A 56,890-nucleotide genomic window follows, 5' to 3' on the forward strand; every position below is an offset into this window, starting at 1 on the left:
TTGGATCAGGCCAATGGTCCAGAACTCAGTCTCTCCAGAGAGGAACATTGGGAATGTTGGGGTATAGCCTGTCTGCTTGCTGCCTGAAAGTTTATGCAGAAGCAGTGTTGTTGCCCTGTTTTTAATTGGGCCACAGATACTATTGATACCTATTTCAGGTCGCTATTTGCCTCAAGTGATTTAGGCATCTCTTTACTCTGTCAGATTCTGTTCTCTGCACATCTTGAAATCTGTAACTGGGAGAACCTAAGCAGAGCATTTGATCATTCCTGGGTCTCAGCTGCTGGACTAATGCAAGTCCTCCCCCCAAAACTGCACTGTAGTCAGTCTTGTTCTGTATGGCATTTTCCATGTTTCCTTTGCATTTATCCCCTCTATTTCCTGCCTCAGTTTGTACATTATCATCAGGGCTGCCAGTGTTTAAACTGGTCACTTAAATCACTTTGATCTGCAGCAATTATCAGGTGATGTTCACTTAATGCCATGCTATGAAAAGCTTCAGCTGCCCATTTCTGCAAATCAAAGCTATGCAAAGGACATTTTTTTTCCTGGCCAGTTGGAAACCTTAATTGTCACTTGCTAGTGCTATGTTTTGTCTGGTAGTGGAACAGGCATTCTCCCCCCTACTCATCTGCTTTGTGGCTAATGAAAGGTATGGGGCCAGCCAGGGCTTTTTTCGTAGAAAAGGCCTGGCAGGAACTTATTTGCATAATAGGCCACACTCCCTGATGTCACCATTGTTCCACATGGCTTTTGGAAGAAAAAGCCTAGCAGGAACTCATTTGCATATTAGGCCACACCCCCTGATGACAAGCCAGATGGAATGGTGTTCCTGTGCATTCCTGCTTGGGCCAGCAATCTGTTGACATCCAACTCAATTTCTCTATATCAGAACATCAACATACACATCCTCATTAAAGCCATCTAAAGCACTGGACAATATATGCTCCATGTGTAGGATAGCTTCCTCTTCGGTTTTATCATTATTGCCAACATTTAATTGCTGTGTTTAACATTAACATCTAATGAGCAACACTCCCCCCCCCCCCATCAAACACTGCTCCCTCAGAAAGCGATTAGCCTGTCGATGTAACGCTGATTGCTTAACTACGCTTTCCACCATATCCAACAAGTATTGCTTAACTGACATAGTTTGATAAATTGGCACTGAGTACATGGCGGTTGTGAGCCAGTTACTAATGTTATGTTTGGAGAACGATGTGGTTGCTGCCCACTAACTGTCATTTTAAAGGTCTGGAACCCTTGATGCTGACTGAATTCCAGTTCTGTCAGTGGCAGGTAGAAAGCAAATGGAGACGGAGGAGAGTAATGAGATTAAGTCCATGTAACTCAGAGAAACAACCTTTCTCCTTCTATGCTGTATTTTTAATTTGATAATTATTCCTGCTGTTGTTATGCTGAATTTGAATGAATGGATGACTGAAGTTTTGTTTTTAATTGGGAACCATATAAACAGTCTTGGTGAGTTGCTTGATGGATTCTTTTAAGCTGCTGTAGTTTGTTGGAAAAATAAAATTGCCAAGAAGGGAACAGAAAAAAGTAAAACAGTTGGAAGACAAGCGTATGGGTAATGAAAGAAATGAAGGCGTCAAAGAATTAATTCACATGCCATAGCTAAAGTTTGAAGATTTCTAAATGCTTCATTTACTGCATAAAACCAAGAAGCTCAGAATGGTGTCTTAGACTTCGAGGAACCTTGCAGTTACGCTGAGAACTAATGACTTGCTCAAGGCTATCGAATAAGATTAGAAGCTCCATTTTCTGCATTGACTGCTTTCTGTTTGCATTTCTGTATACTTTCACCAGCAAATATGAAGAGGTCAATATGAAGAGTATCCAGCTTTCAAACTCTAAAAACTAGTTCCAAAGTTCGCATTGTCAAGACCACAAAAATACTATGGATTTGAATGTCTGTAGATTTAACCTAAGTAGAAAGAATGAACACTTCTAGTTTCTAGATAACAAAAGGAGTCTGTAACAAACTGGCAGCTAGCTACAATGCAGAATATGAGATGGCTTGCAAAACAACGAGGGCTGAATTCATAATAAAATGGTTTCTGTATAATTAAAAGGAAAGCTTGGTACACATGAAGAGGACGATATAAGGTACATGCAACTTCTTTCAATACAGAATTCTTTGTTTTTACCATTGGGACACCACAACCAAGAGTACTAATTTGTTGACACTGGAAGAGGTTCTGATGTCTTTCATCTTTGCTGATAAGGGAAATAAATTGTTAGATCATTTTAACACCTGCTGGATCAGGTAGGTGGTCCATCTACTCCAGCAACCAGTTTCACGCAGTAGCCAAGGCAGTTATCCTGGCAGGTCAACAAACGGCAGAGACGCCAAAGCCTTCCTTCGAGTCAGCCTCCTAGCACTGATTTGCTGCCTCCATATGGAGGTTCCCATCAGTCACCATGGACGGTAGCCACTGATTTCCACATGAATCTGTCTAGTCCCTTTTTAAAGTTGTGTGTGCTTGTGGCCATCACTATATCCTCTGGCAATGGATTCCATGATTTTATTAAAAAGGTAAAGGTGGTCCCCTGTGCAAGCATCAGTCGTTTCCAACTCTGGGGTGACGTCACATCATGACAATTTAACAGCAGACTTTTTAAGGGGGTGCCTTCTCCAATCATCTACATTTTACTCCCAGCAAGCTGGGTACTCATTTTACCAACCTTGGAAGGATAGAAGGCTGAGTCAACCTTGAGCCGGCTACCTGAATCCAGCTTCCGTCTGGTTTGAACTCAGGTTGTGAGCAGAGCTTGGACTGCAGTACTGCAGCTTTACCACTCTGCCACAGGGCATCTTGAATCTACTGCCCATAAACACAATTGAGAGCCCCTGATCTCTAGTATTATGGGACAGCAATGGAGACAAGGAACCAATCACAAAACATCCCACAAACGATGGTAAGTGCCTTTTTCCTCTCACAATATACCGCTTTAGCATCTCAGAGGAAAGTTTGTATTAGCCTCAGTTCCACACTACTGTTTTGGCAGTTCTACTGCTGTTGTTTTGTTCATCTAATTTTCACTGCAATCCATTTGAACATGGGTTATGTCAAATCTATATTCAATATAGCCGGTGCTTTTTTAGTAAAAAAACCCCAAAAAACAGCAGGAGCCTATTTACATATTAGGCCACACCACCTGGCCTGCGAGCATGTGACTGCTGCATGGCGAGTCAGGCCAGTTGAAGCCCTGTGCAACCCAGGTGGAGCACTGCTCCTGTGAGCTCTGGCAGAAAAAAAGCCCTCACTCAGCACAGATACTAAGTGAAAGCGATCCAAATTGGATTACTGTAATGCACTCTCTGTTGCGCTGTCTGGGTCCAGGGTACCTGAAAGGCTGCCTCCTCCTGCATTGTCCAGTCTGCCAGTTAAGATCTGCCTGTTATTTGTGGCCTTCAGATGTGAAGCAGCAACTAGAAATAAAGGCATTTTCTAAACACCCAGTGATGCCCTAATAAACCAATGCTACCTGGAGTAAACCTCAAGAACTTTGTGGGATTAAAGGTTGAAATGGAGAAGCACTTCTGGCAGCACCACCTTCTTGTTGGAGCAAGAATCTACATAAACCCAGTCTGACAGCTACAGTATGACAGCTGGTGATCTAGCTGCCAGGCTAGGTCACAGTGACCTGATCAGCAGACCGGCTTGAGCCGGCAGAAGCCAAGTGATGCAATCTGCTGAGTCAGCACGGCCAGGATTGGCTGCTTGGACTATATATGATCTGTGTGTGCATCACACAGGTCTCTCCCTGTGAGATGGTGGTTAGGCGAAGCACTTTGTCCGTGGAGGTGATATTGTATAGACTGCACAAGAGAGCACTTGTCGTGTATATATGTTAATACACCTTTTGGCACTAGTTGCACGTGTCTGCCTGATTTTCTTTCCTGAAGCCCTGTGTCGGGCAAGTCATCTCCCTCACTCTGCTACTCCCGCTCCGACAGGGTTATGGGCCCAGGGCGGTTCCGCTGCGCGGAGGAGAGAGTTGAGAGTTGAGCTGACTGTGAGTTTGGAAAGAGCCGGAGGCGAGGAACGCCGGTGAAGGACACAGAAGCACCACCGTCCTCTGTTTGAGAGCCAGAGGGACGTCGGCAGCCAGCTGTGAGGAGGAGTCGGCACGATGGCTCAGCAACAGCTTGGAGTAGCCGTTGAGAAGCTCACCTCAGCCAACTACGCGGTGTGGAGCCTGAGAATGCAACACTACCTCAAGCGTGAAGGGCAATGGCTGTTCGTGAGTAACCCCCCTGCTGACTTATCTCCTGCCGAGACTGTGTTATCGGATAAGGCACTGGCCAACATAGTGCTATCTATAGGAGATGACCAGCTGGTTTATGTGCGGGGGAAGGACACTCCCAAGGCTGCCTGGGACGCGTTGAGTGCGGTGCATGTTAGCACCACTGCTGGTTCCCTCATGGCCTTGACAAGGAGGATGTTCCGCACCGTTATGCCGGCTGGAGGGTGTGTGAAAGATCACATCAAACGGCTAACGGACTGTTTCGTTGAGCTGGAGGCAAGAGGCAAGACTGTAGCTCCAGACGACAGAGTGTACATTTTGCTGTCGTCGTTGCCACCTGAGTACACTCCCCTGATAACTTCTCTGGAGACGGTGGACGTAGCGACCCTGACCATGGAATACGTCTGTGCCCACCTGCTTGACTTCCAAGAGAGAATTGCGGCCGTGAGCTGTCCGGGGGTGTCGGCCGGGCAGCGTGCTGTTATCGGTGTGTCCGGGAAGACAGCCAAGAATGAGCCAGCTTTTGCTGCTGGCAGGCGTCCGAAGGTGGAGGAAGTGGAGCCGACTGCGTTTGCAGTCCGTCGCTGCTATGGATGCGGGTCGTCGCAGCACCTGCTCCGAGCTTGCCCTGAGAGGGAGAAGAGGCGGGGGCGTGTGCGGCGAGAGCGGAGGACCGCCAGCCCGTGTGAGGAAGCAACCCGGCTGGTCACGTCTGCAGTAGAGAGCACAGGGTCTGCTTGGATTTTAGACTCCGGGGCAACGAGCCATCTCTGCTGCGAGAAGGAGTTGTTGAAAAACATTGACAGTCCTGAGCATAAGTATGTGAGATTGGCTGATGGGACCACTGCCAATTCTGTTTGCTCAGGCAATGTGGAATTTCCTGCACTGAAATGTATGTTGCAAAATGTGTTGTATGTACCCTCACTGCAGTCTAACCTGTTGAGTGTTAGCACACTGTTTGACCAGGGATACCAGGTGAGATTTGAGAAAACCTGCTGCAAAATCCTGGGAGGTGGGGGAAAGTTGCTTGTGACAGGAAAGAGGGAAGGTAAACTGTATGTGGTCCAGAGTGATTGTGCCCAGGTGGCTCAGGTGTCGAATGAGCCTGTGCACAATAATTGTATACATTTGCTCCATAGGAGACTTGGGCACTGCGGATTTAGGGCGTTAAAGAAAACCCTGGAGCTTGTGCCTAGTTTGAAAGTAAATCCTTGCAAATGTTACTTGGATTGCCAGGTCTGCAAGAAGACCAAAAGCAAGGCGTGTGCTGTTGCTAAAGAAAGCTCAAGGGAAAGCACACGAGCCCTGGAACTAGTCCATTTAGACGTTATTGGCCCATTGCCAAAGAGTCTGTCGGGGAGGAGATACTGCTTGGTGGCCACCGACGACCACACGAGGTACGCGTGGGTTTTCACCATGGTGCATAAGTCTGAGGTGTATAAGACATTCACCAAGTGGGTCAAAGCAGTGGAGAGACAATTAGGGGTTAATCTCCTAGCTGTACAAACCGACAGAGGGGGGGAATTCTTATCTAACCAGATGAAACGTTGGCTGGAGAACAAGGGCATTGCCCACCGTCTGACGAACCCAGCAACGCCCCAAGAACATGGGCTATCCGAGCGAACAGGCGCCGTGTTACAAACATTAATGCACAGCATGCTCGAGGATGCAAAGCTGCCAATTCGTTATTGGGCGGAAGCGATGCATTGCTCGGCATACGTACATAATAGGGTTTGGTGTAAGCCTGTAAATGATTTGCCTTATAAGCGGCTATATAACCACTGCCCAGATTTGAGCTTTCTGAGGGTATTTGGAACCCAAGCCTGGGTGAATATTCCTCTGAAACATAGAAGGAAAGGAGGTGACCGGGCAGTGAGCCTAACCTTTCTGGGCTACCAGCCAGAAACCAAATCATATCGCTTTTGTGATAAGCGGGCGAAGCTAACCTTTAGTAGGTCCGCTGGATTTAGTGAGTCCAGCTGGGCAAGATTGCACTCTACGGAAAGAGACCTGGGAATGCTGCCAAGTACTGATAAGAATGTTGGAGCGCAGCCCAGAAGCCCAGCCCAGGAGGTGGCACCCAGTGGGGCTGGAGAAGGTGAGCCGAATCCTGGCACAGGGCCACGGGTGTCGGCTAGAGCCACGAAAGGCATCCCTCCTGCTAGATACGGGTTCCCAAGTGCAAACCAAGTCAGCACCCCTGAACCGGAAACATACGAGGAGGTGCTGAAGCTAGATAGTAAAGAAAGGCTAGCATGGTTTGCCGCAATGCAGAAGGAATATGATTCCTTGCTGAAAAACAGAGTGTTTACTGAGGTGCTAAGGCCGGGCAACCGGAACATTATCTCCTGTAGGTGGACCTACCGGTTAAAGAAAGACGCAAACGGAGCCGTGCAACGAAAGGCCAGGTTAGTGGCCAGAGGGTTCAGCCAAAGGAAGGGAGTGGATTATCAGCAAGTGTTTGCCCCCACTTTAAAAGCTGAAACCCTCAGGGCAGCATTGTGTAAGGCTGGAAGTACGGGGCAACAAGCCCATCACTTTGACTTCGAGACAGCCTATTTGAACTCCCCCTTAGACCAGGAGCTGTTTATGGAACAAATCCCCGGTTTTGATGGTGGGAGTGGTGTGTTAAAACTGAACAAAGCCTTGTATGGTTTGAAACAAGCCGGACACGCATGGTACAAGTGTTTGAAGTCAGCATTAATGAAAGTAGGATTCAACCAGCATCTGGCAGACCCTTGCATGTTTAGCAGGGTGGTGGGAGAGTCCAGAATGATAGTCCTCATCTTTGTGGACGATCTGATTGTCTTAGTGGACTCCAACCAACAATTAGCATGGTTTCAAGAAACAGCCAGTAAGCTGTTCACTATCAAGCACCTGGGGCCAGTGAGCTACTACTTAGGGGTGGAAATAGTGAGGAGGGCCGATGGTTGTTTTGAACTGTCCCAGAGCAACAAAGTGAGAGCGCTGCTAGCTCAGTATGGTATGAACGAAGCTAGCAGTGTGCAAACACCCATGACCACAGGTTATAGCAAGGAACCTGAAGGTGAGATATTCAAGAATGTACCATTATACCAGTCCCTGATCGGGTCCTTATTGCACCTAGCGTGCTGGACCAGGCCAGATATCAGCTATGCGGTACATATATTGTGCCAGAAAAATGCTGAACCCCACCACAAAGATTGGGTGGCGGCTAAAAGAGTACTACGTTACCTCAGCGGCACAATAGAACGTAAGCTATCCCTCAGAGTAGGAGAAAAACCTGAACTACGCGCCTATGCTGACGCAAGCTGGGGGGACCGGCCCAAGGCAAAATCAACCACAGGAATTGGAATATTTCTGGGAGATGCCCTAGTAGTATGGAAAGCCACCAAGCAGACCCTGGTGGCATGTAGCACGTGTGAGGCAGAGTACGGTGCCATAAACGAATGTGTACTTAACCTAGAGTGGGCAGTACAACTGATGAGGGACTTTAGCATACCTGTAAATTTGCCAGTTTCAGTATATACTGACAACTCAGCAGCCAAAGAACTGACGGAGAACCAAGCTGCTCGAGGGAAAAGCAAGCATATACTTATCAGGTACCAAAATGTGAAGGAAGCAGCGGCTAAAAACCTCATAAAAATAATAAAGTGTACATCGAATGAGAATGCCGCTGATATATTCACGAAATGTTTAACTGCAAGTGAACATGAAAACTGTGTAAAGTGTTTGGGTATACTGGGTTTAAATAGATTAGGAGGTGTGTTGGAGCAAGAATCTACATAAACCCAGTCTGACAGCTACAGTATGACAGCTGGTGATCTAGCTGCCAGGCTAGGTCACAGTGACCTGATCAGCAGACCGGCTTGAGCCGGCAGAAGCCAAGTGATGCAATCTGCTGAGTCAGCACGGCCAGGATTGGCTGCTTGGACTATATATGATCTGTGTGTGCATCACACAGGTCTCTCCCTGTGAGATGGTGGTTAGGCGAAGCACTTTGTCCGTGGAGGTGATATTGTATAGACTGCACAAGAGAGCACTTGTCGTGTATATATGTTAATACACCTTTTGGCACTAGTTGCACGTGTCTGCCTGATTTTCTTTCCTGAAGCCCTGTGTCGGGCAAGTCATCTCCCTCACTCTGCTACTCCCGCTCCGACACTTCTACCCTCCATGAAGTATCAGAGTAGGATAGCCAGTTCCAGGTTGTGAAATACCTGGATATTTTGGGGGTGAAGCCTGAGGAGGGCAGGGTTTGGGGAGGGGAGGAGCATCCATGGGGTATAATGGCATACGGTCTACCTTCTTAAGCAGCCATTTTTAGGGATGGGCATGAACTGGCTCACAAACTAAAGTTTGTGATGAATTTTGGCCAGCTTGTGATTTGCAAACTGAAGTTTGTGACAGGTGAAACCACACAAACTTCTCACAAACTTTCAGCAGTTAGTGTGCAGTTCATGTGGTTTGTGAATGGATAAATTTCCCCTCAATCACAATGCTTACCAAACTTATTGCCAGTTTCAAGAGTCTCCCCCCACCCCCTGCTTTGCCAGCATTCTTTTATGTTCCCTTCCCATCTTCTTGCACAGAGCTTGTGAAATCCTTCCCCCCACTTGAATTTATGACTCTTTGCTTTGAGATCAGTCCTTTAAAGCTTGCAGTGCAATGCCACAATGACTTTGAGTTCTGCTGGACATTCTGTATACTGAACTAGTTGTTCTGGGCTTGAAAAAAATGCCCCCCTTCAGTTTGTACTGCAGGGATTCTCTGGTTTGACATTAGTCCTTTTTTACTTGCATTGACACAGTGGCACTGGGTTCTGCTGGGCATTCTGTACACTGAACTGGTTGTGCTGGGCTTGCAACCCCTCTTGCTTGGATCGTGATTCTGTACTTCACGTTAATCCTGTTGAGCTGGCATTTCCACAATGGCACTGCGTTCTGCTGGGCATTAGTATATTGCACTTGTTTTACTGGGCTTCCATCTCCCCCCACTGCTTGGATTGTGATTCTGTGCTTGGCATCAATCTTGTTGAGCTGGCATTGCCATATTGGCACTGGGTTCTGCTGGGCACTCTGTGATTGCACTGGTACTGCTGGGCACTCTGTATGTTATACTGGTTCTGCTGGGTTTGCAACCCCCCTCACTTGAAGTGTGATTCTGTGCTACTCATCAGTCCTGTAGAGCTGGCATTGCCACAATGGCATTGGGTTCTTCTGGGCACGAGTACATTACACTAGTTCTGCTGGACTTGCAAAGATGCCCCACCTTCAGTTCCTACTGCAAAGATTCTCTGGTTTGACTTGTCCTGTTGGGTTTGCACTGCCACAGCAGCACTGGTTCGGCTGAGCACATTGCACTGGTTCTTCTAGGTTTGCAAAAATGCTACCCCTTCAGTTTCTACTGCACAGATTCTCTGGGACTTTGATTCTGTTCTGCTATGCCAGCAGAACCAGTACAACATATCAGAACATATATATCATCCTTGCTCCTTTTTTGCTGTTTATTCCCTCCAGTGGAAACAATGAAGGATGGGGTACTTCTTTGGGGACTGTAACTTTCGTGTCTCTAGCATACCAGGGGAGCATTCGACTACATCATGAACCTCACAGATCAAGGCAGTTCATTTAGCTCCTAAAAGTCTGTGATGGTTCATAGTTCATGAACTTGAAAGCAACAAACCACAAACTAAAACAAACTGCATTTTCATGATTTGTGCCCATCTCTAGCCATTTTCTCCAGGGGAACTGATGTTTCCTGGGGATCAACAAGAGAACTTCAGCCACCACTTGAAGGCTGTATCAGAGCCAGAGTAAAATAGTAGGGATATGCATTTGAAATGTGATAAAATTATCCCAACTTCCAATAGGAACTGAATATATCATATCCAAATGTAATTGTTGGAGGTGGTACCACTAAATCTGTGGCTGTACTCTGCTTTCAGTTTCCATTTTCCCCAGTCAGCTAGGAGAGAGAGTGATTCAAAATATGCATGTCTGCTAGAGACTCTAGCCAACCATAGCATTTTGCTCATGTTCACACCAAATATTGAACAATATCAGTTATGGAGTTTTAATAGCATCACAGAAAGGGGGGGGGTCTACTATTTCACTTTTGCACTTTTGCTTTTGAAAAAAACTTTGGCGGGAGCATACTATACTAAGTAAACTCTACCCGTCCTGCCATATCCACCTCTTCCTTTCACTGTGTCGGTGCTGTCAAGCTGGTGTAGGAAATTTGGCAGTATAGGGATTTTGGTAGCATAATTTACTAACAACATAATGGTGTTGCTATAATCCAGTGGCACCATAAAGAGTAACAACATTAATTTCAATGAGCTTTTGTGGGTCACAGCCTACTTCATCTGATAGGTACATGATTTGGGTTGCCATTCTGGGTTGGGAAATACCTGGAGATTTGGGGGTGGAACCTAAGGAGGGTGGGGTTTGGGGAAGGGAGGGATTTTAGTGGGGCGTAATGCCATAGAGTTCATCTTCCAAAGGACCATTTTCTCCAGATGAACTATTCTCTGTTGCCTGAAGATCAGCTGTGATCCCAGGAGATCTTCAGCCACCACCTGGAGGTTGGCAACCCTAAAATCATACTGGGAAATGTAATGAGGCAGGTTAGGTGGAGGAAAGGAGTAAAAGCTTGGTGTGAATTACACTTTTAAGTGTAAATCTCAGTGGAAGCGGGGAAAGGAGTTGAAGTAGAAAGGGTAGGGGTGAATCGACCAAATTAGCAGTTACGTATACTGAATGGTGAGAGGGATCAGATGTTTGAACAGATAAGCAAATAGTTTAAGTGAAAGTTAACTGATACTAGTACAAGGTTACATTCTGATAAAGCATGTAAAGAACAGCTAACTAAAAATTCCAAAAAGAGGATCCTGTAGAGCTATTAGAATTGCAGTGACTGAGGAAACCCAGGGTGACATGCAGTGTTTAATTTTTTAAATAAGTTCTCATTCAGTATTTTAATGTTGGGTACTCCTATTTAAGTGGAGGTTTTGTTTGTTTTGGTAGAACCATGTCTTTCAGATCTGTAATACTATTTTCAGGGAGAGTAAAATTCCCCCCCACTAGTTTCTGGAAATTGCAATTTATTATGTCCAATTTGTGTACATTGATTCTGTCATGCAGAGACTGGCACACTTGTCCAGCGTCAACAGTAGGGCATTGCTGGGACAAATTGGCATATATTAAACTGGGTGATGCATTAAGTGGGTGAGCCCTGGGTGGTATTTTTTTTCATCTGTAAAGTGTGGCTAATGAAACAGCAAAGTTTACAGCGACCGATACCAAAATGAGCAAGAGCAGTGAACTTAAATGTCACTTGGTTTTATGAACAATTACAGAATACTACAGTAGCAACAAAAATGTTGTCAGCAATAAGAACATAAGAGAAGCCATGTTGGATCAGAAGCCAATGGCCCATCCGGTCCAACACTCTGTGTCACACAGTGGTCAAAACCGAAGTGCCATCAGGAGGTTCACAATTGGGGCTAGAAGCCCTTCCACTTTGCACCCCCCCCCCCCAAGCACCAAGAATACAGAGCATCACTGCCCCAGACAGTTCCAACAATATGCTGTAGCTAATAGCCACTGATGGACCTCTGCTCCATATTTTTATCCAATCCCCTCTTGAAGCTGGCTATGCTTGTAGCTGCCACCACCTCCCTTTGGGTGAAGAAGTACTTCCTTTTATCCGTTCTAACCCAACTGCTTAGTGATTTCATTGAATGCCCATGAGTTCTTGTATTGTGAGAAAGGGAGAAAAGTGCTTGCAATAGCAAAATGATGTTCACAAATATGGGCTATTAGTATTCAAGAACCATTGGAGTTCTTGTGGGCAGCACCCTGAAAACGGAATATTAAAACTCCACAACAACACAATACAATGTTATGTTCCATATGAGGAAAGGCTTAGTACTTTTCAATTACAAAATCGGAAGGCATTTTGAGTGTTAAAACAATTTTATTTGGTAACATATGGTAACAAATTATATTAATAACTTCTTTTATCTATCCCAAATATTACTTTCTACCCACCCCTCCCCCCGTTACTTGACCCCCACCGGTGTTATTTACTTAAAGTACTAATGTTTAAAGGTACCCTAAACTAATAAAAACAAAAATTAATATTCTTCTTTTTTCTAAGACTTAATCATTATCAAAAATTGTCCAATGTCCTTTTATTTTCCACTCTTTTTCTACATATCTTCTGAACTTTTTCCACTCCATCTTAAAAACTTCTAAATCATAGTCTCTTAAAATTCTTGTTAATTTGTCCATTTCACTTCATGTCATAACTTTTACAATCCAATCCCATTTCTCTGGTATTTTTTCTTGCTTCTACAACTGCACATATAATGTCCTAGCAGCTGAAAGCAAGTACCAAATTATAGTTCTGTCTTCTTTTGGAAATGTTTCCATTTGTAATCCCAACAGAAAAGTCTCTGCAACTTTATTAAATTCATATCCCAAGATCCTAGAAATTTCTTGTTGAATCGTCTGCCAATACTTTTTTGCTCTTTCACAAGTCCACCACATATGGTAGAAAGAACCTTCATGTTTTTTACATTTCCAACATCTGTCTGGCATTTTATTATTCATCTTTGCCAATTTCTTAGGAGTCATACACCATCTATACATCATTTTAAAACAGTTCTCTTTAATACTATGACACGTTGAAAGCTTCACAGAGTTCTTCCACAAATATTCCCAAGTTTCCATCTGTATTTCTTTATTTACATTAATTGCCCACTTAATCATTTGAGATTTCACTACTTCATCTTCCATAGACCATTTTAAAAGTAATTTATATAATTTTGAAATTAATTTTTCGTTGTCTCCAAGCAGAACTTTTTCCATTTCTGTTTGCTCTTTTCTTATTCCTTCAGTTTTAATGTCATTCTCCACCAAACTCTTTATTTGTTGCATTTGAAACCAATCATATTTATTATTCAGCTCTTCAGCAGTTTTCAATTCTATTTTGAAACTTTGTATTTTTAATAGTTGATTATATGACAACCACTTTTCTTCACCTGTCTCAGCTGTTTTTTTAATCACTTCTGCTGGCACTATCCATAACGGTTTTCTCTCATCTCCATATTTCTTATATTTCATCCATGTATTTAGCAAGCTGTTTCTTATATAATGGTGAGAGAAAAAGCCATCTATCTTTTTCCCCCCGTAATACATATACGTGTGCCAGCCAAATTTATTTCCATGACCTTCCAACGCTAAGAGTTTTTTGTTTAACAGCATTATCCATTATTTTATCCATACTAAGCAAACTGCTTCATGATATAATTTTAAGTCTGGTAACTGAAATCCGCCTCTCTCTTTTGCATCTGTTAAAATTTTCATTTTAATTCTTGGTTTCTTCCCCACCCAAACTCTGAAATTTTTCTTTGCCATCTATTAAATTGTTTACTGTCTTTCACATTTGGAATAGTTTGAAACAAATACATTATTCTTGGGAGAATATTCGTTTTAATTGCAGCTATTCTACCCAACAGTGACAAATTAAGTTTATTCCGCTTTAACATATCTTCATCCATTTTACGCCATAACTTCTCATCATTATTTTTGAACAAATCAATATTCTTCATTGTTATCTCCACACCCAAATATTTTACCTATGAGGTAACTTCACAGCCTGTTAGTCTCTGCAATTCTTGTTGCTTATTTATTTGCATTCTTATAAAGCTTTCTCCCAACTCCATTTTTTCCATTACTGCAAACATAAAATCCCAATTTAAATTGTCAAATGCTTTCTCTGCGTCCGCAAAGAAAAATGCTACTTCCTTTTCTGGATGTCTTTCATAATATTCTACAATATTTACAACAATTCTGATATTGTCTCTTATTTGCCTTTTGGGAAGAAACCCCGCTTGATCTTCCTTTATAAGGTTTATCAAATATTGTTTAAACCGTTCTGCCAAGATTCTTGTATATATTTTATAGTCATTATTTAATAATGAAATTGGTCTATAATTTTTTACATTCGTAACATCTCTATCTTCCTTTGGAATCAACGAAATAACAGCTTCCTTCCACGTATTTGGTATTTTCCCATTTGTTCTCATCATATTCATCAATTTCTGAAGTTTCGGGATTAACTCCTCTTTGAGGGTTTTTAAAAATTTAGCTGTATATCCATCTGGCCCAGGTGTTTTTCCATTTTCCATTGCATTAATTGCTGCTTCAATTTCTATTTTTTCAATTGGATCGTTCAAAACTTTTCGCACAAAATTGGAAGGCATTTTGATGCTCACTGTATGTTTGCTATATACAGGGCTTTTTTGCAGCAGGAACTCCTTTGCATACTAGGCTACACTAAGGATCATTTCGTAGAAAAAGAGGTGCCGGAACTCATTAGCACAACATTTGCATATGCCACACACCCCTGACATCATCAGAAAGTGTACTAAATTATATCAGCTTAGTACTTTAAAATGCTGCTTGAATTATAATTGTCATAATGAAACCTTACTCCCATCATATTTTTTAAATTACTTTCTCCTATGTGGCCACAGTGGCATGATGAAGATTTCCATCTGTCTGCTTGATATGTTTTGGTTATTTTCCCTTTTTTTGTGGGGGAAAATATTAGAAAAGTTTGTCAAATCTTAGAGTTCAGGAAAATTCTCACAGGAGGTTTGAATTGAAGCCCAGAAGCAAGTAATTGGGAGGAGGGGTGTAAGAAAAAAAGAGGTTCCAGAGCTCTGTTCCTATGAGCTTCTGCTCAAAATGAGGTCTGGGCTGCACTCCCCTGATGTGCCAGTCCTCCAAGAGCTTACAGTAGGCCCTATTAGCAGGACCGGATCTACATGTTTTTTGAGGGGGGGCAAAATTAAAAAATGATGCACCTTTATGCGCCCATTCTATCTTATAGTCCCATAGAATAGAATGGACTCCATGCCCAATTTGGCGCCCTCCCCCCGGGAAGCACCAGGGGCAAGTGCCCCCTCTGCTTCCCCCTAGATCCAGCCCTGCCTGTTAGAAGAGCCCTGTGAGCTCTTGGAGGATTGGCTACATCAGGGGGGTGTAGCCTAATATGCAAAGAAGTTCCTGCTACAAAAAAGGCTTTGGCTATATGTCAATACTGCCCTGAGTGGCAAGCCTCCAGTCTACCTTATCTTCATAGGGAACTGGTGCAGGTATGTTGCTATGAAACTGAGTGTTACCACAAAGCACTGGATTGACTAAGATGCAAGAACTGCCTATGACTCCCTCTAGCTGCTGCTGTTACTTGACAGCGTCTGATCCTTGAGCCCTTATTTGATTAACACCTAAAACAAAATCTTATTTTACTTTCCCCCCCTTTTTACGATCTCTTATTCTCATGCTATGCAAAAATGCCATAGCTCAAGTAGAAGAGATGTTTAAACAATACAAATGAAAGTCTTACTCAGGCATGTGAGAAACAAGCAAATAGTTACCTGAAACAAACTACAGAAATGGGAAAAAGAAAAAAGAACACTCAAGGCAAGTACTCTATAAGCGGCTCAGAATATAACAATACAAAAATACATCCAAATTGTCCTGAATTGTGCATAGATTGTGCTCAGAATGTTTACAACAGGATGACAGTCTGGTTTAATTGACAGTGCCTCACAGAGTTAAATTGGTTCTGCTTCTTTGCATTGGATTACACTCTTTGATGAGTAAACTTTAAAAATATACAGAGAATTACTGTTTAATGTAGTTGTTTTTTGTTGTTCAGTTGCACAGTCGAGTCCGACTCTTTGCGACCCCATGGACAAAGTCACGCCAGGCCCTCCTGTCTTCCACCATCCTCCAAAGTCTCCTCAAATTTGTGTTTGTTACATCAGTAACACTGTCCAGCTATAATATGGTGGGTTCTATGCATGGCAGAGTCTTGGCGCAGTGATAACAAGCTCTTTATTAGGAATCACATAGTAAAGGTTACAATACACGACTGGGGATGGGGCCAGCAGGCCCAATTTAGATACATCTCTAGGTTCCCGCGCTAGCACATCATTGAGTCATTCAAACTGGTGGGGGCTTGTGATTGGTCTAGGGCTGCAGGGATTTGGATCCTGCAGCCCTTTGTTCCCACATCCCCAAGCTCAGTCTGCCTGGCTCCAATGAGCCGGTGGAAATATCCAAGTCTTCTCTTGAGTCCACATATATAACATCCCTCCCCCCTTAGTTCGCAAGCCTAGTGAACATAGTCTTTAAGGTACGCGGGCTTGCGGTGCCTTTGCATTGACCGCCTGAGCACTGGAGCTTGTGGTGATGTGGTTTCTGCACCAGGCGTTCCTGGCGGAGGTCCAGGTGCCAAGGGGGATTCTGTCGGCTGGATGGGGCCCTCCATGGCCTTTGGTGCTGAGGGTGGTTCCGTCTGTTCCGCTGGAGCTGGCTCTGGTGTAGTTGTGGGCTCTTCCACTTCCTCCAGCTCAGGTTGTTTCGCCTAGATCAGGTGCCAGGGTGGTTGTGTTCTCGTCTTTTCCCCCGGGCGCCTCTCGCCTGCGTAACTGGTCAATGTGCCATCTTATTGTGAATCCCCCCTCTGTGATGACTTCATACATGATGGTTCCTAGTACCTGGGATACTGGTGCTGGTATCCAGGCTGGCCCTCCACCAAAGTTTTTGGCAAACACCAAGTCCTCCGTGTTGAACCCCTGGAGGGCCTGGACTGCCTCTGGTATCTCTTGTAGGTCGGGTGCGCAGTCCAGGTGTATGCGATGCAGGACGGTTGTCAGCCGCCGGCCTATGAGAAGCTCTGGTGGGCTGCGGCCACTGACTATACTGGGGGTGGAATGTTGTGCTAAGAGGCACTCAACAAGGCGTGCTTCCCACTCCTCTTATATGATGAGGCAGAGTGTTTCCTTCTTATCCCGCACCATTCTTTCCATTTGGCCGTTTGTGGCTGGGTGGAAGGGGGCCAAGCTTAGGTGTTTTATTAAATTCCGGCCACAGAAATCCTGAAATTCGGCTGAGGTGAAGGCCGTCCCATTATCAGATACTAATGTGTCTGGGAGGCAGTGTGTGGTAAAAACCCTGCAGAGAGCCGCTAGTGCCACCTGCGAAGAAGTGGAGGCTACGGGCACTACCTCCAACCATTTGGAGTAGGAGTCCACAATGAGGAAGAATAGATGCCCCTGGAATGGCCCTGTGAAGTTGAGGTGCAGGTGGGACCAGGGGTTGCGAGTGGACTCCACCGTTGGGCCGGGGCGCAGGGCGGTGCCAGTCGTGTCTCCTGGCATGGCTGACATCAGGCCACCCAGGATTCTATGGCGTCGTCAATTCCTGGCCACCAAACATAGCTGTGGGCCAGTGCTTTCATGCATACTATCCCCGAATGGGTTTCGTGCAGCACTGTTAGGACGCGCTGCTGCAGTACCGGGGGCATCACCACCCGACTTCCCCACAACAGGCACCCTTTATGCACAGACAGTTCGTCCTAGCAGGATGCAAATGCAGAGAATTCCGAGCCCACCACTCGTCCTTCAGGCCACCCCCTCCACACCCAGTTCAGAACTCGGGAGAGAGTTTTGTCCTTGGCAGAGCAGTGGGCAATGTCCTTTGCGTGCAGGGGGCAGTCTGGGAGGGCTTCCAGTGACATGATCTGGAATGCCGGGGCCAGGTCTAGGTCCATGGAGGGCAGCAGCAGTTGGCTGAGAGCATCCGCATGACCCATCGCTTTCCCAGGGCGGTACTTAAGGTCATACAGGTAACCCGCCAGGAAGATGGACCACCTCAGCATATGGGGCGGCTGTCGGGGGCAAACAGGCCCAACAGGGGCTTGTGGTCCGTCAATATTGTGAAGGGCCGGCCATACAGGTAATCGTGGAATTTTTTTACCCTTGCCACGATAGTCAAGCCCTCTTTGTCTATTTGAGTGTAGTTTTGCTCTGCTTTTTGTAAGGTCCTAGAATAGAAGGCTACCAGGACCTTGCGGCCATCCGGCAGCTTGTGGGCCAACATGGCGCCGACCCCATAGGGCGAGGCGTCGCACGCGAGCACAACGGGTAGCCGCTTGTCAAAGTGCACCAGCAAGCTGTTATAAGTCAAAATGTCGTTTACTGCCTGGAAAGCATTGGCTTGCTGACGACCCCAATCCTACGTTGTCCTTTTGTCCAGCAGATTGTGCAAGGGCTCTGCTACCGCTGCCTTGTGGGAGAGGAAGGCATGGTAGAAATTGAGAATTCCCAAGAATGATCGTAACTCAGCCTTGTAGGTGGGAGCTAGCACATCGCAAATGGCCTTTATTTTGTCCTGGGCCGGATGAATGCTGCTCGTGTTTACCGTATACCCCAGAAAATCTATGGTGGGCACCCCCAAAACACATTCTTCCCATTTTACCTTTAACCCTGCCCCCTCGAAACACTGCAACACCATTTGGAGGCGGTCGCCAAATTCATCTTCAGTGGCTGCCGCAATTAGTACATTGTCGAAGAACAGCTGTACCCCGGGGATGCCTTTAAGAAGGGAATCCATTAAGTTCTGAAACAGTTCGCTGACCCCAAACTGCAAGTGTCTGACTTTGAAGGCCCCCCTTTCGCCTCTGATGTGGCTGCGTCTACTGGGAGCTGTTGGTATGCTTGTGCCAAATCCAGTTTCCCAATGATTTTTGCTCCCGCTAGGGATGCTAGCATATGGCTCACCACCAGAACAGGGTATGCATGGCCCTGCAACACCTTATTTATTGTGCATTTATAGTCCGAGCAGATGCATATGCTGCCATTTGGTTTGACTGGGGTTACTATGGGAGTCTCCCACTTTGCATTGGCCGCTGGTTCCAGAACCTCTTGGGCCACGAGGCAGTCCAGCTCCTCTTCGAACTTGGGCCTGAGAGCTAGTGGCACCCACCTGGCCTTTAGCTGTATGGGCTGTACGTTGGGGTCTAGTTGTAAGGCTATGGGGGCCCCAGTGTATGTCCCCAGAGTTTCATTGAAAACTGCGGGGAACTCTTCACACACCTTTTGAAAATCCCTTTGAACGGGGGTGTAATGGATCCCTGTCACTTGGATGCCCAGTGCCTGGAACCAGGACCGACCTAGGAGGCTGCATAGATCGCCCTCCACCACAATGAGGGGGCGCTCGCCCTTGAACTTTCCGTACCTAACATGGACCACACCCCGGACTGCAACCTCCCGCTTCTGAAAGTCCCAGACTAGGAATGAGGTTGGTTTTAACTGAGCTCCCCCCGCCTCCGGGGCACATTTCCCTGAACGTGTGGGCCGAAATGATCATCTGACCCGCTCTGGAGTCTAACTCCATTTTGCAGGGCTTGCCTTCCATGAACACAGTCACATAGTATTTATCCGGGGAGGGAATGGGCAACTGGCATACCTGGGTCCCCGAAGTGGTGAGTGCTTGGATGTCATCCACTAGTGCAACCTCATGACGGCGGCCATTCTGTTGGCGAGGAAGTTTACCTTGGTGCAGCGCCACCGACCAGCACACCTGAGCTATGTGCCTGACCTTCTCACATGTATGGCAGGTCGTGCTCCTGAACTTGCATGTGCGCCGCTCATGTGGTTCCCCACAATTCTGTTGCTCGCGGCCTCTGCTTTTGTGGGGTCACCTGATGCAGCTTGAGGGCGTCCTCCTTGTCTGAGTTGTCTGATTCTGCAGCCGGTCGCAGCTGGTGGGCACTGGTCCCAGGGCGACGGGCCTTTTCTTTGTGCGCATTCTCGGCAGCGGTGGCTATTTGTAGGGCCTTCTCCAAGGTCGGCTTTGATTCTGTCACGATTTTCCGACGTGCCTTCCCGTCCTTGAGGCTGTGAGTGAACTTCACAAGTAGGTTCTCCTCCAATTGTGTGCCATACTCTGCCTTCCTTCCCAAGTCTCACAGGCAGGCTAGGAAGGTTGCTATGGTCTCGTTCGGCTCCTGGAAGCTGTCAAGGAACTGTAGCTTCCGGATGAGGAGAGTAGGCTTAGGGACAAAATGGCTGGTCAGCGCCTTGATGATCTTATCGAAAGAATACGCCTCGAGCGTCTCTGGCGCGACCAAGCCCTCTGCTAGCTGTAACGTAGTGATGCTGCAGTTGCTTAGCAGGATGGCTTTCTTGATTTCGTGTTCATCCTCCTTGATTCGCTGTGCACGAGGTGGTACTTGAGTCTTTTGACCCAGGCTTCCCAGGCCTCGGGCTGTGCCAGGTCGAACTCCAGAATGGAGTTTTGCAATCCGGATGCGATAGCCATGATCGGGCTGAGCGGCGGCGCCAGTTGTGCGGCAGCACTGGAGCTCGGTGCACTTGGCGGTGCCGGGGTGCTCTGGACCTCACTCATCCGGATCCCATCCTCATCACCACTATAATATACCATACCAAACCTTTAATGGCATAATAGAATCAGATAAAAATACAGAGAATATAAAAATTTAAACATTGGAGATAAAATCAAAATAAAACCGAGCTTACAGATGCATTCAAACATGGTCAGAATTAAATTTAAGGATGTCAGCCAGAAATTTTGCCACAGCCTCACTAACCACCCCCTCAGTATCACTCAATAAATAATAACAGGGTGGCAGAATGGACAAATCTGGAGAAAAAGAAAGCTTGCCAAATAAATCTTTACGGAGGTTATGGTATAAAGAACAATCAAGCAATATATGCTGGATTGAGTCAGCCTCTGCTTCCCAACTCTGTGGATGGTGACATTACTGACCACCCTATATACACAGCATCTATCAGATGAAGTTCCTCAGGGGGCCAGAGGGGGGGAAAGGCATGCTGGGGGACACCACCTGCCCCACAGCAAGGGTTGCAGGTTCATGACTTCCAGCCAGATGTCTTGTTCAGTCGCATAGTCGAGTCTGACTCTTTGCGACCCCATGGACAAAGTAACACCAGGCCCTCCTGTCTTCCACCATCCTCCAAAGTCTGCTCAAATTTGTGTTTGTTACATCAGTAACACTGTCCAGCCATCTCATCTTTGCCATCCCCTTCTTTTGCCTTCTGTCTTTCCTAGCATCAGGATCTTCTCCAGGGAGTACTCTCTTCTCATTTGGTGGCCACAGTATTTGAGCTTCAACTTCAGCATCTGACCTTCCAGGGAAAAGTCTGGAGCTCGGTGCGCCGGGGTGCCCTGGACCTCACTCATCCGGATCCCATCCTCATCACCACTATAATATGGTGGGTTCTATGCATGGCAGGGTCTCGGCGCAGTGATAACAAGCTCTTTATTAGGAATCACATAGTAAAGGTTACAATACACGACTGGGGATGGGGCCAGCAGGCCCAACTTATATACATCTCTAGGTTCCTGCACTAGCACATCATTGGGTCATTCAAACTGGTGGGGGCTTGTGATTGGTCTAGGGCTGCAGGGATTTGGATACTGCAGCCCTTTGTTCCCACGTCCCTAAGCTCAGTCTGCCGAGCTCCAATGAGCCAGAGGAAATATCCTCTGCCTAGCTCCAATGAGCCAGAGGAAATCTTCTCATGAGTCCACATACACAACACCAGCCATCTCATCGTTTGCTGTCCTCTTCTTCTTTTTGCCTTCTGTCTTTCCTAGCATCAGGATCTTCTCCAGGGAGTGCTCCCTTCTCATTTGGTGGCCAAAGTATTTGAGCTTCAGCTTCAGCATCTGACCTTCCAGTGAACAGTCTGGGTTGATCTCCCTTAGAACTGACTGATTTGATCTTCTTGCAGTCCAAGGGACTCTCAAGATTCTACTCCAGCACCACATCTCAAAAGCATCTATTCTTCTGTGCCCGGCCTTCCTTATGGTCCAGCTCTCACAGCCATACATTACTACTGGGCATACCATCGCTTTGACTATACGGACTTTTGTTGGCAGGGTGATGTCTCTACTTTTTATTATACTGCCCAGGTTCGCCATAACTGTCCTCCCAAGGAGCAAACGTCTTAATTTCATGGCTACAGTCACCATCTGCAGTGATCTTGGATCCCAGAAATGTGAAGTCTGTCACTACTTCAATGTCTTCCCCTTCTATTTGCCAAGGTGTGATGGGGCTGGATGCCATGATCTTAGTTTTTTTGACGTTGAGTTTCAAGCCTACTTTTGTGCTCTCCTCTTTCACCCTCAACAAGAGGTTCTTTAGGTCCTCCTCACTTTTTGCCATTAGAGTAGTGTCATCTGCATATCTGAGGTTGTTGATGTTTTTCCCGGCAATCTTAATTCCGGCTAGTGTTTCATCCAGGCCAGCATTCCGCATGATGTACTCTGCATATAAATTAAATAAGTAGGGTGACAATATACATCCTTGTTGAACTCCTTTTCCTATTCTAAACCAATCAGTTGTTCCATATCCCGTTCTGACAGTTGCTTCTTGACCCTTATACAGGTTTCTCAGGAGACATGTGAGGTTGTCTGGTACTCCCATCTCTTTAAGGATTTGCCACAGTTTGTTGTGATCAATAAAGTAGAAATAGACGTTTTTCTGATACTCAAACTGGAGGCAAAGATTTGGATTGTACTCATGTTATACTTTCTCATTTCTTGATTCTGCTGTTCTGCTCCAGGGGGAGAGGTGTTGGACCACAAGGAACAGTAGCATGGGGGCTGCTGGGAAACTGCAGTGGGAGTCGGAATAAGTGGAAATCTTGCAAGAGTGGTTCTTTTCTTTAGTGTGCAGAATGAGACACAGGATCCAACTCATTACCAATATGGCTTGCAAAAATAATGTCTCAGAATGACCTGTTCCTAAGGCACCTGTCACAGCTTATCAGTGGTGCTGGTTAATTCTGTTTTGTCTCAGAACCAATTAGTGATTGCTAGCATACTTGTGGAGTGCAGTTTGCAGGGCACCACTGGCATCCATCTTACTGCTCTCACCAGGGCTTTTTTTGAGCAGGAACATCGTTCTGGCTGGCTTGGCATCAGGGTGTGTTGCCTAATACGCAATTAATTCCTGCTGGGCTTTTTCTACAAAAAGCCCTATAGGAAGCAATGGTGACATCACAGGGCGTGGCCTAATATGCAAATGAGTCCCCGTTGGGCTTTTTCTACCAAAAAAAGCCCTGACTGTCACTATTCAACATCTACATGAAACTGCTGGGTGATGTCTGGAGATTGAGAGAAAAAGGTGAAACTTTATCTAGATGATATGGAGGTATTGTTGATTGAGCAGAAGTAGACCCATTTGCTTTGGATAGGGCTGCACTCTTCTTGAAGCCTTAAGCTTAGGCATATCTTGGGTATGCTTTTAAATCTGATGGGTATCTGGGTAACAGTGGTAGTTGCTTCCCACCAACTTATGCTGGTTTACTAGTTGTGTCCTCTTCCTGAGTGAGAATGATGTAGTCAGGGTAATTCATATTTTAGTGACATCCAGTATGGACTACTGTAACAAGGATATAGGAATCTTTGAAGAATGTCTAGAAACTATAGCTGTCCAGAATGCGAGCAGCCAAGGTGTTAGCTAGGGTGAGCCATTTACAGCTTATAATGCCAATTTCCCCAATATCTGGCTTCTACTTGTTCTCTAAATTCAACTTAAAATGCCTTAGTTAACTTTTGAAGCCACAGTTTTTAATGTTTGGATTATCTAAAGGATTTAAGGGTGTCAGGTCTTACCTGCTTGCTGGTGGGGAATGGGAAGGACTTTCTGGGAGTGGGGTTTTTTTTGACGTTGGCAAGTGTGGCACCCCCAATGTGATGATGTCACATAGAAGTGACATCATAATGCCGGGGATGTCATGGCGACACTCTGATATTTTGGGCAAAACTCTATGGTTACTAATTAGCTACCAATTTGTTTCCAGGCTCAATTCAAGGTGCTAGTATTGACATTCAAAGTCCTGTATGGTTTGTGGCTAGCATATCTGAAGGACTGACCTTCTCCCATATGAACCTACCTATTAATTCAGGTCATCTTTGGACGTCTTGCTTTGGATTCCCTCACTATCTGAGGCTAGACAGGTTGTAACATAAGAAATGGTCTTCTCAGTTGTGGCACCAAAACTTCGGAACTCCCTTTTCAGGGAAATTTGTCTCTCTCTTTCATTGTCTTCCACAAGCAGGCGAAGCGCTTTTTGGCATACTCCCAATAACTTTCACAGTCCCTCCTCTTTGCTTGTGCTGTTATGTGTGTGTTTATATGTTTTTAAATATTAAATATTTTATATAAACTGTATTTTAAATGCTGTTTTAATGTCTGAAATATTTTGATGTTCATTGCCTTGGGGATCCTCTTTGGGTGTAAAAGTGGCATAGAAGTGCTTTTAAGTGAAATAAGTAAATATTAAGATCTTTAGAAGTCTTGCTCTATGGCCTTTCACCATTTGTGATGAAATCAATAGCTATTTCTCAAGAGTGGCATAAATATCGTAGAATTCCCTAAGGAATTCTTGTTCCATTCTGTATCCGATTGTTGGGCAAAGGACCCCAGGAGCAAGAGACTTCAGCATCTTTCTAACAGTTTTATTGTCTTCCAGAGTTTTTTTGTCTCGTTAAATAATTCCTTGAACACTCTGTTTGAAGGACTTTTGTAGAGTGGATTTGGATTGGATTGAGTACTTACCAGTACTTTGCTACTGCTGGAGACATAGATTTGAACATTTTGTATTAATAGACCTAGCCTACCTTGCAGGGTTATTGTGAGGATAAAATGAAGGCAAAACTCTGCATGTCAACCCATGCTCTGTGGATGAAGAGGTGGTTTTAAAATATACCATATAAATTGATTTCAAAGCAACCATTGGACAATCGGGACTTGAATTCCCATCTGCCCTGGTGGGCTTCTGCAGGTAGAGACAAGCCCCTCTCCGTGTAAATTCTAATAAATCCCAAGCCTGACTAAATTTGTGAATGAAACAGGAAGTGCAAGTTAACAATCCTGTCGCGATCTACTTTTCATGGGACTTGAGGAGGAATTTCTTTACTGTGAATCTGTTCTATGAATTGAACTTGTGAGATGTTCTATGAATATACCTGATTGATTAAATCATTTTGTACCTGGTATTGTAATACAGCCTAGTGATTTTGGTCACTAGAACCTGCCTAGGTCATTGGTTGCCCACCTGGAGGCTGGCAACCCTATTTGAATGGGTCCTACAATCTATGGGAATAGAAAGAATTCAAGTATTCAACTTGGTGCATGGCAACTGGATGGCAAACAGTTTCCACTGCAGTCAAGTATATCCAACAAAAGCAACAGTGAAGATGCTATCTGATTTGCTCACAGCAGCCTTCTGGATGACCAAATTTTTTAGCTACCGTGTTCCCACCAAGGTAGAGGAACTAGGCAATATAGCATAGCTCCTAATGATCCCATCAACTTCCTCTCTCAATTTCTCCATCACAGTAAGACAGTGGGTTGGGACTCAGGTGGGTTGCAGAGCCCTGCCTTCTGGGTTGTGAGCCCCTACAGATGTCTTTTTTTTTTTTTTGCTGCTTCTTGGAAGGACCTGCCGCTAGTGTCCATGTGTAGAATGGAAGGGTGCCATGCTTCCCTTTGCAAGCAGTCTGAGAGGAACAATAGGATGGTGAGGCAAAGTGAGGATTTCTCCATCGCTTTAACCCATGGCTACAACACACCTCTTGGTTGTGTTTCTTGTCTCCAGTTCTCTACGTCTGCTGTTTACTAGTCTGGGCTTGACACTGATGAGGTTGTATAACTCAGTTTTCCCTTCTTCCTGTCACATGGCTGTGATGTCGCATGCTTGCCCCTTTGTGGCTTCTGTGCTGTGGTTTAGGTGTTGAATGAGGGTCCAAGGTCCAAAGGCTGAAGTAGCAGATACTATTACCACACACATTCTCACCCCTGGTCAGATTTTGTCTCTTATTATTTATTTATTTATTACTTTAAATTTCTTTCCCGCCCTCTCTGCAAGCGGACTCAGGGCGGCTAACAATTTTTCATCCAATGTCCAAACAGTTGCCTTATCTCCAGCTCATTTCCTTTGACTAGAAGGAAAATTGTTTTGTGTTTTATTGCATTTAATAGCTGATCATTATTATATAGGCTAGCTGAGTTGTTTATACAATTGTTGAATAAGAATGCTTTGCTTAGTTGAGATGGTTTTAAGGTGATGATGTAAGGTAGTATCATTGTTTTACCCGCTCTTTTCTAAAATGATTGGCTTATGCTTCTGTTTGACATATGAGGAATGGAAGAATTCTCATTTTCAAATGGTTCCCAACAACCAATCAACATTGCTGTGAGTCTGTGACAGAATGTTGTTATTTTGAAGATCAGCTAGATCATGTTTGGGGAAAGAAATTAAAGTTTGTATTGAGTTGCTCCTTGGGTTGCTTTCTTCAGTGAAGGATGCATGAAGAAGACCCTTCTTTTCCTATGTTGTTGCATGAGTGACTACAAAGGGTGAACCATTTCAAACACTTTGATACCCTAAAAAGGTTTGGTGGTTTGTTCTTCCAATGGCAAACACAGCTTCTTGACATGGCTGAATTTCATTGGCTGTTGGATGCAAGGGGTGATTTCAGAGACATACTGATGCAAATAAAGCTTCCACAACATTCTATGCAAATGAACAAGGAACTGCTGCATGGCCACGTGGTCGGATCACGTGGGAGTGACATCACCATAGCAACGCCCCCTAGGCGATGACGTCACATCACAAAATCACGCGGGACTTCCTACTTTTGTTTCTTAAAGAGGTACCAAGCCAGGAGGAGGTCACTGGAGGTAACAGGTGAAGAACTGAGAGAGAGAAGGGAACTCTGGAGAACTCTTAGAGCGCATCCAAGGAGCTGAACTCTTCAGACCATCCTTCCAGGGGAGTTGGTGCTGATGGAGGGAACCAATGGGAGCGCTGGACCAAGCGCCTCCTAATTGGTCAACTGTCTGGTATGCAAATAAGGCAGAACGTCACTTCCTGGGACAAATCGAGCGCCATTTTCTCTTTCTGGCTCTGGAGCGAGGGAGGAGCAGGCGGAGGTGGGTGGGTGAAGAAGAGCAGGGTTTAAGTGCTGGTCGGGAGGGGAAGCCGAGTCGGTCGTGCAGGGCTGGCCGGGCGCCACTGGGCAGTGATGCTGCTGGCGCCCCTGCTCGCGCCGGTGCAGCTGGCTCAGTGAGCGCGGGCTCTAGCTCGAGAGCGGCGGCGGCGGCAGTGGCGGGCGGGGCTCCTGCGGAGTGAGTGACCGGCCGACAGACCAAGCGGCAGAGAGAAGGGGAGGCGGAGGCTGCAACGTGCCTGCGCGCCTGAGGGAGGCGCCAGCGAAGAAGGCGCGGGCAGGCAGCGGACTCCCCCTGCAGGCCGGACAGGTAGGTGCAGCCAGCGGGGTCTCGCTGCCGCCGCTGCTCGAGGGAGCCCTTCCCCTCCCCAACCTCGGGCTCTCCCCGCTCCTTGTCCCGCAGCCAGCGAAGCCAACCCAGAGCATCGCCGTCCATTGCCAGAACATCATTTTTTCCTCTGGTCGCCGTGCGCGCCCTGGGGAATTGTCAGCAGCACCGCACACAGAAAGTCCTGAAGAGATGTGCTCGGCGGCTTCTTGGAGCAGGCAGCCCCGGGCATCGCTTCGTTCATGCGGCTGCCGGCGGCGTCCTTTTGCAGACTTGGCGAGTTGGGTTTGAGTGCCGCGCAGAAGGCATCGACGGGCTGGGTTTTTCCCAGGCTCCCCGAGCAGCTCTCCTGCGCGCAGGGTGCGAGCCAGGCTGCTTTCGTGGGTCGAACTCCTGAAACGCCTTGGTAGAAAATGTCCCCATTTTTGGTCACTTCGCTGCCCACCCGGCGCAGGTGCTTTTTGGAGGGGGAAGGAGACCCGGGTGTTTCGGCTTCTAGGGGCTAAAGGGAAGCCTCGGCGGCGGAGTGAGGGATGTCCCGGAGTGAGGAGCTTGGGCGGGCTTGATGGGAGTAGTGTTCCCTCTGAGCTGAGTTAGCATGAGCGAGCTCGCAGATTTTTAGCGTCCAGCTCACACACTTTTGCCTTAGCTCAGGAAGGATGGCCCCAGAGCACACTCATTTATGCAGTAGCTCCCAACTTTAATGCCAGTAGCTCGCAAAGCAGAATCTGCAGTTTAGAGGGAACATTGGGTGGGAGTTGCTTATCTGGTGCAGCTTACACATTTGCATTGTTTCTGGATGGGTTGATGTGCCCATTGCTTAATGCTGTGTGAAACCTGTTTGTTTGTTTGTTTGTTTGTTTGTTTGTTTGTTTGTTTCAATTTCTATCCCGCCTTTCCATAAGGCTCAGGGTGGGTTACAAGGTTTAAGGTTTATTGGATTTCTATCCCGCCCTCCCCGCCAAAGCAGGCTCAGGGCAGCTAATAAGCAACATGCAACGATTTAAAATCCAACAATTTAAAACAGTTAAAGCAAATTTAAAATACACATAAGGCCATTTTCAGAACATGGCATTAAATATGCAGTCTGATCGTTCTTGCCAGGATATCTTCAAGGTATCTTTTGGAAAACCTAACGTGATTATAAATAGGATGAAGGGCTGTTTCACGTAGTCCAAACCACACCCACAGGCCTTAGATGTCAGAAGCACAGTGTGCGTTCACACACACTAAAGTAACCCGCTTTTGTAACTGGATTTTTATTGTATAAGAATAGCAGAATCCACTTGCAAACAGTTGCTGCATGAAAGCACACACAGTTCCCCCCACTCTTCCCAAGGCCATCTGGCCGTAGGTTTGCATGCATGTAATACTTTTTATCAGGACTAACCAAAATAGCCCAAAGCAGTGTGCAAGCATCCAAGAACTCTTCCTCATACTGGGTATTTCTTTTAAAAAAGGAGAGGGGATGAACTTTTCAGGCCCCACAAAACATCTTGTCTCCATTCTGTATAGAATACCAAGCCGATTGGAAAAGATAATGCAGTTCTGGGTGGAGCTGGTCTCAGATTGCATTTTTGGCTTCCATTAAAGAAAGGAGAATGGCAGCCTGTAATAGAAAATATATTTTAAAAATTAATTGAACAAATGAATGTCTGTCTTACACCAAATGGCCCACAAAGTCTCTGATAAGTGGTCCTATCCAGTCACATACTTTCTATGCTATGTGGTCTTTGACTGCATATCTCAATATACCTTCTTTGACGCCAGTGTGTGTTTAAACCCTTTGAATATCTTAAATACCATGTCCAGGGCCAGCTCAAAGGTTTTTGGCACCCTAGGCAAACTGATTTTTGTCCTCGCCACCACATTCAATAGAGAGAAAAAGTAAAAAGCCTAGAGTGAACTTTTCCTTTAAAATAATGTAGTGGCAGGAGGCAAAAACCATTAGCAGAAAGCATGGATTTTACTATACATATTGTATAGAATGGAGGTAAAGTTCTTAACAAAAGTAAACATGATTCTTGTAACACCTTAAAGACTTGTTTTTATTCTAGCCCTGGACTAGTTCATAAACAGGGTTGCCAACTACCTGAAGAAGAGATGTTCTCTTCTTTCAGTAGAAACTTAACAGGATGTTATTTGCTAGGTGATGTTAATTACCTCCTTGCCATGAAAACCTTCATCTACCCATTTCCTCATATGACACCTCTACCCATTTCCTCATATTACACCTTCACCTACCCATTACACCTCTAGTAAAGGGGCAGGACATTATTCTCCAGACTTGTTAGCAGCCTTATTCACAAAAGCTTATCAGGAACCATAAGATTTCTGTTTTATCTGTTTTTGTAATTCCATCCTGATGATGAATTCTGAAGAACTCAAAAGCTTGCAATGAACGCAGAATAATCTAGGGGAACATGGCTCAAGAGAGAAGCCTGTGACTCTCACACAGCTGCTTAGATATCTTTAGGGAAACTTCGACTATGCTAGCCTTAGCTAGATTCCGATGATCAACTACTCCAAAGAATTTACAACAGGGAGAAGATTTACAGCCCGCACACCCAATGTTGCAATTCAGCTAGCTTTCCCTCCCACAAATGCCCCAAGAGTCAGTGCAGCAGCACCTTTTGGTTGGTGGCCACTGCAAAACCGAAGAAGCTGTGCCACCACTAGCTCCAGGGAAGGAAGGAAGGAAGGTCGTACAGCTGCACCAACCAGTTTGTCTGGGGGCTGAGGAGGCTCTTCTTATCGACTTCACCTGAGCAGGTTGGGTTGGTGGGTGGGGACAGACACAGTGCTCCCTCTATCCCTTGTGCTGATCCCACTGCTGAGCACACAACTGCAGGCTCAGGCCAGGTAAAGGTAGAGTGTGGTGCACCTGAAGATTCAGGAGAAGCTCAGCGCAGGCTTTTGATGGCCCTCAAAATTTTGATGCCCCAGGCCTATGTTGCCTTTGTTGTTGAGTCACCCCTGCTTGTACCTCATTCCCACTGTCAACTATCTTTGGCATGTACTGTTTCTCTTATGCATGTTTGGCTTATCTGACACCCCTTACCTTTGTTTTTCTAGCTGGTGCTATGTTTGGAACCAGTAGTATTTCTGAAAGGGCTATTATGGAAAATTTAGATTTTATCCTGTTGCCTGGAAACCTGCGTACATCTCTCAGGACCATATGGCTACATTTCCTAGTACCACCGGTGCTGATGGCCACTCCTCCCTTGCTCCACTTCCTATCTACATAATGTGCGATGCCTGTAATTTCATATGAGGCAGTCAGGATGCTGCACAGTCCGAATACCTGTCACAAACCTTCAGTTCATGTATTCAGTAGTCTTATAGCATGAAAACTGATAACTACATTTTTTTAATTAGATTTTTTTAGCCGTTACTCACTCAAAGGGTCTCTTGCAGCAACTCAAAACATTACATCCGAACCAGATTATAGGTAGAATCAGTACATCGGAATTAAAAAGGTAAAGGTAGTCCCCTGTGCAAGCACCCAGTTGTTACGGACTCAAGGGGTAACATCACATCACAAAGTTTCCTTGGCAGACTTTTTATGGAGTGGTTTGCCATTGCCTTTCCCAGTCATCTACACTTTACCCCCAGCAAACTGGGTACTCATTTTACCGACCTTGGAAGGATGGGTCAACCTTAAGCTGGCTACCTGAACCCAGCTTCCATCAGGATCAAACTCAGGTCATGAGCAGAGCTTGGGCTGCAGTACTGCAGCTTACCACTCTGCACCAAGGGGCTTTCTACATTGGAAATACATATTAGTTTAATTTTTTTTTTCATTTGAAGACCAGTGTTCTGTATGGCTGCTGCCACACATTTCCATCACTAGCAGGTTTTGTCAACAGATATGCCCCAGTGCCTTTCCTCCACCCTTCTATTTTTTCTGGGACAATAAACATTGGACAGGGTATGGTTTCTCATGTACCTTATCTCAGCAATTCTGTTTTACTGTGATACAATTAAAAGGCCAGCGCCTGTATACTGCCATTCTTGACTTCATGGAATATTTGTTCATGACTGACCAGACACCTGATAATATCTTAAATGGTCAGTTTTCCAGTACCCTAGCCCCATCATACTTACTCCCTTAAAAGTATACTAACTTCTGTTGCTTTTAATTCAAGCATGACATGTCAGTTTGTATCAAGAACCAAGAAGAGAAGTGAAGGACCAGGAGCTTGAGCTAATATTTTGAAATGCACAGTTCGCAGTGGCTTGGCAAATTGGAAAAAGGTAGTTGTCATGGAACACACCCTAGAATGTTATCTAAAACAATGCATCTTGGGGACTATATGAACTTAGAATCATAACTGGGAGGCAAGTTGGAAGTGAATGTGAAAAGTTTTGGGAATATACTCAAAGACTGGTGAGTGAATGAAACACACACACACTGTGTTCCATACAACCTGTGGGCAAGTGTGCCCCCCCTCACCCAATGAAGGCATGCCTGGAGTCCTGCAGTAAAAGGAAGCTGAAAAATAATTTATTAATAAATTACTTGAGAGGGAAAAGACCCTCGAAGAAATTCCACAGGTCTCTGAGGAATGCAGAAAGTGCAGGTAATTTTGTACTTAAAATGACATCACTTGTAATTACACAAAGCAGATTAGCTATCCAGATATGATTGGTTAATTCAATATGAGTCCATATACTTGGAGATGCCCCTTTTGAATGCTGTTGCTGATCAGTCTCTTGTGGTTTGGGCTAAAATTCTCTTGGCTTGCAGGTTCCTTTGTCCAGTCCAAGGTGCTTTCTTTGCTTTTTTCACTTGCCTCCCAAAATAGTCTGCTTCCAGGAAGTCCCAGATTTACTGCAGACACATCAGCTTGCTGTTAGAACAATGACTCCTTTGAGATGTTAGCTACCTTCTCTAAGAGCATTGATGGCTTACCTTAACATCTTGCTATAGGAAGCTACTAGAATTAAATAAACTAATAGTCTCATATTCTAATGTGCCTGCAAATGCAAAAAGTGATTTCTTGGTTTTGTTAGTAGTATAAACTAAATATGCAGATAAGCAGCCATGTCCATCAACTATGTATGTGTGTGTTCTTCCAAGTAGCTTCTGGTTGTGAATGCTGTTTGTGAACAGCATGGGATGGAGAGATGCTGTTGCTACCCCACTGTAACTTTATTTGCAGATTGATTCAGTGGTGTCACATAGTATGTATATTCATTTTCCCTCAGGATGTAGCCTTGCCCTTTTTATCAAAACATCTTGCTTATTTTGTTGTCATGGGTCTTGGCAGAATGCTTAATGTATGCCAAGTCAAAGAGAAGTCATTGTCTGAAGCTTACATATTGTGTTTGAAAGTATCTCATGAAATTATTATAGATCACGAAGTGTGGTTCATGAAACTATTCTGAGGATAAACATAATGCTTCTAGTGATGCCTTTCAAGCAAAATGGATGGAGTTCTTTGCAGGAAAAAAATAAACCAGTTTGTGGGGTTTTCATCTTGCTGAACAGCTACAGAAGCTGTTCAGTAAGATGAAACCCCCACAAACTGGCTTAATTTGCTGGCCTTCTCAGCAGTAAAAAACTTTAATGGTAGCAGTAATGTAGGGATGGAGTTCTGTTTCTTTTAAATACTAAGATCTTGGATAATTCACATTTAATGCAGCACCTTCCTATCATAGTTTATATTAGGGGTTATAAGTAAACAGATTGCTAATCAATGGTAGGTGTAATCTGTTGTATAACGTATGAGTCAGTCATGAGGATAATCCAAAAATGTACCCATGTACTAAAATAATGCACTAATAAAAAGTCAAGTTAATCTAAATTTTTAAGATACGCAAGCACCTTATGAAGGAAGCATTCTTAACAAGTATGCGTATTCTGCTTACATGGTTCTGTCATCTTCTGTCTTCCAGGAAAAGTTCAATATGTTTCAAATTCCTGTTCAAAACCTAGATAATGTAAGGAAGGCCAGGAAGAAAGTGAAAGGCATTCTTGTGGATATTGGACTTGATACCTGCAAGGAATTACTACAGGTAATGAATACACAAAATCTCGAGACCTGTAAGGATTGTAAACATTTTATTCATTTATTCAGTTCTCTGCTGAAGAAATTATGTTAACATAGGTTTCTCACCAAGAGAAACTGATTGATAGGTTCTTATTGGAATTGTGCTTGGAAAAAAAGATGTGGAGAATAGACACATTGGTCGTGCATGGGATGAATTCAAAAAGTAATTGCATTAGTATCGAAGTTGGTGAAAAATCCTTGCATAAACCTGTAAATACTGTAGGGTTCAGTTTGGGAATTTATTTATAGGATGCTTAAAACGTAAAAATTTCGAGAGAGCTAAGTAGTAATACTGCATATTGATATAGGTTAGGGCTGCCAACCCCCCGGTCCGGGCGGGGAATCTGCCTGGGAGGTTCTCGCTGGTCCACATCGGGCTGGCGGGGGGGAATCTCTCCCTGCAATGATGTCACCCGGAAGTGACATCATCAAAATGGCGGTGCCCGTGTGGGACCGCTCTAGGCATTTCCAGGAAAACTATGGTTTTCCTAGATGCTCTAATCATTTGGGAGGTTAAAACTATGGTATTTTTGCACCATAGTTTTAACCTCCCAAATGGCTAGAGCGTCCGGGAAAACCATAGAGTTTTCCTGGAAACGCCTAGAGCAAGCCCGCACAGGCGCTGCCATTTTGATGCTTTCACTTCTGGGTGATGTTACTCGTCTCGCATGTGCGCGTTGCGTGCGCGAATGTCCCTCGCCAGGGGATGAAGAGGACTTTGCAACCCTAATATAGGTTAATTACTTATATAGAAGAAGAAGAGATTGGATTTATACCCTGGCCTTCATTCGGAGACAGAGAGTGGCTTACAATCTCCTTTTCTTTCCCCTTCCCACAACAGACACCCTGTGAGGTAGATGGGGCTGAGAGAGCTCTTTCAAGAACTGCTTTTGAGAGAACAGCTCTTTCAAGAATTGTGACTGATCCAAGGTCACTCAGCAGGTGCATGTGAAGAAGTGAGGAATCAAACCCGGTTCTCCCAAATCAGAGTCTGCGCTCCTAACCACTACGCCAAACCAAATTTAATATAGTTATATCTCATCTTTCTACACCTACTGGTCACTAAATGAAACATTACACCAGGGGTGTCAGACATGCAGCCCAGGGGCTGAATTAGGCCCCCGGAGGGCTCCTATCAGGCCTGCGAGCAAGTCTGCTTCCTTTTCCTTCTTTCTTCCTTCAGTTATCAGAGACTGTTAAATAAAATATTGGAACAGTGCTACATTTTAAGCGTATTTTATTTAAAGGGTTTTTTAAAAAAAATCTTGTGTTTGTCTGTGTCCTTTATAAAGTTTTTGTCTCCGCGATCTGCCATTACATTTTATAACACACATGACCTGGCCTGACAAGATCTCATTTATGTCAGATCTGACTCTCATAACAAATGAGTTTGACATCCCTGCATTACGCATTTAGTACAGTATTCATATTATGAATTCTCTTATAGAGCAAACATAAACAAAAAAGGGTGTGATTTGTTCAGAAGAAGGCTGGAGATGCTAATATTCTGCCTTTGCTTAGCAAACAGCAATATTTATAGAATGTCTTCGCCCCCCAGCTTTTATAAAACAAGAGAAGGAATTGTATTATGGTAGATCAATATTCATTAGGAATGGGCATGGTCCAGCAAAAACCTCCGGTTGATGGAGGTCTGGGGTCAGTGGGGTTCATGAACCCCATGATTTTTTATAAAGCAGACCATGGTCCATTTGGTCAATTCATTCACTTCCACGTGAGTTCACCCATTTCTCAATAGGAATGTCTCTCAACTAAACAATGCAACTGCTCATGATTCCTAACTAGCCAGCTTTGGTTCTCATCCTTGCCCATAAGTGATTGGTTGGAGTTGAATCAAGTGTAGAATGAGCAGGCAGGGTGACATCCTTTGGCTGTGTGCACGTGAGAGACAAAATGGAGGAGAGGGGAGGTGTGCAAACCCTCCGGCTTCCTCGGCATGTTGGCACTTGCGCAGGACAGCAGCGGTGATTGGTTGCCATGGAAGCAAGGGAGGATGCATTAAAAAAGTCTGTTGCTCCTCCCCTTGCTGGTGGGAGGCCCAAATGCTCTCAGGTGTTCTGTGACAGATGGTGGGATTCTCAGCAAGATCCACAAATGCTTACAGAGCGCAGGTTGGTTTGCTGAGAAAGGGGTCCATTCAGCAAGTGACAGAACAAGCCTATGTTGTGTTTCTGCAGTGAGTTAAGCAGTCTTAGCCTAGAGGAACTCTTCAACAGATTGCTCTCACCAGTTGTCTGTTTCTTGCCCCTGCCCCTGAACTCCAGGCAAAAGGAAATGGAAATGACTGAACCGTTCAAGTTTTTTTCAAACAGCACCATTCCTCATGAAGGCTAACCCCTTCAACCCTTCCCTCACACCCCACCCCCCAGTCCCTCAGCTAATGTGGCAGGTAGTAACTTATTTACATACTGGCTGCTGCAGCAGGAAGAGCTGGTAAGGCCATGGCAACTGCCTGCCAGGGTAAGGAGTACAGTGGCTCACTGAGGGGTGGGGTGGGGTGGTATCTGGCATCTTCCCAGGCTTATGTGGGGCTGATGATTCTAAATACCCCCCTTTCACTTGCTGACTCTTCACTCAGACCAAATCTCACAGGCTAGGCAAATGGTCCACAACCCTCCCCGCCCCCTCGCATATCATGACAAACTTTGGTCCATATTTTGATCCATGCCCATCTCTACTATACATTAATATGATTGGAATGGGAAGCCTTGTCTTGTCCAGTAGCAGTGAACAATTACAACATTTTGAACAAAGATTAAAACTAAAATAGTACCTCACTATCTGTTAGAGTAGGACGATTTAATAAATATCTGAGTAGCCAGATATTGCTCACAGTCGTAGATACAGTCAGGATTGCCAAGTCTTCTACCCCTCCCACCTGTTTTCCAAGAAGCTCAGGACATAGTTCACCCTTCCTCCATTTTATCCTGCCAGCTGCCCTGTGATTTAGGTTAGACCAGGAGTGCGTGATAGGCCCATGGTCACCCAGTTCTTGTCTGATGTTTTAATAACTCTGCCATGTTACCTGTCTTGATTTTAACGTAAATATAATATAAAATAACATCCTTCTTATTATTCTTACCAATATGTGTTCTTTCTTAGGATCTGAAAAACTTTGACCCGGGAGAGAAATATTTCTGCAACACTTCATGGAGTGATGTGTCTCTTTGGGAATCTGCAGGTAGAAGAAAAGTATGTATATCTGCCTTTGTTTTTAAAAGTTGATGTCTGGAATCCAAGACATAATTTATGTAATCCTAAAGGTTTGCAGGAGCCAAGGGAGAATGTTTTTAAAACTTTTGCTTTGAACCGCAGTTTCTGTGCCATACCACAGATGACTTTTGAGACACTCCTTTTGTTTAAAAAGTTGGTTGCCATCTAGCAAACAGACTACTGTTCTGGAAATAAAAATCTAAAGCCCTCTTGAGCACACAGAACCAGTTGTGTGGATCTTTTGAGTCTCTGTGTATGTGGGAGGGTGGGATTGTTTTTTAAAGAGTACTGTAAAGATTGGGATTAGGAGACTAGACAGAAAGCTGACAAAAGTTTATTGTGGCATCACAGAATAAGGAGGCTTCCTGTTTGTAGTAATCCATATGTTCCGATTAGAACCCAGTGTAAAGTAATTAGTTACTTTATAACATGAAACAGAAAGCTGCAGAAGAGCATTCGGTACATTACCATATTTTGCCATGTTGAATTTCCAGTGGATGTTGGCATAGTGGTGTGCCATAGTACCAGTCTGCAGCTTTTGAATACCTTGAGAGTTGTTTTATTTTATGAAAGAACGCTTCATCTGTTATGGCAGCCTATAGAATTCAGATATGTTCTTCATAATTGCCATCCCATGTACCTTTGCATTTGGGCAGTATTCTACTTTGTAAAGCATTTTCCCTTTTTATGCTCCTGCAATTAGCCTCAACCCAAATATTGATATTCTAGTGTTTTTACTTGATTTTAGAAACATAGTTGATTATTTCCATACGATTTGCATTGTTACCTAAGCATGATAAAATGTTAGGATGTTTCTGTTGTCTGATTTGGGGGCTTGGGGCCCAGAATTCTTCCTAGCCCCTGAAATATTTGTTTTTTCTATTATCTTTTGGCCTTAATGTTTGCTGTTTGCAGTGAAAAATCATGGGCCGTATTCAGTCCTTGAATGGCAGCAGCTTGTTCCCAAACCATTGCTGTCTCCTGCCTCTATGTGTATTTGTTCCACTCCCTGTCTTTTCATTTATAGCTTCATCCAAGTCCAAGTGATCAGAGGCATGCTATCTTTTGGGCTGTTGAAATAGTGATAGGATGGTTGCTAGGCAACTATCCTATGCATTTCCCCCAGTTCTTCAGTTCCTTGCTGCAGTTGCTGTTTAAAGAGAGGAGCCTGTGCTATATGTGTTTGGGGGGGGAAGAAGTGCAGACACTTATTTTTTTTCTTGCTGATACTATGACTTTCCAGTGAACTGGCTTGGTGGCTATGGTCCTGGGCTACTTTGCTGAAAGATATTTTTCATAGCACTTGTTTGTGGTACCCTATTGATGGTCAGGGATCCAAGATTCATGAGGAATCTGCATGTTTGTGGGTTCACTTTGATAATATTTCTCTCCAGCAGAAAAGAAGGTAAAACCTGCCTCCACTAGGGGTGTGCAATTCCCCCTTCCCCGATTTAGCTCTATTGGGCCTGAAAAAATATCAATATTCCCAAAGACTAGTATCGGTTTTGTATTGGTATTCGAGTAAATATTTGGGAAACTCAGTTTTAATCGGCTGAAATTGAACATCTAAGTCTGAGGTCCTGTCCCTGAGTTGTGGGAGGATAGGATCAGGAATTTGGCTCCCACCTCTTGGTGGAGCAATACTAATGCTGGTGCTGAAGGTGAGGAGCATTGGATGACTCTGGATGCCTTACTTTCCATGGAGGCCCAGGTCATGTCTGTTGCTAGGTTAGCTTTTTACCATCTTTGGCTGGTCAGGCTGCTGGTTCTCTGTCGCCTCACACAGCTTGGCTACAGCAGTCCATGTAGTGGTCACTTCCAAGCTAGACTGCTGTGACTAGCTGTATGCAGGGCTGCCCTTGAATCTGACCTGGAAACTTGGGTGCAAAATGCACTGGTGTGCCTCTTGACTGTGACACCTCTGTGGGCGCACATTCAACCTGTGCTTCAACAGATGTACTAGCTACCAGTTGAGTAGCAAATCAGGTTCAAGGTTACAGTATTAACCTTTAAGGGCCCATGTGGTCAGGGACCAACATATCTGCGGGGCCGCTTCTCCCCATATGTCCCCCAAAGAGCTTTACGCTCATCTGTACATCAGCTTCTGGCAGTTCCCAGCCCAAAAGAAATCCACCTACCCTCGAACAGGGCCGAGAGCCTTTGCAATTCTGGCCCCGGCCTGGTGGAACATGGTCCCACTTGAAATCAGGGCCCTGCGGGGTCTATTACAATTCTGCGTGGCCTGCAAAACAGCTGTTCTGCCAGCGGGTGTCTAATTATATTGACCTCCCCTGCCTGAACTTGCCTATGCTGGCCATTATGGCATTCCTGTGTTCCCGATGGCAGTTTGGCCCACTTGTTCAAATTATTGCCATCTGCTACTTACACAGTATGCACTTCAGGCACATGAAATAATCTGGGTGGCCATCGTGTTTTGAATGTTTTAGTATTTGAATTGGTATTAGATTTAAATGGGTTTTATAACATTTTTATATCTATTGTTTTATGATGGTAACCCACCCTGAGCCCACTTACGGGGGAGGGTGGGATAGAAATCTCATAACATAAATAAAATATTCAGCTCTATGTAGGGTATTATGGAGAATTTCACTTGCAGAGGGCATGACTTAGTGAGCAAACAGAAATAATTTAAACTTGAAATGCCTTCTGTTTGCTTGCCGTGGCGCAACTCAGTGAGGTAATCGAAGGCATTTAAAGTTTAAATGATGGTAGCTCAACTCAGTGAGCAAACTAAAAGCATTTAAAGAGACCCACAGTATGGCTGTTTTGGGCATGGCTATTTCAGTAGCTGGATCAGATTGTCTACTCTGCACGTGGTGTATAAATATCCGAAAAATACCAATACAGTATATTGGGGGTATTCATCTTGATATATACCAAGCACACACACATCCAGCCTCCACCCTGTTTTCTTCCACTTAATATCACAGTACTTGTCATCTTAGTATCATAACTGTTGGCAGGGCTTTTTTGTAGAAAAAGCCCATCGAGAACTCATTTGCATATTGGGCCTCACCCCCTGACATCACCATTGTTTCACACGGGTTTTTGGTAGAAAAAGCCCTGCAGGAACTCATTTGCATATAGGCCACACCCCAGTTCAAGCCAGCTGGAACTGCATTCCTGCTCAGAAGAAGCCCTGCCTGTTAGTATTGTGAGTGCCCATATTCTGAAGATGACATAGGAACTTGGAGAGTGTGTTGAATTCTACAACTTTGCTGTGCAGTCCCTGCTTTGGGCTTTCAGTCATAAGTCTGCCGTTCAGTTTTGGTGATCACAAGTAAACTGGAATTAATGTTAACCAGAGTGTTTAGTCACCGTTGCACATGATCCAGTTTCCATGGCAGTACTGTGACATCAGTTACAAACACCACATTTTTTCATTAAATTTCTGAATACAGTGTTAGAAGTCCATTTTGTGCCTTACTTGTTCTGTGGTGCTGTTAAAGTCCACCTGAAGGAGATGAAGCAGGAAAAAAATCTAAGTAATTATTGAGTTTCTTTTAATAGTCTTTTCTTACTAAGCCTTAGAAGCAGGATTATAATGGATTATACGTTAAATTGATAGAATGCAAACACTGTGTAGTAATTCACAAGGTAGGAATGAGAAGCACACCAAATAATATCTCATTAAGTTAATATTATGTAAAAAATTAAGGAAAGTGGAGTCTCTGGAGAGATGTGTCCATGTGAGTGTGTATTCAGCCACCTGATTATTGTTCCATGATACTGAATTAAATAGAAATAAAGTGTATTCTCTGTAGACTTACTGGGAAATAAAGGTTTGCCCCTTGATATCTATATTATTTCTTTGTTTAGGAGACAAAACAGAGAGCTCTCGCTCCTGGGAGAATGGGCATACGTTGCTTAGGTCTGTTACTCAGTGGAAAATGGGTCATGATAAAAGAAAAGTGGACTGCTTATCTAACAGAAGCACTTTTCATGGCACTTATGCACACACAGAAGCTGGCAGGGGGACCTTTGTGCCCTTTTACCTGGAAATTTTGTCCACAATGTCAGAATACCTGATTTCATGCTAAACATTTTTTCTTCTACCTAAATTGGGTCTTATTCTGGGGAACCCATGAGTGTATCTTTCTGCTTCATTGCCTGCATTGTCCCTGCTTTCCCCCCAAAAGTGAAAAAGTAGTTTTATATATCTATGCCAAACATACCCATATTTCTTTTCTTTTTTTTTATATGAATATATTTATTGTTTTAGTCATTTACATTGAGCTTATCCTTTTTCTCATACAGAGTATACATCTAAATCTCTATCTCCCTTTACAAGGTATTCTTGCTCGGTCCTTTTAGTTTAAATGTTCTTATATCAGTCCATATTGAGGTCTTCTTGCTTTCAAGTAGTACCGTCGTTCTTTAGTCTTCTCCTTCTAGGCCTTATTAAGTCCATTTTCTCTTTCACCTTCATATTCTTGTCACTTCCGAGCTTTTCCTGCCCTGACGATAGGGATGAGAATGTTTTAGTACATAGGATTTGATTTCCTATCACATTCATCAATCTATTTTTCTTCCCTAATCCCTCCCTCCCTCCCTTGCGTGCTCAACTTTCTAGCCAGGGGCACAAATTAAGAAGCTTCCACCGAATGTCCCGCCGTTGACCTTCTAGTGACCACTTTAAATATGGATACCATTTCTCCTTTATCCTTTTTGTTTTTGACCCCCATTGTTCATCACGATTAAGCATGGCTATAATGTCCGACTGAACATATTCAAATAAATAATTATGCCAGTTTTGCTCCGTCCATTTGGTTTTATCCTTCCAGCCAAAGGCTATTACAGCCTTGCCAGCTAGCACCATTGCTTTGAATAGATCCAGCCCTTCCTTATTGATTCCGTATTTATTTAATATGCTCCCGAACATTAAATCTAGATCTATCGTTGGTCTTATAGCAAAAAAGTTATGGATATGCTCTATTACCTTTTCCCAAAAGGGTTTAACTTCTGAGCATTCCCACCACATGTGGGAATACCATCCTTTTTTCTTTCCACAGTGCCAACAGTTAGAATTCAAACCCTGGAACATATTGGCTAATGTTGCTGGTGTTCTGTACCATTTTGTGAGGAACTTTAACTCCAGTTCTCTAAATTTATGCGTTTTGAGCTGATGTATACCTTTCTTGAGACTGTCAAATACATTATCTGCTAAGTTAGTTTCAGAGCTCCATTTTTTTTAACTAAATTTTTTATCTCCTCCTTATCCGTCGTCATTTTCCTATATATCCTTCCTACTGTCCCTTTCTTTGTTTTTATCATCCCTTTTAACAACTCCTCCATTGGTTCTCCTTCAGTCACCAATCTGTCTTCTATTGTCTTCCTAATTCTGTTATATAATCCTAAGATTAATATAGTGAAAATGTTTTGGACCTCGAAACTACTGTACTTATTCCAAACGATACCTTTAGAAATTAAAAAACAAAAACTTGATAGTTGGAACGCGAAAATAAAAGAATGGATATTCGGTAGCAAAAAAAGTAGAGTTTCAAGGCATTTCATATATGCGCATAATACAAACATGGGTTGGGGGGCCCCAGATCTGAGGAGTTATTATGAGTCATTTCAATTAAAAGCATTAATGGAAATAGGAGAGGAAAGGGAGAGGAAGTGGGTAAGAGTAGAGAATGAGGCAAATAATGGAATAGGGAATTTAGGGGTTTTTACTGGACGCAAGATCAAAGTTAACATATTAGAAACAGGACCGAGGAAAACAGCACTAATGATTTGGAGAAAATGGCAATTAAAATGGTTAAAGGGAACATCTAAACAAACCCCATTAGAGGCCTTGGATGAAAAGAATGACGATAAAGGATGGTGGAGATTACTCAGTAAAAAAGGGTATAACAAGCTACAAGATATGTTAGTTGGGCAGACACTCAAACCATTGCAAACGCTATACGATGAAATAGGTAGGAAATATTGGCTGAACATACCCATATTTCTTAACCATCTACTAGAGAGAATTCAGTGTAAAATCTTAATTTGGAAAATAGTGAGAATGTGATGAACTCACATTTTTGCCTAATAACTGGTTATCTATTTGCTTCTTCCAGCCCTTTCTGTTTTATCAACCTAGGGTACTACTATGACAAATACTTGATGGTAAAAGAATTCTGTTGTCACTTTTAAAAAGAGCAGAGTTATCTTTATAGCAAAGTAGAATCTTGTGAGTAGAAGTTTCTATATAACTGAAGAGTTGCTCTTTTCAGGAAACTTATAAATAACAGTTTCTCTCCTTGGAGGCTTTAAATCAAAATACTTGAGGTGAATGTTAGTTCTGAAACTCCAGAAAGGAAATTCTTTTGCATATGTGGTGGAGGGGAATGTTTTAGAACTCAGATTTTTCAGTATATAGTAGTATATCTCATTATGTTAGAGGTCTTGAAAGTTGATTTCCTCTTCATAACCAAGAACTTTCTGTTAATTATACTGTAATGTTGGGCAACCTAACCCAGTAATTGGTGCTTAATCTATTGGTAGAGCAGGAGCACTTTGCTACTGGAAATCTCATTCTGTCCCCAGCAAGGACTGGTTATTAAACATCGGGGACATGATGAAAATGGTAACACTGATAGCTGTTGGTGCAGATTTTGGTAGCCTCGTCTAAATTATATGTACAGAGAATATATGCGTTACTGTTCATAATTTTAATATTTTATGAATTTATTTTGACTATTTTATGGTTGTATTTAGAATGGATTAGCTATATATTTAATTTTTAAAACAATAATTATTATATGCATATGGAGATCTCTTGGTCGTAAAGCCTGCCCCATTCATTTAAGTTTCCTTCTTTGAAATAAATGGAAAACCTCCATACAAATATCTGGGGATCCTGTTCAGGGGCACTGATTTTTCTAGTCTTGTAGAACCCAGGAGATGAATGAAGCAGAGATGCTTCATTCATTGTTTGTGATTTTACTGTTTATGTTGTACTCCACTCTGAGCACCTATGGGGGAATGGGCGGAATATAAATAAACAATAATAACAGTGCTAGAGTAGCTTGAAAACAAGACTTAAAAAAAACTTTTTAAAAAGGAGGCATCTTCACCTCATAAATTTAAGCAAAGTTACACACATTGTGTTGCTGGCAGGTGGCGTGTGTGTGTGTGTGCGCGCATGTGTGTGCCTCTTCCTCTCTCTATGATGATGTACTTGCAGAGATGCAAAAAAAGCCTGACTTCATCAGCTGGGTATTACAGGCTGGAACCACTGATGGGTGCTCTCTCTTCCACAGTGCTTTCTTTCTTGGCCCTGGCACATTTTTCTTCCTTTATGCCTTCTGACCTGGCCAGAAACCAGGGAAGGAGGGTGAATGCTCTCTGGACTGGATGGGTAGGCAATGCCAGCACAGGGTTGCAACTTTCTGGAAAGTCAGGGAAATGGAAATTGGTCAGGGGAAGTCAGGGAAATTGTGATTAAAATATATTTGAGCAGTGGCTTTTTGACCTGCTACTGCAAGAGCATGATCTGTTCTTGTGGCAACTGGAATAGAGAAGTAGCAGAATACAAGTAAAATTTAATGATGCCCTTTCGCAGCTCCACCCCCCTCCCAACCAGCCTAATGTGTTGAGCTCTGTCCCTGCATGATTACCAAGGTTGCAAATGAGGGTTGTCTGCTTCTCTAAACTGCAGAAACTTCACCTCCTTTCTTGTTGCTGATCTGCTCGTTATACTTTCTGGAACCAGAAAGTGAAACTTCCCCAACTTTGGGGAAGTTCCTACTTGTTAGCATTCAGAATTTACTTGAAGTTTGTATCTTGGTATAATTTTTGGTGCAATTGCAAAACAGAAGTTGCTGCAGTTAATGTGGAAAGAAGCTGCTATTAAATCTCTTACTTTGACAAATGTTTTTGCAGTTGAGACCTGTATAGTTGTAGAATGGAACATTTCATTAAGCCTTGCATTAATACAACATGATCTATTCATTTTTCAACTTGTGGTTATATCTGAATGGTGGTCAAGGAAATTGACAAATGTTGGTCAGGGAAATGAAAAATACATTTTTAGTGGCAAGAGGCAAGGCATCTGCTTTTACATACAGCTGACTTTTTAGGAGGTTGACTTGCATTCAGAGTCATCTTTCTTTTTCCATAAACTTAAAATATCAAAGTCAAATGTGTCCATGCTGGGCTTCACCAGCATTTATCATAAATACAATAAATGTTGGGGAGACCCAGCGTGGACATATTTGACTTTGATATTTTAAGTTTGGGCTAGAGCAGTCCCAGAGACCATCTCTAGGAATGAGTTGGAGATTTTCCAGAACACATGGGGGTTTCCCAGAAAAGAGGCTTCCTGGGGACAACAGGAAAAGAAGCCTAAACCTGGGCGCACCAGGTAAGAAGGGGTGGAGAATGATGTAAAGTAGGTGAAGTCAGAGGATTAGAAAAAGTGCTTGCTCTGAAGAGCAAGGGGGTCTCTTCTCTCTTGGAGGTGGGACTGGAAGACAACAGACTGCTACTCTCCAGCCAGCAGCCGTATTTGACCATGTGGCTGGGCCTGGCTGGATGCAGGAAGCCTGAAGCAATGAGGTATCATTAGAACCTTTTTGCAACTTACTAAGCTTAGATGTGCCTGCTCTGCTTCAACATCTGGTAGGGCAAGTTTTTAAACCAGGGACAGAAGGATGCGTTTCAAGCCAACTTTTGTTTGATCTTCTTGTTGCTGATTGTGTGCTATGCTAAGATTATGCTTGTAACTTTTCACTTTTTAAAAATAAACCTTTTACTGTTTTGAAGGCTGGCAGTACAGCTCTGTACCACATAGTTCCCCAACCGCCTTAGACCATGCTACTGTAAGAGGGGAGTCCTGGGAAGGGGGGGGAAGGCATGTAGTTGATAAGGGTGCCAATCCTCCAGGGGTCTCTCAAAGAAGGAATTTGGTTTCTATGATAACCCGGTGCTGAGTTGGCAGAGGACCTCAAGGCCAGGCCTCAAAACCAGGGGGATTGGGAGTCCTGTTCCTCTCAGTCAGGAACCCCTAAATCGAGCAGGGGGTGACAGCGCACCCTAGTGGCAGGAAGAATAGCTCCCTCCAGGAGTTGGCAACCCAAGAGGGAGCTGACGGGACTGGTCTGAAGGTTGAATTGGGCCTGTTCCATCACAGAGGGAATAGTGACTTTCTACCTTGCCTGTTCTCGCAGCTGTCATCAATATACACTTTATAAATAGCTTCTGAAGTAACGCTCCTCTCTCTCTTTTTTTGTTCTTGTTTTTGCAGAGATACAGAACTAACCCATATTGCTGTAGCCTGTGCAAGTTTTCGTCGAAATTTCTTACTTCTTTCAAAAACCACTTGAACCGTTACCATGAAGATGAAGCTGACCAAGAATTACTTGTCTCGTGTCCTGAGTGCACATTTGCTTCTCACACCAAAATAGTGGGGAAACACCTTCGGATGTTCCACTCGAAGAAGAAGATACAAAACTATAACGTGAGCGGCGGCATGAGGCAGTTCCGCAGCGATGCGGTGAACTTCATCTGTCAGAGCTGTCAGTTTACAGACACATTGTACTACAACACAAAGAAACACGTGCTGGTAACCCACTTTCCAAATCTCATCAACATGTATTTTGAGGACAGGCTTGATGAAAGCGAGGAGAATTTTACAGACCACTACTGTAAAAAATGCAACGCTTTTGCTAACAGCCGGGATTCTTTAATTTATCATGTCTTGACATCTGAAGTGCACAAAGACTTGGAGAATATATTGAGGCCTGTGATTTCAGTGCAGCCTAAGAAGTCAGGACAAGCAAAGCCACTGCCGATTGTCAGTATAGCTCCCAAGCCTTGCGCAGTTGGAGCTAGTCCACCCTTAGTGCCTGCAACTGCCTCAGCAGGCTCAGCTCCTTCCACATCATGCATTCAGCTTTCACTTCCGCCGGTCAATCCGAATCAAGCTCTGGTTCAAAATCCAGTTGGACCACTGAGTGTTTCAAGTGCCTCCAGCAGCATTCAGTGTCCACCCACTCCAGCTTCAGTGGCTCAGTCATGTATTACACTTATGTCTGCTTCTAGCCCAGGAGGACAAAATAATGTTTCTCTTCAGTCTGCGGTTTCCCAGCCAGTCTTTGTTTCTCCTCGGCTTCCCGTAAAGCAGCCTGTGAGACCTGGAGTTTTCTGCCTGAACCAGCCTACTGGCACCATGAATAGGGGCGTTCCTCCAGGAGTCCTTTCATTCAATCGGCCCATCAGGCCTACTCTGCTGCCTGTTAATCAAACGGTTAGGTCTATCAGCAGTCCAGTTGTGCCTGGGGGTCTCCCTGTGACCCAGCCAGCTGGGTCTCTAAATAGACCCATTGGGGCTAACGCTGTTCCAATAAACAGACCTTGCATGCCTGGGGTCCTTGCTGCGAATAGACCCGTTGGCAATATGAATCAACCCAACGGTCCTGGGATTCTTCCAGTGACCCAGACGATCACTTCGGGGGTTCTTCAGTTTAATCATCCTGTTGCACCAGGGGTTCTTCCTGTAAACCAGTCAGTAGGACCAGGGATTCTTCAATTTAATCAGCCTGTTGTACCAGGGGTCCTGCCAGTCAATCAGTCTGTCCGACCTGGAGTTTCTCAGAACGCTACCTTGCTCACAGCTGGACCTGTACTTAGACAGTTAATTCCAACTGGGAAGCAAGTTAATGGGATCCCTACCTACACCCTTGCCCCCGTTTCAGTTACTTTGCCTGTGCCACCTGGTAGTGGGGTGACAACAGTTACGCCACCTCAAGTGCCCGTTCAGCTGATGCAGTCTGGCACAGTTAATCAGCTGTCTCAGCCTTCGGCTACTGTGCCTTCTCCTATTATTGTAACTTCTCCTACAAATACCACTGCCAAGGCTTCTCCATCTGCTTCTGAAATGAGTCTAGCTCTTAAACAGGCAAAGCAGTGGAAGACCTGCCCCGTTTGCAGTGAGCTTTTCCCATCAAATGTCTACCAGGTGCACATGCAGGTAGCTCACAAATTCAATTTGCTGCAGAAAAAGGTCACACCGGACACTGACAAAGTGGCTGCCTGTGCACCATTCCTAAGGTGGTTGAAGGATAAGACAGTGAGATGTTTTTCTTGCAAATGTTTCCTTTCTGAGACAGAGCTCATAAAACATTTGTTCACACATGGATTAGCTTGCCTGTTTTGCACCAGTACTTTCCATGACTTACAATGTCTTATAGATCACACCAGAAATGTACATAAAGGGAGGAAGAAGCTGCATGCTGATTATGATGACAAAGGATTTCAGCTGGAGAGCGATTCTGAAGGCAACCTCCTGTTTCCTCACTTTGACTACAATATAGAGTCGTCAAAAGAATTTGGCGAAAAAGAGGTGCACCTCGCAATTCTTGCTGGGGTAAATTCAAGGACACTTATTCCTCTGTACATAAGACTGCAGCCTGAGTCTGCTGAAACAGCTAAGATGAATAAGAAAGTCTCAACTTGCCCTTTTTGTTATGGAACTTTTACTAGCACCGGAGCCTATGAGAGCCATTTGAAGGAGAGGCACCACATCATGCCGACTGTGCATACTATTCTGAAGACTCCAGCTTTCAAATGCATCCACTGCTGTGGGGTGTACACTGGCAACATGACTCTAACAGCTATTGCCGTGCACTTGCTTCGCTGCCGGAGCGCTCCCAAAGACAGCAACTCGACTGTGAAAATGGAGCTAGAAATTGATGAGAAAAAAGATCAGTCACTTGTGAATGGTGAAAAGCACGATGCTGTGTCTCTTCCAACTAAGAGGAAACAATCTGATCATCTTTACGCTGTTACAGAGGAGCAGGTCAACGATGACCAACCTTTCCTGATTATCAATAGCGGTACAGCCCAAGTTCCAGTAAAGGAGGTGAATTTTGTGCCTTCCAAGCGACAAAAGACCGATAATAAGATTGAAACAAAGGGACAGCCCTCAGTGGATGATCTTCATATTTTAGCATTAAATCCAAAGCCATTCCAGCATAGCTCTAATGATGTTCAAAAACGTTTTCTTGCAGATTACTTTCAGAATAGGCCGTATCCCAGTAAAAAGGAACTTGAACTATTATCTTCTATTCTGGGTGCATGGAAAGTTGATATTGCATCCTTTTTTGGGAGAAAGAGACATGCATGTCTAAAGTCGATAAAAACTTTCAAGCCATCTGTGCTTTTGGGCTTCAGTATGTCTGAACTTAAAAATGTAAAGCACAGTTTGATCCTAAAAGGTGAATCAGAAGATCTGTAACTTAAAAAAATAATAATATAAGGCAGTCAAGATTGCATACTACTTAGTTCAACAGTTGTCTTATTTGGTTCAGTTTCTTGTGACTTATTAAAAGATTAGTATGCAGTGCCTCATTCAGTTCGGGCAATTGTTGATTGTGGCAGTAGGGGTACAGTATAGTATACCTGAGGCTTTGTACTTTTGTTTTATATATATTTTTTGTTTATGGAGTATAGTTTTCTCCACCATAGTTTTTTATACAACTGTGTCACAAATTTCCTGTTTTTTTTTTTTGCTTAGTACCTATTGTTTCTAAAAGAAAGTGTATCGTTTCGGTAAAATATCAGAACGGTTTAGATGGTGATAATAAATTACTTTCTCCTGAAATTAAGATGGATATTTCTAGCCCTGTCTTCATGTTGCCTTTCAAAGAACGATGTAGACGACAGCGGTAACAAATTTAACAACCTGTTAATCAAAAGCACTATTGGTTCCATGTAGATGGAATGGGAAAGATTAGGCAGGGCTCATCAGGTAAATCGGGAAAAAAATTGTCTTACTGGAAAATTTAATTTATTACTGCTTTTTTTGAGGGTGGGGGAATGGAATGGTTGTTCTGTTCTCTAACTGGCTGTGTTTAGTTAAAATGTCAATAGGAATTCTGGGGGGGTTGCTATAGTTTGAGCCAAAAAGCAGTATCATTTTTCCTGAAGTTTTGAATTTTGTTTTCCAAGTATTACTTTGATGTAAGCAGAGGTGGAATTCTAGCAGGAGCTCCTTTGCATATTAGGCCACACCCTTGATGTAACCAATCCTCCAAGAGCTTACAAGGCTCTTTTTTGTAAGCTCTTGGAGGATTGGATATATCAGGGGGTGTGGCCTAATATGCAAAGGAGCTTCTGCTAGAATTCCACTTCTGGGTATAAGTAAGCAGTTACCAAATCCTTAGCAGGCTGCAGTGCCTAAATAGAGATCCCCTAATCTGGTGTTATCTCTCCGACAAGGCATTCTCTGCTGTATTGAATGCCATTCCTGGAAGAAACTGGTGTGTGACTGCTAGTCCCTAGCTGTCCTGTTGTCAATATGCTGGCAAATATTTCAGGGCTAAATTTGTAATAACTGCTTAACACTTCTCATGGCTAGGCTATTGGTATTTGGAAAAAGAAATAAAAATCAACTTCAACTGTCCCAATATGGGAGCATTTTTCATTGGCCATCCTGCCTGGTATGTAACATCTGCAGTGTGATTAGGATGATGTGGGAAGTGCCTGAGAAAATATGTGAGTGCCACCCAACGTTTTTCTTATCAAAATGCAGTTGCGCAACTTTGAGCATAGCTAAATCTGTTTTAATTTGCCATGACATTTGAAATGAATGGTGAATGAAAGCTATTCTTGTCACTACAGCAGCTAAATTATTATTGGATGCATCACCCTGCCCCATGATAGCTTCATCTTAGACAAGAGACTGGATCAATAGCATGTGCATTCCTTTACAAAACAAAACTGGTGAAATATGTAACTTTTGTTACTGCTGTTTTGACTTTAAATTTATTTTATTTGGGGGGCAGTTTGTTTTTGGCATTTTTTGGAATCCGAGAAGACTATTGCTAAAACTACTATAAGATCAGTAACATTAATTCAGCGTGATGGACAGACTGTTACACTACCATAGAATCAGCAATGAGGAAAATAATGTATTTGATGTGCTGACTTTAATGTTGCTTTCTAGTAACCTAACAAATCTCTTCTGCAGCAAGGGATATTATTTTATTTCGGTAAAACTGCATGTAAATAACTCTGTACATATGAAGCAGTTACATTACAAGCTGTTACATTTCTATAAATGTCAGAAAATTTTAAGAGAGATTTTGGTTTGGTTTCTGTTCTTTCATGCAGCCTTGTCTGTCTGTGAAAAGGAAGAGGACCTAATTAGGGGACCTGTAATCCATCTGTCTGGGGGGCAGCTGTGTTTAGACTGGTCACATCCTCTGTATCAGCATTGATGGAGATTATGGAGAGGAGGTAAAATGGGGGATACTTGAATGTTACCAGGAGGGAGAGGTCTGATTAGTACTACTGCTTGCCCACATATGCAACAATGGTCATAGGATGCAGGGTACTTTTCTTTCCTACCCTTCTTCCTTGCAGGAGCATTAAAATAATGGTTATGATAACAAGCTGCTTAGTGTTCATTAAAACAGTTTAGAAAAATAAAAGTCAACGTTTGCGCCTGTTTTAGTCTAAATGTTGAAAGTAGGTACAGAACAAAAATGGTTGCATGTAGCAGAATCTTCAAGCAGAAACATTTGTTGTTCTTAAACTCAGGATTGAACAAAATGCAAATTATTTGATCAGTTGAGACGGACTTCTCTGTGGTTGGGCCAAGACTGTGAGCATATCACAATTTTTTTTTAAATGTGAAATGGCAGAGTACTCATCCTGGGGCAATGTTCAAGAAACTAGATGGATCATACATTCCGTAGGCTAGCTTGTAGAGTCTCTTGCAGCCATAAACACATATACATACTACAACAAAAAAATCCTCTGCAGACAACTGAGGCCACAGACCCTTTTTTACTCCAATAGCTATGACCTACTAAAATAGATGTGAATACAAATTGTGCTACAGGAAAGATTTTGTGCTCTTCACTGCTTTTTCTTTTACAGCAAGAAAACACAGCTGTAAGTGGCTGTACTTTATGGATTTCTTAAATCTAGTTCTAAACCTAGCTCTTAGCTTTCAAATCAAATCAATCTACATAATTAGACCAAATATGGAGAGGTTTGTGCTCCCTTACAAATTCAGAAAAACCCTATGTTTGCAGGGGAGGGGATGGGAAAGAAAATTCCCCATCTGATAATTTGACATTAATTGGGTGGGAGCAGATGACACATCAAGAAAGAGACGGAAGAATTGAGTTGGAAGCAGTTGGGGGACACATGACTAAATACTGTGGAGTGGGTAAATGTGGAGAAAAGTGTGTTACAGGGCAGGAACAAAAATACTTGCCCTGATAGAGCAAAAGGCATGCAGTGGGATGTGGGCAGCAAATGTGCAATTGGGACTTTTTTTTAGTTGAGAGTATGAGATAGAGGATGGAAGTAAGGAAGAAGAGCACCTAGGGTGAGGGAAAGAATAAGACTGTACTAGGACAATTCCAGGGGGAGACTGTATGAGAAGTAAATAAAAGACCTCAAATAGTGTCCCCTCCATCCTTGTATATCCTGTTAGTTTTTTTCTAATGTGATGACGACAGTATCCTAAAAGGGAAAATGGCAGGGTCACTTCTCTGTGCATTCTGCCAAAATGTATAAGCAGACTGGAAGTTCATCCAAGGACCTGTCTAAATGGATAGTGAAGTGCCATGCATTGGGAGAGAAGATTTTGTATGTGGCAGGGACAATCCAACAACAAAGAACTGGCATACATTTAGAGAAGTGATGAGGGCACTGGAATACTTCAGAGACAATTTTAGGCTGCTAGGATGGTTTGTGTTCTCTAATGCTGTAACTGTTCTTACACACATTTTTCTTTCAACAAGCTGGTGATACAGTCAGGCAGCAGTGAAGGTGCTGATTTGTATAATCCCATTAAATATACTTTGAGTATTGTAGTTGTACCAAAAAACTCAGAATAATCCAGTTGCATAAAATATGCATTTTTGCCTTGTATCCTAGTATTAATTTCCAAAGGTGGAAGGGGAATGAATTTGTCAGGTGTGTGAAATTCACCTTCTGCTTGCAGGTCTTCCACTTTGCTCCATATCTTGTTTATGAGGGTCTGTTGACTCTTCCCTCTCCCCTCCCCCAATCAAACGGGCTTGGGTAGGGCAAGGGGACACATATTCCATCCCAGATCTGATTCATGTTTCTAATACATGAATTTGCTCCAACCTTTTCATGTGTAGGTTGGAGCAAATTCATGTATTAGAAAGTCCTCATGGCTGTCACAAGGATTTTAGATTACACACTACAAATGGTGTGCTTCCTGGGTGCACACAGGTTTACTTTTGATTGGGAGGAATACACATGGACAGTGGGCTTGTGGCTTTTCACTGTGGTGTTTTACAGCTTGGAAAAGTGCCAAATTTTAGATCTCACCACCTTTTAAACTGTTGGCTGAGTTTGCCTAATTCTCATGTTAGCTAAATACACTGAGCTAATGCATTTTATTTTCAGATCGTGTATTTTCAGACACGAATCAAGTACCTAATTTCTGAGAATGGTTTTCCAGTAGAAGTTAATAGTGCCTAAATTTTAATATGCTTGCTCCTCAAATACCAAATTGGATTTCTTTTCTTTTTGATGGCAGTATGGCATTTCTAACTCTGGATGCCCAGGCTGGTCAGAATATTGAGTCCTGGTTAGTATGTAGATGGGAGACAACCTAGGAAGTCTGCAGTTGCTATGGAGAGACAGCTAATGACAAAACACCTCTGAATGTCTCTTGCCTTGAAAACCCTTAAGTCAACCATAGCTTAACAATGACAAAACCCCAAACCATATTTGTGACTGTTCTAGCCATACACTGGCTGGCTATGGTTATAACAAATATTTTGTTTTCTGTTTGGTAAAAATGCTAACATCCAACTAAATTGTGATCATTTTGGTTCTAGAACAGCTGCTGTGCATCAGCTTTAACATTCTGCTGTTGACATCTAACCTGGGTGTAAAAAGATGAAAAGTTAGGCAAAGTATCTTTTCCCATTTGATTAACTGTATTCCTTCCCAATCTCTTTTGTCTTACCCCTAAAAAAGTTTGCTTGTCTGCAGAAATGGTGAGAAACTGCACATGAGCCTGCTTTAGGTTTTTGCATATGGTGTGATGAGATGAATTGTCATACCATGTTAGATTTAGTCACATTACTAGATGCAGCATGACTTTCTGTGGTAGAATCCAGGACTTACATTCCCCCCTTTGCAGTATCCCAAGTTTCACTTTGCAGAAGCAAACTGTCTCGCTAACCAAAGTATTTTGCTCTTATAGCATCAGACATTGACAACCTGTAAAATGTTAGAACCTGTTTGAGTTTCCTTAATGTTTTGTTAATGAAATATCCAGGAGGAGCTAAATGTAAAAAGTACAAATACAGACTTTCAACAAGAGCTTTACCTATTTTTGCAAAAGCTCAATTAGCTGAGCAATCCATTTGCTAAAAAGGTATTTGTACATACTGTAGGTACTACATTAGAGGTGCTTTCATATGTAAGAATCGGCTAGAAGAGTGTCTGCCATTAAAGGCATCTTATTTTAAAAGTTCCCCTTTAAAATTTAGATTAATATTATTCAGCTCCAAAATCCCTTTAACCAGGTGTCATATATTAAAAGGAAAATGAAGAAACTGAACAGTGGTATTGCTTGTTTACTACCAACTTTCCCCTCCCCATGTTTAATAATTTCAAAAGTTTCTTAGTCACTGCAAGATATGACTTAAATGTTTTTCTTGGAAGGTCTTCTTCCTTGATGCTAGATAATTCCTATAAGTTCTATTTCTTTCAGTAGGGGACGCCACCAGATACTTCCATACATCACTGGGTTACTATACCACATCCTCCTGCCCAGTTAAAACATTCCTAATCTGCAGTAAAGGAAAGAGGACGCCTGAGACCTCAGTGAACACAACCTAAAAAGCCCTGACCCACCTCATTCATAAGCCTCTTTATTTTCCAATGAGTCACAGTTAGGCTTTAGCATTGTCACTGTCACATAAGGCAAGACCTTTAACAGTGAAAGTATGTCTCCCTGTAGCCCCCTCAGTGTAACTTGTACTGTGTGGTGCAAATCCACCTAAAAATCGTTTGTGACATTGAAAGACATGGAGCTGGTTGTACTTGTCTGGCTGAGGGAGCTATAAGGACACAGCTGTTGACCTTTAGAACCTTAGCTCACACTACATTCCGTGAAAGTACACTAAGTTCCCTGCTAGCTCTGGGATCAGGATCAGTCCTTAGCAGCCGCTGCTTCCCAACTCTTTGTGGATGGTGACATTACTGACCACCCTATATACACAGCATCTATCAGATGAAGTTCCTCAAGGGGCCAGAGGGGGGGAAAGGCATGCTGGGGGACACCACCTGCCCCACAGCAAGGGTTGCAGGTTCATGACTTCCAGCCAGATGTCTTGTTCAGTCGCATAGTTGAGTCCGACTCTTTGCGACCCCATGGACAAAGTCACGCCAGGCCCTCCTGTCTTCCACCATCCTCCAAAGTCTGCTCAAATTTGTGTTTGTTACATCAATAACACTGTCCAGCCATCTCATCTTTTGCCATCCCCTTCTTCTTTTGCCTTCTGTCTTTCCTAGCATCAGGATCTTCTCCAGAGAGTACTCTCTTCTCATTTGGTGGCCACAGTATTTGAGCTTCAACTTCAGCATCTGACCTTCCAGTGAACAGTCTGGATTGATTTCCCTTAGGACTGACTGATTTGATCTTCTTGCAGTCCAAGGGACTCTCAAGAGTCTTCTCCAGAACCACATCTCAAAAGCATCTATTGTTCTGCGGTCAGCCAGCCTTATGGTTCAGCTCTCACAGTCATACATTACTACTGGGAATACCATTGCTTTGACTATACGGACTTTTGTTGGCAGGGTGATGTCTCTGCTTTTTATTATACTGCCAGGTTCGCCATAGCTGTCCTCCCAAGGAGCAAACGTCTTTTAATTTCATGGCTACAGTCACCATCTGCAGTGATCTTGGATCCCAGGAATGTGAAGTCTGTCACTACTTCCATGTCTTCCCCTTCTATTTGCCAAGGTGTGATGGGGCCAGATGTCATGATCTTAGTTTTTTTGATGCTGAGTTTCAAGCCTACTTTTGTGCTCTCCTCTTTCACCCTCAACAAGAGGTTCTTTAGGTCCTCCTCACTTTCTGCCATTAGAGTAGTGTCATCTGCATATCTGAGGTTGTTGATGTTTTTCCCGGCAATCTCAATTCCCACTTGTTTCATCCAGGCCAGCATTCCGCATGATGTACTCTGCATATAAATTAAATTAGCAGGGTGACTATATACATCCTTGTCGAACTCCTATTCTAAACTAACCAGCTGTTCCATTTCCCGTTCTGACAGATGCTTCTTGACCCTTATACAGGTTTCTCAGGAGACATGTGAGGTGGTCTGGTACTTCCATCTCTTTAAGGACTTGCCACAGTTTGTTGTGAGCCACAAAATCGAAGGCTTTAGCATTGTCAATGAAGCGGAACTAGATGTTTTTCTGATACTCCCGTGCTTTCTCCATAATCCATCAGATGTTGGCAATTTGATCTCTAGTTCCTCTACCTCTCCGAAACCCAGCTTGAACTTCTGATAGTTCCCGATTGACATACTGCTGAAGCCTAGCTTGTAGGATCTTTAACATGACCTTGCTGGCATGTGAAATGAGTGCAATGGTGCAATAGTTTGAACATTCCTTGGCATTACCCTTTTTTGAGATTAGAATATAAACTGATCTTTTCCAATCCTGTGGCCACTGTTGTGTTTTCCAATTTGTTGACATAATGTGTGCATCATTTTAACAGCATCATCTTTTAGTACTCTGAATAGCTCAACTGGAATACCACCATCTCCACCTGCTTTGTTGTTAGTAATGCTTTCTAAAGCCCATTTGACTTCACACTCCAGGATGTCTGGCTCAAGATCATTGATTTCACTGTCATGGTTGTCCAGGACATTGAGAGCCTTCTTATATAATGCTTCTGTGTATTCTTGCCACCTCTTCCTGATCTCTTCTGCTTCTGTTAGGTCCCTACCATTTTTGTCCTTTATCATGACCATCTTTGCAGGAAACGTTCCTTTGATTTCTCCAATTTTCTTGAATAGATCTCTTGTCCTTCCCATTCTATTATTTTCTTCTATTGCTTTGCATTGTCCCTTCAGGAAGGCCTCCTTATCTCTCCTTGCTGTTCTCTGGAAACCTGCATT

General features: G+C 43.7%; 1 protein-coding gene across 3 annotated transcripts; it reads left to right on the forward strand.

Moving 5' to 3' along the window:
* Window positions 1–26,799: 26,799 nt before the first annotated feature.
* ADNP2 (ADNP homeobox 2) lies at window positions 26,800–50,837 on the forward strand. 3 transcript variants are annotated; one of them, XM_060244115.1, is made up of 5 exons: window positions 27,340–27,435; window positions 31,626–31,710; window positions 33,355–33,474; window positions 36,630–36,719; window positions 46,000–50,837. In XM_060244115.1, exons 3-5 carry the CDS (start codon window positions 33,367–33,369, stop codon window positions 48,988–48,990), a joined length of 3,189 nt encoding a protein of 1,062 aa, XP_060100098.1. In that variant the 5' UTR covers window positions 27,340–27,435; window positions 31,626–31,710; window positions 33,355–33,366; the 3' UTR covers window positions 48,991–50,837. The 3 variants fall into 3 exon arrangements, with proteins under 3 accessions (XP_060100099.1, XP_060100101.1, XP_060100098.1); XM_060244116.1 differs by lacking the exons at window positions 27,340–27,435; window positions 31,626–31,710 and adding an exon at window positions 26,800–26,863; XM_060244118.1 differs by lacking the exon at window positions 31,626–31,710 and having other exon boundaries at window positions 27,293–27,435.
* Window positions 50,838–56,890: the final 6,053 nt, after the last annotated feature.

The sequence above is a fragment of the Heteronotia binoei genome, chromosome 7 (genome assembly GCF_032191835.1).
Source record: "Heteronotia binoei isolate CCM8104 ecotype False Entrance Well chromosome 7, APGP_CSIRO_Hbin_v1, whole genome shotgun sequence".
In the NCBI taxonomy this organism is placed as follows: Eukaryota; Metazoa; Chordata; class Lepidosauria; order Squamata; family Gekkonidae; genus Heteronotia; species Heteronotia binoei.

Coding starts and splice junctions, on each gene's coding strand:
- ADNP2 (XM_060244116.1), top strand. CDS start 33,367: ATGTTTCAAATTCCTGTTCAAAACCTAGATAATGTAAGGAAGGCCAGG. Junction 33,475..36,629: donor CCTGCAAGGAATTACTACAG/GTAATGAATACA, acceptor GTTCTTTCTTAG/GATCTGAAAAACTTTGACCC. Junction 36,720..45,999: donor AATCTGCAGGTAGAAGAAAA/GTATGTATATCT, acceptor TTGTTTTTGCAG/AGATACAGAACTAACCCATA.